Genomic DNA, 72,089 nt, shown 5'->3' on the forward strand with positions numbered 1-72,089 from the left:
CAAGTTCTCCCACCTCAACCTGCGGAATTGGAGCTATTTGATTAGAAGGAGACAGTGAGTTATTTGTACAACAACCTCGTCCGTCACAGATTTAGAAGCTCTAATACCGAGGTATGTTGGGAGGATTTCGAAAGATTCATATTCGTGCGGATTCATCGAAATGTGAACAAGAAATTCAAATTTCTCTTTCATTAAAGGCCAATCAACATCATCTTCAAAAAATTCAAAGCAAAAAATGAATGAAATGATCGTGAAAATCATCAAGAGATTCATCATGTGCTTTTCGCAATCACATAATTTTCTTGAACATATTTTTAATCATAACTATCAAAGGTGTGGTAAATTTATGTGGCAATATGTTTGAAAGAGTGTATGGAAGCGACAGGAAATGTGTAACACCATTCCCTTACACGCCCTTTGAACGTAAGAGTGAACAACCTACAAGCAGCTTCCTCACAATGAATATTGTGCTTTGTGCAAAATTCAAGAAAATGAGCAGTGTGCTCAAAGAAGTTTGTTTCACCCTCGCCATTAAATTTCAGATTTGAAAAGTCATTAATGATTTCCACCAACACTTTTAGTTTTGAGGTATTATAAAAACATGTCGGGGCTAAGATAGAAGCCATTATTGAGTGCAGAAAGTTCAAGCAGGCTGCATGGGATCATCTTGTCATCTGGCCCTCTTTCTAGCACCATAAATGTTGATAGTGTTGGACCCGACAACATTCAAGGGATCTCCTCGATATAAAGTCCTAATTAGACCTCACATTGTTTCGTGTAGGAGTCAATATGGCCTAGTTGTTAATGCAGTGGGTGTTAATGATATGCCTTGGCTGCAATTATGCATAGAGTGATGTATAGTGACTTTGGTGAGAACAAGTGTGTGACCCTACAAAGAATCAAGTGTGATGCATGAAGGTTATGCCACATGAAAGGGAAAATAAGTGAGTACCTTAAAATTATGTAATAGTACGCAGCTTGAAAGGGACACAAGAGCATAATGACATCACAAAATAATATGTGAAATAGTTCACAAGTTAACATCGATGAATTAATACAACAACACACATTCAATAGGTTCGTACCAATGCAAACGAAATAGTTCATAAGCATAGGTTAAATAACATACATTGCAACATCTCAGTTTCAAAATCTTTGTTGCAATACTGACCTTCCTAGCCTTTTACGTTGTCAAACTTATAGTGAGCTCGGGAGGCTTCTCTCCAAGCTTTTTGAGCATAGGAATAAAATCTTAAATCAAACTAAATAATTTGTTTCTTTAGGTTCGATAGACCAAAGTTTGGTCTCAGTGGACGTTAACTATCATCATCATCATCATCATCAACAAGAATAGTCCTACTAAATTTATAACATATGCATGAAAATGTGTTGGATCTAAGCTTCTATTTAATGAAATTTCCAATCGTACATACACCATTGATGAACCACTAGCCCCAATAGTGTAACATGAAGTCAACATCACCTGCTCCTCCAAAAAAACATACTTCCTCTACACAACGGAGAAGCTAAGGCTCTCACAAAACTCCCTAGCTCCTAACTCTAAGTCTAAACCTAGATAGACTATTAGCTCCCAAAAGCCATTTACATGAGTTATGAGGTTCTATTTATAACATGAGGGAGTGACTCTTCAACTCCCCTTTGTGACTTTTGGACTACCCTCATGACCATTCAACTTCTTTACAAAATAACTCATTACATTACATCATGACTCTTCACATTCCAATATTGACACTTGGAATTCCACTTACAAATTAATCACAAATAGTTTTACAATTTTGACTCGTACCCATATAAGACAAAATAGGGTAGAGCCAATTATATTGCCTAACAAGACAAAACACCATCATGCTTGGGTTTGGGAGAACTCAAGCTCAACAACTTCCACTTGATGTTTCTCGATCACATATTGGTGCCAAGCTTGGTATTGCATGATGACATACCCAAGCTTTGTGATGCTGTCTGGCTAGAAACAAAATATAGCCTCCATGGCATCTAGGTACAATTATTTGGAACCAGTTTCTACTTCCTTTTGAAGCATGAGCAACATTGTTCGCACTTGGACAGGGCCACCGATGTATTTTTGCATGTTATGTCTATTCACCCCCAATTCCTCCTTAGTAGAAATATGTCCCAGTTGATCCAAGTATTCCTCTATCTCCTTTCTGACATGGTTCCTAGGTTTGGCTTTAGTGATTGAGACAACTTATGGGATCCTGTGGGTCTTTACCAATAAATCCAAAATTTTGTATAACCGTGCATACGAGGCCTGAATACTACCTGTTAGCGCTCAAATTTTCCTCAGGCTGAGGAAGGCGAAACTCAAGGCAACATCAAACAAAGCTCAGCCTCGTAGCTAGCCCTACGAGGACAGGAGAGGGCTCTCTCCGGGTCTATCTCGGCAGAAACGTCTTCAAAGGGGCTGAGATGACCAATAAGGAATACTAATTTTAGGCTAGTAAATTGATAGGAAAAGGGGTTTTAATGGATGATGGGGTTTTCTGGGTTGCATGGGGCAAAGAAACAGCTTGAATAGAGAAACATAATCAAAAACACAGATTATCTCCTGAGGCAAGGTAGGCAAGAAATTTTAACATCAAATTGAGATTAAATGGAACGGCAAGACTGCTGAGGAGTTGACAAGGGCATAGAAGATGAATCCTTGTCAAACAGAAGAGAACATTAAATATGAACAAACTTAAAGGTAGAGCATACAAGTTATGAATTCTAACTTAACACTTCATTTGTTCAAATGGAAATGATCATGAAATGAAATGAACACATAAAACGCTACATATGAAACAAAGGATGACACAAATGTTAAATTTCATACCACAGGAATCTCAGGGGTCAGAGCTGCATTTTTTATTAAAATCTCTGTCAAACAGTTGTACAATGAAACTCTCTGTTCTCCACCAGCTCTCAGAATTCTCTCCCCTCCTCCCCGTTACAAATGATTTTTAAATACATTAAACAGCTCAGAAGAAAACCGATCCATGAAAACATGGAACTGTTTCGACTGGCACTATGAAAAATAGTAAAAATCAACTCATCGGTTCCTAAAGATCAGTGCATACATATCTGTGACCAATACAAAGGCGGACGCTGTAGTGTGAACCCTCCAAATCATAACTGAAGACTAGGATAGGCAATCTGTCCCTATTTTTCTGCTCAGGATCGATGTCTTCGTTCTAATTTTGTTTTCGACCTGGACTGCCACGTTATACTTTCCATTTCCTCTTGCTGTTAGACCAAAATGGCATGTGGAATGTGGAGGTCGCCTTTTTGACAAGCGCATTGCAAAATCAAGCCACGTTACTATTTGAAACAAAACCATTCTTACATACAGTAAATGGACCAAGAACCTTCCCCTACAGGTCGATGAAAAACCATTTTTTCTAAAAACAGAGCATCGTTTCCCTTGAATTCCTCTGATGGCCAATTAAGAGATAAATGCTGGAGCGCAGATCCCTCTGAAGTCTTGAAATAGGAATTGAATCCTATGTCTTCTGCTGTGATGTATATCTTCGTTCCAATTTAAAGTATTTTGGCTCCGTTTGAATAGCGCTCTTGGGCCATATTCATGAGCCAGTTGTTGCTACCCAAATCACTGCCTCTGCACACGCATAAGGTTATACAAAGATGCATTCATTCAGCACCTTTCTATCTGTTGTCAGAACGACATACTGAAATCAAACATATATGTTTGTATTCCCTATTGGAGCTTTCTTAGTTTCTAATTCGTCCAAAAAGAAGAGCCTCTAGTTCTAAGGCCAACAATATAATGACAGGAAATAACAAGCATGAATGGACGACGTTTGAAATGTGCTCTTTTGTAAGCCTTAATTCGGATAGAATATACAAAGCGTTCATTGGAGCAGTCTTGAAGCAACGTTATGGTACATGGAGCAGCGTATTGGAGAGTGTTAATTTGCAAATGTTTTCTCACATATTTGGCAGCATGCTCACTTATTATCGCTTGGATTTGGCATATTAATACTTGCAATTGGCTTATCGATTCCTTTGTACCCACGATGGCAAACCAATTGCAGCTGACACCTATGAAATATATCAATGTTTTCGACTATTTGAAGTGTTCACCTTCATTTGCAATGACAGTGAAAAGACCTGATGCCACCGCCACCTGCAGGTCCATTGGTATAAAGAGTTTCAAATTCCTGTGTAAAATGAACTGCATGATCCTTTTCAGTGTAAAACTCGGAAGCAGCTACATCCATGCCAATAACAACCTTGCCAGTATAGCTTGCTTTCTCAATGGCAATCTTCAATAACTCGAGGCCTTCTTTATTCTCCTGAATATTTGGAGCAAAGCCTCCTTCGTCTCCAACATTTGTTGCATCTTGACCATACTTTTTCTTAATTACAGTCTTCAGATGGTGGTAAATGAACCCATCTGCATGGCCTCTCTAAATGAAGAATCTCCAACGGGTAGAATCATAAACTCCTGCATTGCCAGTTTATTTCCTGCATGTGAACCTCTGTTAATGACATTGAAAGCAGGTACTGGCATCACCAAAGTTTTGTTACCAGCAATGTTTGCAATATGCTGATAAAGAGGTATCTTCTTAACATAAGCCCCTGCTTTACAAACAGCAAGAGATACAGCTAATATAGCATTTGCTCCAAGCTTTTGTTTGCACCAGCCCCATTGATTTTGAGTTCCATCAAGCTCCTGTACCATGAAGTTATCGATTCCAGTCTGATCTACTGGATCCTTGCCAATAAGAGCTGGTCCAATAATTTTATTTACATTTTCAACAGCCTTTGAAACACCCTTTCCCATGTAGTTCTTCCCTCCACCACAAAGCTCCAATGCTTCATACACACCAATGGAAGCACCACTTGGAACAGCAGCTCTGGAAAGATAACCATCAGAAAGATAAATATCAACCTCGACAGTGGGATTTCCACGGCTGTCAAAAATTGATAATGCCTCTCTTCTCCTTCACTTTACATTGGCTCTCGTCATAGATTTCAACACTGGCAATATCCCGGTTAGAATAACCAAGAAATGTTTAAAAGAGAGGGATGAGTTTGACGGGATTGAGCCTCTGCAAGCCTTGGAACTTTTTGAGCAGTTCGTATCAGAAGACTAACAACAGTTCCCACTGTGGTACTTTCTGAACATTCCTTAAGGAAATATTTAAATTTACTATCCAGTTCTCCAATTCTGATGCACCCTTGCTCTGTCTTCCAATTACATTTGTTTTCTCCAGCCTATCTACTTGGTGAGGAACATACCTCCGGAAAAATACAAATATTAATGTTGTTGTTATCGCTCAGAAATTGTCCTGGTTGTGGAAGGAGATCTCTGAGAAGTACACTGGTAGCATGGCAGCATATTTACAGAAGATTTGAGGAGACGGAGTCTAACATTGGCTCCAATTGGGCTAGCAGTTGCCGCTTCGTGGAGGTGCCAAGAACCGCAGAACTTTGGGAGAGCAGACAGTGCCTCCATCCATTGGGCAATGGAGTCCATTATTCAAGCTAAAATGCATGACTAAAAACTGACACAAACTGACTTAACAAAAAGACTGAAAACTGACTGAAAAATGACTCATGACTGACTTAACTAAAACAAGAACTTACAAAGCTTATTGAAGGGCAGCAGTCCATCAAGATTTGAAATCATGATGAAAACCACCTGTTTTCTTACAAGACAATATACCATCAAACTATATCAAAATGCCAATGCAACCAATCAAGTAGATGCCTTCTTGATTGATCCTTCTTATCAGATCTTTTGGTCAACAGTACAAACCTATCACTGGGCATCCAAAAACATAGTTGACAATGGCTGCAACAAAACATTGTAATAAACACTTTCACTGCTGGCTGCAACAAACTTGCTATAGGATCATGAAAAACATGAAGATTTGCCACTGCCACCTCCTGCTGAAAGAACAAGGTGTCCTTTGTTTCAAATTCTGATCTGCCTTCATCATGTGCTTTAGTAAAAGTATGCTCATAGACTTCAAAAAACTCTGAACAAATGGATGAGCAGATCTCTTCTTGGAAAAACATTTCAGCACATGAAACATATGAAGAGGAATCTGAATGGAAATCCTGAATGTTTTGTTCTTCTGTGGTGTGAATGTTCTGTAGGTCATTCTTAAACAAAAAACAATCTTCGAGATTATCAAACATGACAGCCTTATCATCTTTGTGAAAGAAAAAATTATCTTTTTGCTGGTCTACAAAACTGATTATAAGACAGTCATCTTTTTCAAAAGAGGAGGAAGTTTCACCAACACTTTCCTGACTATGTGTGCATTGCAAATCTGCTGTGGCTTGGGCTGTAACAAGACCTCTCAAAAGTAGATCTATCTCATCTTCAGACAAAGGAGACAATGCTTTTTGTTTTCTTTTGCTTAAACAATAATTATCTTCATATGGCAGGGCATTCAAACTATCATTTATTACTGAGCTATTGAAAGGAGATTTATCACTTACTTGCACAAAGATCTCATTCTGTTTTTCACAGAGGCAATGAACTACCTCCTCATGAAGATCTAGTGCTGGTGAGATGAGAGCATTTAGTTCTGCTACTCCATTTTCTTCATTTGAGGCAGCCGCGACAATACAACTCTCTTTTATGAGATCCGGAACAACATGTTTTGCCTCATCACAATTTATCTCTCGATCTGATTTATCATCATCACTTTCTGAGATTGGAACATTACTTTCTTGCGTTACCTACATGCTGTCTTCTTCTATGGACAGATTTGAAACAACATTTTCTCTTTCCTCATTTTCAACCATATGGAAATCTTCAGCCTGCTGATCTTGACAAGTATCCTCTAAGATTTTTGTGTGCAGCTGAAACCGATTTTCATACAGGGCTTCCATGATCTCTTCATCCATGAAAGTATCATCTTCATAAAACTTCTCAAGGCTTTCAATAAAACTATAAGCATGCTTGCAACAGTCTTGAACTAAATTTAATGATGGATAAGAGTCCATATATCTTTCAATGAACATAGCATGAAAATCCTTTAAACAGTAAATACAAGCAGGCGGCAAACTTTCATACCAAGATTGGGCTTTACCTTCCAGAGTGGCCAAGAATATCTTCATCAAGCAATCTTCAGGAAAATCAACCTTCAACTTGTGAATATGCATGTGAAATCTAACCAGATGTAGAGCAGCGTCCTTCCTACCATCATCTTTAAATGTAGGCAAATTCCTTGACCAATCTACCTTTGGAATTTTATTTGGAAAACCAGGGATGTGATCTCGGCTCATGGGAGCGTATCTTCTTGCAACCCGATCCATCTTGAAAAGCTCAAAGCTACTAATCTTCCTGCAATGAAGTCACCATGAAGCATTGATCTCTGGTTTTTTCAGTGAATGAAGTCGCCAGGTGAATGATTTCAGCCTTCTTATGCCTGATTGTTGTCCACCATCAACAATCAGATCTGAACTTGATACATGTACTGGGGCAATTAACAAGTTAGATGTCACGATTACAAGCTAGACCGGAGATTGACTGAAGCAGCGTTTATCTACTTCCGCTAATGCAAAGCAAAAGCGTTTCGAAGGCTACCTGGCATAACTTCAGGCTCCGTCTGTAGCTTATAAAACAAATGACATCAACAAGTAAACCATTTTTTCTTCCCCAGTATGGTCGCCACTATGTTAGCGCTCGAATTTGCCTCAGGCTGAGGAAGGCGAAACTCAAGGCAACATCAAACCAAGCTCAGCCTCGTAGCTAGCCCTACGAGGACAGGAGAGGGCTCTCTCCGGGTCTATCTCGGCAGAAAAGTATTCAAAGGGGCTGAGATGACCAATAAGGAATACTGATTTTAGGCTAGTAAATTGATAGGAAAAGGGGTTTTAATGGATGATGGGGTTTTCTGTGTTGCATGGGGCAAAGAAACAGCTTGAACAGAGAAACATAATCAAAAACACAGATTATCCCCTGAGGCAAGGTAGGCAAGAAATTTTAACATCAAATTGAGATTAAATGGAACGGCAAGACTGCTGAGGAGTTGACAAGGGCATAGAAGATGAATCCTTGTCAAACAGAAGAAAACATTAAATATGAACAAACTTAAAGGCAGAGCATACAAGTTATGAATTCTACCTTAACACTTCATTTGTTCAATTGGAAACGATCATGAAATGAAATGAACACATAACAGGCTACATATGAAACAAAGGATGACACAAATGTTAAATTTCATACCACAGGAATCTCAGGGGTCAGAGTTGCATTTTTTATTAAAATCTCTGTCAAACAGCTGTACAATGAAACTCTCTGTTCTCCACCAGCTCTAAGAATTCTCTCCCCTCCTCCCCGTTACAGATGATTTTTAAATACATTAAACGGCTCAGAAGAAAACCAATCCATGAAAAGATGGAACTGTTTCGACTGGCACTATGAAAAATAGTAAAAAGCCACTCATCGGTTCCTAAAGATCAGCGCATACATATCTGTGACCAACACAAAGGCGGACGCTGTAGTGTGAACCCTCCAAATCATAACTGAAGACTAGGATAGGCAATCTGTCCCTATTTTTCTGCTCAGGATCGATGTCTTCGTTCTAATTTTGTTTTCGACCTGGACTGCCACGTTATACTTTCCATTTCCTCTTGCTGTTAGACCAAAATGGCATGTGGAATGTGGAGGTCTCCTTTTTGACAAGCGCATTGCAAAATCAAGCCACGTTACTATTTGAAACAAAACCATTTTTACATACAGTAAATGGACCAAGAACCTTCCCCTACAGGTCGATGAAAAACCATTTTTTCTAAAAACAGAGCATCATTTCCCTTGAATTCCTCTGATGGCCAATTAAGAGATAAATGTTGGAGCGCAGATCCCTCTGAAGTCTTGAAATAGGAATCGAATCCTATGTCTTCTGCTGTGATGTATATATTCGTTCCAATTTAAAGTATTTTGGCTCCGTTTGAATAGCACTCTTGGGCCATATTCATGAGCCAGCTGTTGCTACCCAAATCACTGCCTCTGCACACGCATAAGGTTATACAAAGATGCATTCATTCCGCACCTTTATATTTGTTGTCAGAACGACATACCGAAATCAAACATATATGTTTGTATTCCCTATTGGAGCTTTCTTAGTTTCTAATTCGTCCAAAAAGAAGAGCCTCTAGTTCTAAGGCCAACAATATAATGACAGGAAATAACAAGCATGAATGGACGACGTTTGCAATGTGCTCTTTTGTATGCCTTAATTCGGATAGAATATAAAAATCGTTCATTGGAGCAATCTTGAAGCAACGTTATGGTACATGGAGCAGCGTATTGGAGAGCGTTAATTTGCAAATGTTTTCTCACATATTTGGCAGCATGCTCACTTATTATCGCTTGGATTTGGCATATTATTACTTGCAGTTGGCTTATCGATTCCTTTGTACCCGCGATGGCAAACCAATTGCAACTGAAACCTATGAAATATATCAATGTTTTCGACTATTTGAAGTGTTCACCTTCATTTGCAATGACAGTGAAAAGACCTGATGCCACCGCCACCTGCAGGTCCATTGGTATAAAGAGTTTCAAATTCATTTGTAAAATGAACTGCATGATCCTTTTCAGTGTAAAACTCGGAAGCAGCTACATCCATGCCAATAACAACCTTGCCAGTATAGCCTGCTTTCTCAATGGCAATCTTCAATAACTCGAGGCCTTCTTTATTCTCCTGAATATTTGGAGCAAAGCCTCCTTCGTCTCCAACATTTGTTGCATCTTGACCATACTTTTTCTTAATTACAGTCTTCAGATGGTGGTAAATGAACCCATCTGCATGGCCTCTCTAAATGAAGAAGCTCCAACGGGTAGAATCATAAACTCCTGCATTGCGAGTTTATTTCCTGCATGTGAACCTCCGTTAATGACATTGAAATCAGGTACTGCCATCACCAAAGTTTTGTTACCAGCAATGTTTGCAATATGCTGATAAAGAGGTATCTTCTTAACATAAGCCCCTGCTTTACAAACAGCAAGAGATACAGCTAATATAGCATTTGCTCCAAGCTTTTGTTTGCACCAGCCCCATTGATTTTGAGTTCCATCAAGCTCTTGTACCATGAAGTTATCGATTCCAGTTTGATCTACTGGATCCTTGCTAATAAGAGCTAGTCCGATAATTTTATTTACATTTTCAACAGACTTTGAAACACCCTTTCCTATGTAGTTCTTCCCTCCACCACAAAGTTCCAGTGCTTCATACACACCAATGGAAGCACCACTTGGAATAGCAGCTCTGGAAAGATAACCATCAGAAAGATAAGTATCGACCTCGAGAGTGGGATTTCCACGGCTGTCAAAAATTGATAATGCCTCTCTTCTCCTTCACTTTACATTGGCTCTCGTCATAGATTTCAACACTGGCAATATCCTGGTTAGAATAACCAAGAAATGTTTAAAAGAGAGGGATGAGTTTGACGGGATTGAGCCTCTGCAAGCCTTGGAACTTTTTGAGCAGTTCGTATCAGAAGACTAACAACAGTTCCCACTGTGGTACTTTCTGAACATTCCTTAAGGAAATATTTAAATTTACTATCCAGGTCTCCAATTCTGATGCACCCTTGCTCTGTCTTCCAATTACATTTGTTTTCTCCAGCCTATCTACTTGGTGAGGAACATACCTCCGGAAAAATACAAATATTAATGTTGCTGTTATCGCTCAGAAATTTTCCTGGTTGTGGAAGGAGATCTCTGAGAAGTACACTGGTAGCATGGCAGCGTATTTACAGAAGATTTGAGGAGACGGAGTCTAACATTGGCTCCAATTGGGATGGCAGTTGCCGCTTCGTGGAGGTGCCAAGAACTGCAGAACTTTGGGAGAGCAGATAGTTCCTCCATCCATTGGGCAATGGAGTCCATTATTCAAGCTAAAATGCATGACTAAAAACTGACACAAACTGACTTAACAAAAAGACTGAAAACTGACTGACAAATGACTCATGACTGACTTAACTAAAACAAGAACTTACAAAGCTTATTGAAGGGCAGCAGTCCATCAAGATTTGAAATCATGATGACAACCACCTGTTTTCTTACAAGACAATATACCATCAAACTATATCAAAATGCCAATGCAACCAATCAAGTAGATGCCTTCTTGATTGATCCTTCTTATCATATCTTCTGGTCAACAGTACAAACCTATCACTGGGCATCCAAAAACATAGTTGACCATGGCTGCAACAAAACACTGTAATAAACACTTTCACTGCTGGCTGCAACAAACTTGCTATAGGATCATGAAAAACATGAAGATTTGCCACTGCCACCTCCTGCTGAAAGAACAAGGTGTCCTTTGTTTCAAATTCTGATCTGCCTTCATCATGTGCTTCAGTAAAAGTATGCTCATAGACTTCAAAAAACTCTGAACAAATGGATGAGCAGATCTCTTCTTGGAAAAACATTTCAGCACATGAAACATATGAAGAGGAATCTGAATGGAAATCCTGAATGTTTTGTTCTTCTGTGGTGTGAATGTGCTGTAGACATTCTTAAACAAAAAACAATATTCGAGATTATCAAACATGACAGCCTTATCATCTTTGTGAAAGAAAAAATTATCTTTTTGCTGGTCTACAAAACTTATTATAAGACAGTCATCTTTTTCAAAAGAGGAGGAAGTTTCACCAACACTTTCCTGACTATGTGTGCACTGCAAATCTGCTGTGGCTTGGGCTGTAACAAGACCTCTCAAAAGTAGATCTATCTCATCTTCAGACAAAGGAGACAATGCTTTTTGTTTTCTTCTGCTTAAACAGTAATTATCTTCATATGGCAGGGCATTCAAACTATCATTTATTACTGAGTTATTGAAAGGAGATTTATCACTTACTTGCACAAAGATCTCATTCTGTTTTTCACAGAGGCAATGAACTACCTCCTCATGAAGATCTAGTGCTGGTGAGATGAGAGCATTTAGGTCTGCTACTCCATTTTCTTCATTTGAGGCAGCCGCGACAATACAACTCTCTTTTATGAGATTCGGAACAACATGTTTTGCCTCATCACAATTTATCTCTCGATCTGATTTATCATCATCACTTTCTGAGATTGGAACATTACTTTCCTGCGTTACCTACATGCTGTCTTCTTCTATGGACAGATCTGAAACAACATTTTCTCTTTCCTCATTTTCAACCATATGGAAATCTTCAGCCTGCTGATCTTGACAAGTATCCTCTAAGATTTCTGTGTGCTGCTGAAACGGATTTTCATACAGGGCTTCCATGATCTCTTCATCCATGAAATTATCATCTTCATAAAACTTCTCAAGGCTTTCAATAAAACTATAAGCATGCTTGCAAAAGTATTGAACTAAATTTAATGATGGATAAGAGTCCATATATCTTTCAATGAACATAGCATGAAAATCCTTTAAACAGTAAATACAAGCAGGCGGCAAACTTTCATACCAAGATTGGGCTTTACCTTCCAGAGTGGCCAAGAATATCTTCATCAAGCAATCTTCAGGAAAATCAACCTTCAACTTGCGAATATGCATGTGAAATTTAACCAGATGTAGAGCAGCGTCCTTCCTACCATCATCTTTAAATGTAGGCAAATTCCTTGACCAATCTACCTTCGGAATTTTATTTGGAAAACCAGGGATGTGATCTCGGCTCATGGGAGCGTATCTTCTTGCAACCCGATCCATCTTGAAAAGCTCAAAGCTACTAATCTTCCTGCAGTGAAGTCACCATGAAGCATTGATCTCTGGATTTTTCAGTGAATGAAGTCGCCAGGTGAATGATTTCAGCCTTCTTATGCCTGATTGTTGTCCACCATCAACAATCAGATCTGAACTTGATACATGTACTGGGGCAATTAACAAGTTAGATGTCACGATTACAAGCTAGACCGGAGATTGACTGAAGCAGCGTTTATCTACTTCCGCTAATGCAAAGCAAAAGCGTTTCGAAGGCTACCTGGCATAACTTCAGGCTCGTCTGTAGCTTATAAAACAAATGACATCAACAAGTAAACCATTTTTTCTTCCCCAATATGGTTGCCACTATGTTAGCGCTCGAATTTGCCTCAGGCTGAGGAAGGCGAAACTCAAGGCAACATCAAACCAAGCTCAGCCTCGTAGCTAGCCCTACGAGGACAGGAGAGGGCTCTCTTCGGGTCTATCTCGGCAGAAAATTCTTCAAAGGGGCTGAGATGACCAATAAGGAATACTGATTTTAGGCTAGTAAATTGATAGGAAAAGGGGTTTTAATGGATGATGGGGTTTTCTGGGTTGCATGGGGCAAAGAAACAGCTTGAACAGAGAAACATAATCAAAAACACAGATTATCTCCTGAGGCAAGGTAGGCAAGAAATTTTAACATCAAATTGAGATTAAATGGAACGGCAAGACTGCTGAGGAGTTGACAAGGGCATAGAAGATGAATCCTTGTCAAACAGAAGAAAACATTAAATATGAACAAACTTAAAGACATAGCATACAAGTTATGAATTCTACCTTAACACTTCATTTGTTCAATTGGAAACGATCATGAAATGAAATGAACACATAACAGGCTACATATGAAACAAAGGATGACACAAATGTTAAATTTCATACCACAGGAATCTCAGGGGTCAGAGCTGCATTTTTTATTAAAATCTCTGTCAAACAGCTAGACAATGAAACTCTCTGTTCTCCACCAGCTCTCAGAATTCTCTCCCCTCCTCCCCGTTACAAATGATTTTTAAATACATTAAACGGCTCAGAAGAAAACCGATCCATGAAAAGATGGAATTGTTTCGACTGGCACTATGAAAAATAGTAAAAAGCCACTCATCGGTTCCTAAAGATCAGCGCATACATATCTGTGACCAATACAAAGGCGGAAGCTGTAGTGTGAACCCTCCAAATCATAACTGAAGACTAGGATAGGCAATCTGTCCCTATTTTTCTGCTCAGGATCGATGTCTTCGTTCTAATTTTGTTTTCGACCTGGACTGCCACGTTATACTTTCCATTTCCTCTTGCTGTTAGACCAAAATGGCATGTGGAATGTGGAGGTCGCCTTTTTGACAAGCGCATTGCAAAATCAAGCCACGTTACTATTTGAAACAAAACCATTTTTACATACAGTAAATGGACCAAGAACCTTTCCCCTACAGGTCGATGAAAAACCATTTTTTCTAAAAACAGAGCATCGTTTCCCTTGAATTCCTCTGATGGCCAATTAAGAGATAAATGTTGGAGCGCAGATCCCTCTGAAGTCTTGAAATAGGAATCGAATCCTATGTCTTCTGTTGTGATGTATATCTTCGTTCCAATTTAAAGTATTTTGGCTCCGTTTGAATAGCGCTCTTGGGCCATATTCATGAGCCAGCTGTTGCTACCCAAATCACTGCCTCTGCACACGCATAAGGTTATACAAAGATGCATTCATTCCGCACCTTTGTATTTGTTGTCAGAACGACATACTGAAATCAAACATATATGTTTGTATTCCCTATTGGAGCTTTCTTAGTTTCTAATTCGTCCAAAAAGAAGAGCCTCTAGTTCTAAGGCCAACAATATAATGACAGGAAATAACAACCATGAATGGACGATGTTTGAAATGTGCTCTTTTGTATGCCTTAATTCGGATAGAATATACAAAGCGTTCATTGGAGCAGTCTTGAAGCAACGTTATGGTACATGGAGCAGCGTATTGGAGAGCGTTAATTTACAAATGTTTTCTCACATATTTGGCAGCATGCTCACTTATTATCGCTTGGATTTGGCATATTATTACTTGCAGTTGGCTTATCGATTCCTTTGTACCCGCGATGGCAAACCAATTGCAACTGAAACCTATGAAATATATCAATGTTTTCGACTATTTGAAGTGTTCACCTTCATTTGCAATGACAGTGAAAAGACCTGATGCCACCGCCAACTGCAGGTCCATTGGTATAAAGAGTTTCAAATTCCTGTGTAAAATGAACTGCATGATCCTTTTCAGTGTAAAACTCGGAAGCAGCTACATCCATGCCAATAACAACCTTGCCAGTATAGCCTGCTTTCTCAATGGCAATCTTCAATAACTCGAGGCCTTCTTTATTCTCCTGAATATTTGGAGCAAAGCCTCCTTCGTCTCCAACATTTGTTGCATCTTGACCATACTTTTTCTTAATTACAGTCTTCAGATGGTGGTAAATGAACCCATCTGCATGGCCTCTCTAAATGAAGAAGCTCCAACGGGTAGAATCATAAACTCCTGCATTGCCAGTTTATTTCCTGCATGTGAACCTCCGTTAATGACATTGAAAGCAGGTACTGGCATCACCAAAGTTTTGTTACCAGCAATGTTTGCAATATGCTGATAAAGAGGTATCTTCTTAACATAAGCCCCTGCTTTACAAACAGCAAGAGATGCAGCTAATATATCATTTGCTCCAAGCTTTTGTTTGCACCAGCCCCATTGATTTTGAGTTCCATCAAGCTCCTGTACCATGAAGTTATCGATTCCAGTCTGATCTACTGGATCCTTGCCAATAAGAGCTGGTCCGATAATTTTATTTACATTTTCAACAGCCTTTGAAACACCCTTTCCCATGTAGTTCTTCCCTCCACCACAAAGCTCCAGTGCTTCATACACACCAGTGGAAGCACCACTTGGAACAGCAGCTCTGGAAAGATAACCATCAGAAAGATAAATATCGACCTCGACAGTGGGATTTCCACGGCTGTCAAAAATTGATAATGCCTCTCTTCTCCTTCACTTTACATTGGCTCTCGTCATAGATTTCAACACTGGCACTATCCTGGTTAGAATAACCAAGAAATGTTTAAAAGAGAGGGATGAGTTTGACGGGATTGAGCCTCTGCAAGCCTTGGAACTTTTTGAGCAGTTCGTATCAGAAGACTAACAACAGTTCCCACTCTGGTACTTTCTGAAAATTCCTTAAAGAAATATTTAAATTTACTATCCAGGTCTCCAATTCTGATGCACCCTTGCTCTGTCTTCCAATTGCATTTTTTTTCTCCAGCCTATCTACTTGGTGAGGAACATACCTCCGGAAAAATACAAATATTAATGCTGTTGTTATCGCTCAGAAATTGTCTTGGTTGTGGAAGGAGATCTCTGAGAAGTACACTGGTAGCATGGCAGCGTATTTACAGAAGATTTGAGGAGACGGAGTCTAACATTGGCTCCAATTGGGATGGCAGTTGTCGCTTCGTGGAGGTGCCAAGAACAGCAGAACTTTGGGAGAGCAGACAGTGCCTCCATCCATTGGGCAATGGAGTCCATCATTGAAGCTAAAATGCATGACTAAAAACTGACACAAACTGACTTAACAAAAAGACTGAAAACTGACTGACAAATGACTCATGACTGACTTAACTAAAACAAGAACTTACAAAGCTTATTGAAGGGCAGCAGTCCATCAAGATTTGAAATCATGATGACAACCACCTGTTTTCTTACAAGACAATATACCATCAAACTATATCAAAATGCCAATGCAACCAATCAAGTAGATGCCTTCTTGATTGATCCTTCTTATCATATCTTCTGGTCAACAGTACAAACCTATCATTGGGCATCCAAAAACATAGTTGACCATGGCTGCAACAAAACACTGTAATAAACACTTTCACTGCTGGCTGCAACAAACTTGCTATAGGATCATGAAAAACATGAAGATTTGCCACTGCTACCTCCTGCTGAAAGAACAAGGTGTCCTTTGTTTCAAATTCTGATCTGCCTTCATCATGTGCTTCAGTAAAAGTATGCTCATAGACTTCAAAAAACTCTGAACAAATGGATGAGCAGATCTCTTCTTGGAAAAACATTTCAGCACATGAAACATATGAAGAGGAATCTGAATGGAAATCCTGAATGTTTTGTTCTTCTGTGGTGTGAATGTGATGTAGGTCATTCTTAAACAAAAAACAATCTTCGAGATTATCAAACATGACAGCCTTATCATCTTTGTGAAAGAAAAAATTATCTTTTTGCTGGTCTACAAAACTGATTATAAGACAGTCATCTTTTTCAAAAGAGGAGGAAGTTTCACCAACACTTTCCTAACTATGTGTGCACTGCAAATCTGCTGTGGCTTGGGTTGTAACAAGACCTCTCAAAAGTAGATCTATCTCATCTTCAGACAAAGGAGACAATGCTTTTTGTTTTCTTCTGCTTAAACAGTAATTATCTTCATATGGCAGGGCATTCAAACTATCATTTATTACTGAGTTATTGAAAGGAGATTTATCACTTACTTGCACAAAGATCTCATTTTGTTTTTCACAGAGGCAATGAACTACCTCCTCATGAAGATCTAGTGCTGGTGAGATGAGAGCATTTAGGTCTGCTACTCCATTTTCTTCATTTGAGGCAGCCGCGACAATACAACTCTCTTTTATGAGATCCGGAACAACATGTTTTGCCTCATCACAATTTATCTCTCGATCTGATTTATCATCATCACTTTCTGAGATTGGAACATTACTTTCCTGCGTTACCTGCATGCTGTCTTCTTCTATGGACAGATCTGAAACAACATTTTCTCTTTCCTCATTTTCAACCATATGGAAATCTTCAGCCTGCTGATCTTGACAAGTATCCTCTAAGATTTCTGTGTGCTGCTGAAACGGATTTTCATACAGGGCTTCCATGATCTCTTCATCCATGAAATTATCATCTTCATAAAACTTCTCAAGGCTTTCAATAAAACTATAAGCATGCTTGCAACAGTCTTGAACTAAATTTAATGATGGATAAGAGTCCATATATCTTTCAATGAACATAGCATGAAAATCCTTTAAACAGTAAATACAAGCAGGCGGCAAACTTTCATACCAAGATTGGGCTTTACCTTCCAGAGTGGCCAAGAATATCTTCATCAAGCAATCTTCAGGAAAATCAACCTTCAACTTGCGAATATGCATGTGAAATCTAACCAGATGTAGAGCAGCGTCCTTCCTACCATCATCTTTAAATGTAGGCAAATTCCTTGACCAATCTACCTTTGGAATTTTATTTGGAAAACCAGGGATGTGATCTCGGCTCATGGGAGCGTATCTTCTTGCAACCCGATCCATCTTGAAAAGCTCAAAGCTACTAATCTTCCTGCAGTGAAGTCACCATGAAGCATTGATCTCTGGTTTTTTCAGTGAATGAAGTCGCCAGGGGAATGATTTCAGTCTTCTTATGCCTGATTGTTGTCCACCATCAACAATCAGATCTGAACTTGATACATGTACTGGGGCAATTAACAAGTTAGATGTCACGATTACAAGCTAGACCGGAGATTGACTGAAGCAGCGTTTATCTACTTCCGCTAATGCAAAGCAAAAGCATTTCGAAGGCTACCTGGCATAACTTCAGGCTCCGTCTGTAGCTTATAAAACAAATGACATCAACAAGTAAACCATTTTTTCTTCCCCAATATGGTTGCCACTATGTTAGCGCTTGAATTTGCCTCAGGCTGAGGAAGGCGAAACTCAAGGCAACATCAAACCAAGCTCAGCCTCGTAGCTAGCCCTACGAGGACAGGAGAGGGCTCTCTTCGGGTCTATCTCGGCAGAAAATTCTTCAAAGGGGCTGAGATGACCAATAAGGAATACTGATTTTAGGCTAGTAAATTGATAGGAAAAGGGGTTTTAATGGATGATGGGGTTTTCTGGGTTGCATGGGGCAAAGAAACAGCTTGAACAAAGAAACATAATAAAAAACACAGATTATCTCCTGAGGCAAGGTGGGCAAGAAATTTTAACATCAAATTGAGATTAAATGGAACGGCAAGACTGCTGAGGAGTTGACAAGGGCATAGAAGATGAATCCTTGTCAAACAGAAGAAAACATTAAATATGAACAAACTTAAAGGCAGAGCATACAAGTTATGAATTCTACCTTAACACTTCATTTGTTCAATTGGAAACGATCATGAAATGAAATGAACACATAACAGGCTACATATGAAACAAAGGATGACACAAATGTTAAATTTCATACCACGGGAATCTCAGGGGTCAGAGCTGCATTTTTTATTAAAATCTCTGTCAAACAGCTGTACAATGAAACTCTCTGTTCTCCACCAGCTCTCAGAATTCTCTCCCCTCCTCCCCGTTACAGATGATTTTTAAATACATTAAACGGCTCAGAAGAAAACCGATCCATGAAAACATGGAACTGTTTCTACTGGCACTATGAAAAATAGTAAAAAGCCACTCATCGGTTCCTAAAGATCAGCGCATACATATCTGTGACCAATACAAAGGCAGACGCTGTAGTGTGAACCCTCCAAATCATAACTGAAGACTAGGATAGGCAATCTGTCCCTATTTTTCTGCTCAGGATCGATGTCTTCGTTCTAATTTTGTTTTCGACCTGTACTGCCACGTTATACTTTCCATTTCCTCTTGCTGTTAGACCAAAATGGCATGTGGAATGTGGAGGTCGCCTTTTTGACAAGCGCATTGCAAAATCAATCCACGTTACTATTTGAAACAAAACCATTTACATACAGTAAATGGACCAAGAACCTTCCCCTACAGGTCGACGAAAAACCATTTTTTCTAAAAACAGAGCATCGTTTCCCTTGAATTCCTCTGATGGCCAATTAAGAGATAAATGCTGGAGCGCAGATCCCTCTGAAGTCTTGAAATAGGAATCGAATCCTATGTCTTCTGTTCTGATGTATATCTTCGTTCCAATTTAAAGTATTTTGGCTCCGTTTGAATAGCGCTCTTGGGCCATATTCATGAGCCAGATGTTGCTACCCAAATCACTGCCTCTGCACACGCATAAGGTTATACAAAGATGCATTCATTCCGCATCTTTGTATTTGTTGTCAGAACGACATACTGAAATCAAACATATATGTTTGTATTCCCTATTGGAGCTTTCTTAGTCTCTAATTCGTCCAAAAAGAAGAGCCTCTAGTTCTAAGGCCAACAATATAATGACAGGAAATAACAAGCATGAATGGACGATGTTTGAAATGTGCTCTTTTGTATGCCTTAATTCGGATAGAATATACAAAGCGTTCATTGGAGCAGTCTTGAAGCAACGTTATGGTACATGGAGCAGCGTATTGGAGAGCGTTAATTTGCAAATGTTTTCTCACATATTTGGCAGCATGCTCACTTATTATCGCTTGGATTTGGCATATTATTACTTGCAGTTGGCTTATCGATTCCTTTGTACCCGCGATGGCAAACCAATTGCAGCTGACACCTATGAAACATATCAATGTTTTCGACTATTCGAAGTGTTCACCTTCATTTGCAATGACAGTGAAAAGACCTGATGCCACCGCCACCTGCAGGTCCATTGGTATAAAGAGTTTCAAATTCATGTGTAAAATGAACTGCATAATCCTTTTCAGTGTAAAACTCGAAAGCAGCTACATCCATGCCAATAACAACCTTGCCAGTATAGCCTGCTTTCTCAATGGCAATCTTCAATAACTCGAGGCCTTCTTTATTCTCCTGAATATTTGGAGCAAAGCCTCCTTCATCTCCAACATTTGTTGCATCTTGACCATACTTTTTCTTAATTACAGTCTTCAGATGGTGGTAAATGAACCCATCTGCATGGCCTCTCTAAATGAAGAAGCTCCAACGGGTAGAATCATAAACTCCTGCATTGCCAGTTTATTTCCTGCATGTGAACCTCCGTTAATGACATTGAAAGCAGGTACTGGAATCACCAAATTTTTGTTACCAGCAATGTTTGCAATATGCTGATAAAGAGGTATCTTCTTAACATAATCCCCTGCTTTACAAACAGCAAGAGATACAGCTAATATAGCATTTGCTCCAATCTTTTGTTTGCACCAGCCCCATTGATTTTGAGTTCCATCAAGCTCCTGTACCATGAAGTTATCGATTCCAGTCTGATCTACTGGATCCTTGCCAATAAGAGCTGGTCCGATAATTTTATTTACATTTTCAACAGCCTTTGAAACACCCTTTCCCATGTAGTTCTTCCCTCCGCCACAAAGCTCCAGTGCTTCATACACACCAATGGAAGCACCACTTGGAACAGCAGCTCTAGAAAGATAACCATCAGAAAGATAAATATCGTCCTCGACAGTGGGATTTCCACGGCTGTCAAAAATTGATAATGCCTCTCTTCTCCTTCACTTTACATTGGCTCTCGTCATAGATTTCAACACTGGCACTATCCTGGTTAGAATAACCAAGAAATGTTTAAAAGAGAGGGATGAGTTTGGCGGGATTGAGCCTCTGCAAGCCTTGGAACTTTTTGAGCAGTTCGTATCAGAAGACTAACAACAGTTCCCACTGTGGTACTTTCTGAATATTCCTTAAGGAAATATTTAAATTTACTATCCAGGTCTCCAATTCTGATGCACCCTTGCTCTGTCTTCCAATTACATTTGTTTTCTCCAGCCTATCTGCTTGGTGAGGAACATACCTCCGGAAAAATACAAATATTAATGTTGTTGTTATCGCTCAGAAATTGTCCTGGTTGTGGAAGGAGATCTCTGAGAAGTACACTGGTAGCATGGCAGCGTATTTACAGAAGATTTGAGGAGACGGAGTCTAACATTGGCTCCAATTGGGATGGCAGTTGCCGCTTCGTGGAGGTGCCAAGAACCGCAGAACTTTGGGAGAGCAGACAGTGCCTCCATCCATTGGGCAATGGAGTCCATTATTCAAGCTAAAATGCATGACTAAAAACTGACACAAACTGACTTAACAAAAAGACTGAAAATTGACTGACAAATGACTCATGACTGACTTAACTAAAACAAGAACTTACAAAGCTTATTGAAGGGCAGCAGTCCATCAAGATTTGAAATCATGATGACAACCACCTGTTTTCTTACAAGACAATATACCATCAAACTATATCAAAATGCCAATGCAACCAATCAAGTAGATGCCTTCTTGATTGATCCTTCTTATCAGATCTTCTGGTCAACAGTACAAACCTATCACTGGGCATCCAAAAACATAGTTGACCATGGCTGCAACAAAACACTGTAATAAACACTTTCACTGTTGGCTGCAACAAACTTGCTATAGGATCATGAAAAACATGAATATTTGCCACTGCCACCTCCTGCTGAAAGAACAAGGTGTCCTTTGTTTCAAATTTTGATCTGCCTTCATCATGTGCTTCAGTAAAAGTATGCTCATAGACTTCAAAAAACTCTGAACAAATGGATGAGCAGATCTCTTCTTGGAAAAACATTTCAGCACATGAAACATATGAAGAGGAATCTGAATGGAAATCCTGAATGTTTTCTTCTTCTGTGGTGTGAATGTGTTGTAGGTCATTCTTAAACAAAAAACAATCTTCGAGATTATCAAACATGACAGCCTTATCATCTTTGTGAAAGAAAAAATTATCTTTTTGCTGGTCTACAAAACTTATTATAAGACAGTCATCTTTTTCAAAAGAGGAGGAAGTTTCACCAACACTTTCCTGACTATGTGTGCACTGCAAATCTGCTGTGGCTTGGGCTGTAACAAGACCTCTCAAAAGTAGATCTATCTCATCTTCAGACAAAGGAGACAATGCTTTTTGTTTTCTTCTGCTTAAACCGTAATTATCTTCATATGGCAGGGCATTCAAACTATCATTTATTACTGAGTTATTGAAAGGAGATTTATCACTTACTTGCACAAATATCTCATTCTGTTTTTCACAGAGGCAATGAACTACCTCCTCATGAAGATCTAGTGCTGGTGAGATGAGAGCATTTAGGTCTGCTACTCCATTTTCTTCATTTGAGGCAGTCGCGACAATACAACTCTCTTTTATGAGATCCGGAACAACATGTTTTGCCTCATCACATTTTATCTCTCGATCTTATTTATCATCATCACTTTCTGAGATTGGAACATTACTTTCCTGCGTTACCTGCATGCTGTCTTCTTCTATGGACAGATCTGAAACAACATTTTCTCTTTCCTCATTTTCAACCATATGGAAATCTTCAACCTGCTGATCTTGACAAGTATCCTCTAAGATTTCTGTGTGCTGCTGAAACGGATTTTCATACAGGGCTTCCATGATCTCTTCATCCATGAAATTATCATCTTCATAAAATTTCTCAAGGCTTTCAATAAAACTATAAGCATGCTTGCAACAGTATTGAACTAAATTTAATGACGGATAAGAGTCCATATATCTTTCAAAGAACATAGCATGAAAATCCTTTAAACAGTAAATACAAGCAGGCGGCAAACTTTCATACCAAGATTGGGCTTTACCTTCCAGAGTGGCCAAGAATATCTTCATCAAGCAATCTTCAGGAAAATCAACCTTCAACTTGCGAATATGCATGTGAAATCTAACCAGATGTAGAGCAGCGTCCTTCCTACCATCATCTTTAAATGTAGGCAAATTCCTTGACCAATCTACCTTTGGAATTTTATTTGGAAAACCAGGGATGTGATCTCGGCTCATGGGAGCGTATCTTCTTGCAACCCGATCCATCTTGAAAAGCTCAAAGCTACTAATCTTCCTGCAGTGAAGTCACTATGAAGCATTGATCTCTGGTTTTTTCAGTGAATGAAGTCGCCAGGTGAATGATTTCAGCCTTCTTATGCCTGATTGTTGTCCACCACCAACAATCAGATCTGAACTTATTACATGTACTGGGGCAATTAACAAGTTAGATGTCACGATTACAAGATAGACCGGAGATTGACTGAAGCAGCGTTTATCTACTTCCGCTAATGCAAAGCAAAAGCATTTCGAAGGCTACCTGGCATAACTTCAGGCTCCGTCTGTAGCTTATAAAACAAATGACATCAACAAGTAAACCATTTTTTCTTCCCCAGTATGGTCGCCACTATGTTAGCACTCGAATTTGCCTGAAGCTGAGGAAGGCGAAACTCAAGGCAACATCAAACCAAGCTCAGCCTCGTAGCTAGCCCTACGAGGACAGGAGAGGGCTCTCTCCGGGTCTATCTCGGCAGAAAAGTCTTCAAAGGGGCTGAGATGACCAATAAGGAATACTGATTTTAGGCTAGTAAATTGATAGGAAAAGGGGTTTTAATGGATGATGGGGTTTTCTGGGCTGCATGGGGCAAAGAAACAGCTTGAACAGAGAAATATAATAAAAAACACAGATTATCTCCTGAGGCAAGGTAGGCAAGAAATTTTAACATCAAATTGAGATTAAATGGAACGGCAAGACTGTTGAGGAGTTGACAAGGGCATAGAAGATGAATCCTTGTCAAACAGAAGAAAACATTAAATATGAACAAACTTAAAGGCAGAGCATACAAGTTTTGAATTCTACCTTAACACTTCATTTGTTCAATTGGAAACGATCATGAAATGAAATGAACACATAACAGGTTACATATGAAACAAAGGATGACACAAATGTTAAATTTCATACCACAGGAATCTCAGGGGTCAGAGCTGCATTTTTTATTAAAATCTCTGTCAAACAGCTGTACAATGAAACTCTCTGTTCTCCACCAGCTCTCAGAATTCTCTCCCCTCCTCCCCATTACAAATGATTTTTAAATACATTAAACGGCTCAGAAGAAAACCGATCCATGAAAACATGGAACTGTTTCGACTGGCACTATGAAAAATAGTAAAAAGCCACTCATCGGTTCCTAAAGATCAGCGCATACATATCTGTGACCAATACAAAGGTAGACGCTGTAGTGTGAACCCTCCAAATCATAACTGAAGACTAGGATAGGCAATCTATCCCTATTTTTCTGCTCAAGATCGATGTCTTCGTTCTAATTTTGTTTTCGACCTGGACTGCCACGTTATACTTTCCATTTCCTCTTGCTGTTAGACCAAAATGGCATGTGGAATGTGGAGGTCGCCTTTTTGACAAGCGCATTGCAAAATCAAGCCACGTTACTATTTGAAACAAAACCATTTTTACATACAGTAAATGGACCAAGAACCTTCCCCTACAGGTCGATGAAAAACCATTTTTTCTAAAAACAGAGCATCGTTTCCCTTGAATTCCTCTGATGGCCAATTAAGAGATAAATGCTGGAGCGCAGATCCCTCTGAAGTCTTGAAATAGGAATCGAATCCTATGTCTTCTATTGTGATGTATATCTTCGTTCCAATTTAAAGTATTTTGGCTCCGTTTGAATAGTGCTCTTGGGCCATATTCATGAGCCAGTTGTTGCTACCCAAATCACTGCCTTTGCACACGCATAAGGTCATACAAAGATGCATTCATTCCGCACCTTTGTATTTGTTGTCAGAACGACAAACTGAAATCAAACATATATGTTTGTATTCCCTATTGGATCTTTCTTAGTTTCTAATTCGTCCAAAAAGAAGAGCCTCTAGTTCTAAGGCCAACAATATAATGATAGGAAATAACAAGCATGAATGGACGACGTTTGAAATGTGCTCTTTTGTATGCCTTAATTCGGATAGAATATACAAAGCGTTCATTGGAGCAGTCTTGAAGCAACGTTATGGTACATGGAGCAGCGTATTGGAGAGCGTTAATTTGCAAATGTTTTCTCACATATTTGGCAGCATGCTCACTTATTATCGCTTGGATTTGACATATTATTACTTGCAGTTGGCTTATCGATTCCTTTGTACCCGCGATGGCAAACCAATTGCAGCTGACACCTATGAAATATATCAATGTTTTCAACTATTTGAAGTGTTCACCTTCATTTGCAATGACAGTGAAAAGACCTGATGCCACTGCCACCTGCAGGTCCATTGGTATAAAGAGTTTCAAATTCCTATGTAAAATGAACTGCATGATCCTTTTCAGTGTAAAACTCAGAAGCAGCTACATCCATGCCAATAACAACCTTGCCAGTATAGCCTGCTTTCTCAATGGAAATCTTCAATAACTCGAGGCCTTCTTTATTCTCCTGAATATTTGGAGCAAAGCCTCCTTCGTCTCCAACATTTGTTGCATCTTGACCATACTTTTTCTTAATTACAGTCTTCAGATGGTGATAAATGAACCCATCTGCATGGCCTCTTTAAATGAAGAAGCTCCAACGGGTAGAATCATAAACTCCTGCATTGCCAGTTTATTTCCTGTATGTGAACCTCCGTTAATGACATTGAAAGCAGGTACTGGCATCACCAAAGTTTTGTTACCAGCAATGTTTGCAATATGCTGATAAAGAGGTATCTTCTTAACATAAGCCCCTGCTTTACAAACAGCAAGAGATACAGCTAATATAGCATTTGCTCCAATCTTTTGTTTTCACCAACCCCATTGATTTTGAGTTCCATCAAGCTCCTGTACCATGAAGTTATCGATTCCAGTCTGATCTACTGGATCCTTGCCAATAAGAGCTGGTCCGATAATTTTATTTACATTTTCAACAGCCTTTGAAACACCCTTGCCCATGTATTTCTTCCCTCCACCACAAAGCTCCAGTGCTTCATACACACCAATGGAAGCACCACTTGGAACAGCAGCTCTGGAAAGATAACCATCAGAAAGATAAATATCGACCTCAACAGTGGGATTTCCACGGCTGTCAAAAATTGATAATGCCTCTCTTCTCCTTCACTTTACATTGGCTCTCGTCATAGATTTCAACACTGGCAATATCCTGGTTAGAATAACCAAGAAATGTTTAAAAGAGAGGGATGAGTTTGACGGGATTGAGCCTCTGCAAGCCTTGGAACTTTTTGAGCAGTTCGTATCAGAAGACTAACAACAGTTCCCACTCTGGTACTTTCTGAATATTCCTTAAGGAAATATTTAAATTTACTATCCAGGTCTCCAATTCTGATGCACCCTTGCTCTTTCTTCCAATTACATTTGTTTTCTCCAGCCTATCTACTTGGTGAGGAACATACCTCCGGAAAAATACAAATATTAATGTTGTTGTTATCGCTCAGAAATTGTCCTGGTTGTGGAAGGAGATCTCTGAGAAGTACACTGGTAGCATGGCAGCGTATTTACAGAAGATTTGAGGAGACAGAGTCTAACACTACCGATGAATGAGGCAAGTTGGTTATTGTTCTGGATCAACAACCGCACTCTTGCTTTCTCCATCTCTACCTGTGGCTTGATTTTCTTACCCAATTCAAGCAGTGCCCCTTTGTATCGCATTGTCCATTCTTGCACGACAGCGATTGCAACTTGCACATTTCTGAGAGTTTTGACAAAGTCTTTACACTATATTGCAAGACATGCAAGTGGAAAACTGCCTTATACACGGTAACGAGCTCCTCAAAATAGATATTGCATGGTCTCTCCAAGTAGTGATATTGTTATGAAACCAACTCAAGACATAGATAGAAAAGATAGATCAACGCCTTAGAATTCAGCCTCTTCGAGGGGGAAACCTCCTTTACATTACATAAATGAACAATTCTTCGATGATACAAATGAAAAGACCTCCTTTCTATATATAGGAGTCTAAGGGGTCATAATATAATCGGAGCCGACATAACAATAATAATGTAAGGGCACAATAATAACAATAGTGGGCTTCTATGGGGCACAATAGTAACAATATGGGCACTAGATGGGTACATCAATATAATAAGGGGGTTGTACTAATAACAATAAGGGGTTACACTAGTAGTATAGGGTCCTAACATGCCCCTCTCCTTCAAAAAGTGTTGTCCTCAACGCTTGAGTAGTTCTTGATGCTTCTATATAAAATTCTTGTCCTCCCATGTGGAATCTCCAGCGAGTAAGTTCTTCCACTTGATGAGATACTCTGAAATTGATTGATTTCGTAGCTGTCTGGTTCTTGTTTCTGTGACTGCTCCAGGTTCCAATATGATTTTTCCTTCCTCTTCAATTTCTAGCAATATTGTTTGAATTGGGATCTTTTGCAACTTTTGAATAAGTGGCCATACTTCTTCGTCCTTCTTCCGTTCATCCCTTGCTTCGTTTATCCAATCTAGTTGGATAATAGAAATAGCACAAAACAATGCTTCCACATCCTCATCCTTTCTTGAGAGTGCATTTGCAACAAAATTTTGCTTCCATCTTCTATAGATGATGTCAAAGTCATAACCCAACATATTTGTGACACATTTTTTCTATTCTTCTAAATATAATAGTTGTTCTAAAAAGTATTTAAGACTATCATGATCCATTTTTACCTTGAAGTGTCTTCCCATTCAGTAAGGTTGCCATTTCTTAAGTGCATGTAGTATTGCCAACATTTCCTTCTCATAAATAGCTTGCTTGAGATGTAGCAGTAAAAATACCCAATCACCTACATCAAAACATTTTTCACTACGATGTTGATCTACCTGTTGCATCATTCGATTTTGCACCAAAGTGGCGTTATCCTTTAAAAGTTGGAGAACTTTTTGTTGATGCTCAATGTGATCTTTCACTGCTTGAACATTTTTCTTCTTGATATGTCCTTCTATCTTGGTAGTTTGAGGGGTGGTTATTCCGACCAATGAATTACAAGATATGGTTGGATTCATTTCTTCTTTCTCGATGTGATCTTTCACTTCTTGCACCTTTTTCTTCTTGATATGTCCTTCTATCTCAAGAGTTTAAGGAGTGGTAATTCTTGCCAATGCTTTACAAGATATGGTCTGATTCATTTCTTCTTTCTCTGGGGTTGCGTCCTGGCGTATATCCTCTTATTTTGATGTTTCTTGATCCTTTTCTTCCTCCTCTTCATACTCTGTGTAAAATAATTTCTTCTCAGCACACTTATGACCTTTAGTGCATTAGCTATCACAATTGTAACAAAGCCCTTTTTCTCTTTTTTCTTCCAATTGTTGTGGTGTAACCCTTGTAGGTTATGGAAGGCTAGGAGAAACAACACTTCCATCTTTATAGTTGTGAGGGGTAGACTTCCTTGTTGCCATATTTTTATTTTCCATTATGTAAAAAATCCCTTTTACTATTTCCAATTGTTGTGGTGTTGCTCTGTGTATCTTCGTAATGTGCTATCATTTCCTCTGTGAAAATTGACCACATAACGAAAATTCCACAAAATTGTGGCTAGCGCGGCTCTGCAACGGAAAATTTTCACATTCGCTCTGCATCCCTTGGGCTCGGCTCTGCCCTGCCCGATCTGGGCGTGGAGCTCTGCATCTTCGGAGAGGCCTTCGGTGTGCGGGGTGTTTTGGATTGAAGAGGTTCAGGCTTTCGTGTTGCAACCGTGTTTCAATAGCTCTAGGGGTCGATCTGAGCTAGTGCATGGGGTCCCTGCTTTGACCCCCGCCCCTCAATCCCTGACCATGGCGAATGGAGGCGATTCCCTTCCGCCTTCAGATCTAGATGCATTTTGTTCCCTTGTTGCTGCAGTTGATAAGCGGCCGATCTCGGTCTCGCAACAAAAGTTCGTTAAAAAGTTGGACAACATCCTACGGTGTCTTTACCGGTAGATGATGCTTGTAGATCAGCACTAAACCTTGCCAAAAGGGGCCTCATCGGCCAGTTCACAGGGCTATGGCCATCCTCGAAGGTAGTAGATGATTGGGTCAAATGAAACTGGATCCCACTGGTTAAGGAAGGAATAAAAAGCCATTTTGTAGGCAAAGGGTTCTTCGTCTTCGTGTTTGACAGTGGGGAAGACCGAAGCTTGTTCTTCAGAAGTGGACCTTATTTCATGGGCCCTCGAGGGTTATATCTAAACAAATGGTCTCCAGATTTTGACCCTGCTCAAGATGTGCCCACAGCCATCCCTGTTTGGGTGCGCCTCTCGCACCTCCCTCTCCACTGCTGGAGCCAGAGCTCGCTGCAATCCATTAGCAATGCCCTAGGTAGGTATATTGATCAGGCCCCGAGGAAGGAACAGTTCTCCTGCGCACGCATCTGTGTGGAAGTTGATCTGGAGGTCGGGCTTCCTGAAGCCATCAAACTTTCAATGGCAGATTGGTCGCATATTCAAGAGCTAGATTACGAACAACTGCCATTTAAATGTCAACATTGCCATGAATATGGGAATTTTGCAAGATATTGTAAAAAAAAATTGAGGAAATAGCAGAAAAAGAAAAAGGCGAGCAGCGGAAGCAAGCAAAGAGAACAGCAAGCAGCAGGCAGAACAACAAAAACATAGCAAAAGAGACAGGGAACAAAACAGGGCAAGAAGACGCAAGTAATCAAAACAGTGGAAGCAGGGAAGCTAACAGCATTGCAGGAGATAAAAACCCCTTCGAATCTCTTACACTACCGGCAGATCCTCCAGAGGTCGAGCAGGAAGATCCACCACAAATGAACAATGCAGACAACCAAGAGCCAGGTAACATCCCAAATCCGAATTCTAGCAATACCCCTTCTCCTTCTTATGCTGACATCATAAAACAAAAGAAGAAGAACCTAGAAAACATGAGCTCATCTAATGAGGAAACCTTTGAAAGGCCATCAAAAAAGGTGGGAAGAAGAACAAACAAGGAAACTAGGGAAGAAGAATCAGAACGGCAGAAAACCTTAGGCAGTCAAACTACCATTGAAATGACCATCGGGAGAAATACAAGACCAAGGGTGTCCAAGGGAGGAGGCCCCACCCCATCAAGTGGTAAATGATGCAGCTGGTCTCTTGGAACTGTAGGGGACTGGGTAATCCCAATAAGGCAGAGGCTATCAAAGAATTATTGAAGATGGAAACCACGGACATCCTTATGCTCCAAGAGACTAAAATAGAAGGGGAAACCCTTCTAAACACTAGCATTATGAAATGGAAATATGATTCAGGAAAGGCTGTCAGTGCAAGGGGCTCGGCCGGAGGAATAGGCACATTTTGGTCAAAAAACTCCTTCTCATTAGAACGATTCTCTGAGACCCAACATTGGATCTTCACAGAACTGCGCCACACTGTAAGCAATCTCCCCCTTGCTCTGTTTAACTTGTACGTCCCTGTTCATTATGAAGAAAAGAGAGAGTGCTGGAGGACACTCTTGGATTATATAGAGCATATCAACCCCACAAATATAGTCATAGGTGGTGATCTGAATATAATTCTAGATCCCAAAGAAAAAAGAGGAGGGATTTACTCTAGGGATCCTTTCATCAATACAGTGGGAAATCTGATACTGCAGTGGGACCTAGTTGACTTCAAACTCGTGAAAGGAAAATACACCTGGACTAACAATAGAACAGGAGAAAATCAAATCTCTGCTAGGTTGGATAGATTTCTCATCAGCAGCTCTTTAATGATGGACAACATAATAGTTTTTTCCAAGATTCTCCCAAAGCTTACATCGGACCATAAGCCAATCCTTTTATGCCTAAAAGAAGAAGAAGATCTTGGCCCCCTCCCATTTCGTTTCAACCCTCTCTGGGCAGGTAAAGAAGGGTTCTTTGAAACAGTCCAAACAGCATGGAGGATAGATGTATTCGGATCCCCAAGCTCTGTGTGGGAACACAAAATGAAAAACACAAAAAAAGCTCTTAAAGATTGGATAAAGAAATCTACGCAAACCCCCACTAGGCAGAGGAAGGAGGCAGTTCTTCAGTTGGAAAGAATACAATTCGAAATGGAGGAGAAAGATCCCTCTCCCACAGACTTAGCCAATGAAAAATCTGCCCAAAGGAATGCATACTGTTCTTTTAGAATTGAAGAAGAACATTGGCGCTTAAAGTCTCGAAGCCTGTGGCTCAAATCTGGGGACAGAAATACCACATACTTCCATAGACAGTGCAGGGCTCGCCTCTCACGCAATCATATAGCAGAAATTACCAACACTAGCGGTCAAGTGTATAAAGGATTTTCTCAAATCAAAGAAGCAGTTGTAAACCATTTTCAGAACCTCCTTAGTGCGGAAAGAAATGGGAATGAGGAGGATGCAAAAGAGTTTCTCACAACCATTCCAAAACTAGTCAGCATGGAAGACAATGATTCTCTGTTGAGCCCAATCACGGAAGAAGAGATAACTAATATAGTCTGGTCCATGGAACCAGACAAAGCTCCAGGCCCTGACGGATTCTCAGTTCATATTTATGGAATTTGTTGGGAGATAATCAAAACTGATCTCTTCAGAATGATAAGAGGAATCCTGAGGAAGGAAAAAGTGGGTGGAGGAATAAACTCCACCTTTCTCGCTTTAATCCCCAAGGAAACAAACCCAGGCTCCTTTGACAGATACAGGCCGATCTCACTCTGCAATTCATCCTACAAGATCGTGGCCAAACTGCTGGCTAACAGAATTAAGCCCCTTCTCCAAAAGCTCATCTCTCCGGCCCAAGGAGGATTTGTGAAAGGCAAACAAATCCTTGACAATGTCATTCAGATCCAAGAAGCCCTCCACTCCAGTAAAACACAGAAAGAACAAGGTATGATTATCAAATTGGATATGTGTAATGCTTTTGATCGAGTTAATCGTTCTTTCCTGTTCAGGGTTCTTGCAACCTTTGGATTCAACCAGGAATTCATAAACCTCATCAAAGCTTGCATTGAAAACATCTGGATCGCCCCAATGGTGAATGGTAGACCAGCAGAGTTCTTTTTAGCCACCAGGGGACTGAGGCAGGGCTGCCCTCTTTCTCCCTTTCTCTACATTCTGATGGATGATTCACTAAGCAGAAAGTTGACACAGGAGAAACAAATCGATTCCATACCTGGGATAAGAAGTGTGCAAGGCATAGCCCCAGTGAATCACGCGCTCTTTGTTGATGATTCACTCCTACTCGGGGGTGCTTCCATGAGAATTGCTAACTCCTTCAAAACCATTCTCCAAAAGTATTGCAGCATCTCCGGAGTGTTAGTCAGTGAGACGAAAAGTGTTGTTTATGGATGGAATACAAATCAACAAACAATTGAAAGGATTGCCAGCGAATTGGGGTTCAAAGGCTATGCAGCGTGGGATAAAATAAAGTATCTCGGTCTCCCTCTAACGATGGGATCCAACCGCAATCACTTGTGGGAGGAGGTGATTTCAAAGTTCAAAAAAAAGATTACAGCGTGGGGTGGCGTTTGGCTTACCACAGGAGGCAAGCTCACTCTAATTCGTTCTGTGCTTTCAGCCTTGCCTACATTCCAAGCCTCTCTGCTAATGGCTCCAAGACAAATCGCAGATCAAATCTCCTGTCTAATGCGGAATTTTTTGTGAAATGGTGGGAAGGGGAACAGCAACCGATTTCATCTAATTAACTGGGAAACAGTGAAGCGTCCCATTGCCGAAGGTGGACTCCAAATTCGTGACCCCTAGAAAGCAAATCTAGCCTTGGGTTGTAAACTTCTGTGGCAGTTATTAACCGAGCCTACGCACCCTATCAGCCAGCTCTTAAAACTCAAGTACCTCAAAAATCAGTCGATCACCTCCTTCAATCCAGCGCTTTCTCCTAGAGGAATGCAGGCTTGGAGGCTCTGCTGTAAAGGGATTGAATTCTTTAGAACTCATCTGTATAAAATTCCAGGGAACGGCAAAAATATATTGTTGTGGAGAGATCGAATCATGGGTCACCCTCCACTTTCAGCCATTAATGAAATTGCAGATTTAAGAGCTTGGTTAAGTTCAAAAGGAATCCGGAAAATCGAGGATATAGCAGAGTGGGATAACAAAGGCAATTGGCAGTGTTGGACATTGCCTAACATTCCAGCGCATTTAAAAAATCAGTTAAATACTTTCACAGATGTAATTACAGACTTTACACCAGTGCATAAGGATGAGGAAGATTCATGGGGATGGGGAAAAACAGGGGTGTACACAGCCAAACAAGGATACTTACAGATGCAAGGTAAAAAGGATTCCCCGCACCCGGAAACAGTGTGGAATCAAATCTGGGAAAACTTCAGCATCCCCAAGATCAACTTCTTCTTTTGGACTTTATTCCACAACAAAATCCTGACTGGAGATAATCTGTGCAGAAGAAACATAGTTGGTCCTCATCGATGTGCGTTCTGCAAAAATGCATTGGAAACCTCAGTTCACATGTTCATCGAATGTGAGTATGCACAGAAGGTCTGGACTAGCTTCTTGACAGCTCTGAATGTGAGAACCCCAGCACATTGTTCGATCACAGACATGTTCTCGTCTTGGAAAGCTCGATACCCCTACAACATCATTGATAAATCTCTTTGGCATAAGGTGTGGATTGCAGCTCCAAAATATGTTTGCTGGAAGTTGTGGCTTTCCCGGAACGAAATTGTCTTCAACCAAAAAGAAATCACTGCAGATAATGCAGTGGAGCAGGCCAAGAAACTCCTGATAGAAACTCTGAGACAATCCAATGTCAAAGATAGCTCCCTTTGAAATGAAGAAAGGGCATGGCTGGATGGCTTCTCCCCCATGCCGAGACCTTCAGCAATCATTCGCCCAATTCATAAGGAAAATTGGCAGATTCGAGACACCTTGGATAGTTTCCAGAAGTGGTGGAAATCACAAGGAAAATGCACTATCTTCTTTGACGGAGCCTCGAAAGGCAATCCAGGCAGGTCAGGAGCAGGGGGGGTCATCTACCTCCCGAATGGGAGAAAAGAGGACTTCAACTGGGGACTTGGGCTTAAAACCAACAATCAGGCAGAAGTTCTCAGTCTTTTAAAAGCTTGTCAACTGGCCAGAAAAGGAAACCCAAGGGAAATCATAGTCTTTGGAGACTCAGAATTGCTGATAAAATCTCTAATAAACAAGAAAGGTTTCAAGGATCCAGCACTAAACAAACAGCTTACAAGAGTGAACAGACTCCTGAAGGACTTTTCCTCAGTTCAAATCTTCCATATCCTCAGAGAATTAAACACAGAAGCAGACAGACTGGCAAACACAGAATGTACTCTCAAAAAGAACATGATCAGCATAAATGCAGGAGCACCGAATATGGCAACTATTCCCTAAAAGGGCAAGGCATTCTTGTAAAAGCAGAGAAATGTATTGTTTTGAAACAGTGAATTGTAATGCTTGATCTGGCTTCGGCCACCCATAAATAAAAATACCCGTTTCAGTTAAAAAAAAATAAAAATTGACCACATAACAAGTTGTTTACGAGAACAAAGCCCTTTATACCATAAAAATTGATCTGGTTCTAAATATGAAGATGCAATACACACCTTTTGTAACAATGGTACACCATGTAGATCAAAATATTGCTCCATCTGAAGTATCCAATTTACCGGATCCTTGCCATCAAACTTCCTCATCTTGCTTTTTCTTGATTTTAGGAGCTTGATCTTGAAACCACTGTAACTCTGTATTTTCGGATATTTAAGTTCTGAAATTGTGACAAGTAGTAGCCCTCTATGTCCTCTTTCCAATGCCACCAGTCTGATCCCAATTAGATTCTCCAAGGAAGAGTTATGTCAAATCTCCCACAGTGACCTGATTATAGACTAGTTCAGTAGAGCGAACTTGTACGACGTGCCACGTGTCCCAGTTTCGACCTTTGGCTCTAAAAAAGATATACAAGAAACTACAGTCCGTCCTCTTTTTGTACCTTCTTACGAAATTTCAATCCGATGCTCAGAGAGAAAGTTATGATGATTTTCCCCAGGTCACCTGTTTGGAATGTAATTCAGGAGTCTGCAAAAAGACTAACTTCCTCAGATCATATCTCTGTAACTATAGTGCGAAAAGATCTGAAATTCAGACCCGAGATTCAACGCGATTTCTTCTCAAATGGGTTTTTTTTTAGCTTCTAAAACGTCGCAAAAAAAAAAAGTTATAGCGAAAATGCCACGATGATCTGTTTGGAGCAGCGAAACCCTAGAATCCAAAGCTTTGATACCAAATGCTATGAAACCAGCTCAAGAAATAGATAGAAAAGATAGATCAACGCCTTATAATTTAGCCTCTTCGAGGGGGCAACCTCCTTTACATTACATAAATGAACAATTCTTCGTTGATACAAATGAAAAGACCTCCTTTCTATATATAGGAGTCTGAGGGGTCATAATATAATCAGAGCCAACATAACAATAATAATATAAGGGCACAATAATAACAATAGTGGACTTCTATGGGGCATAATAGTAACAATATGTGAACTACATGGGTACATCAATATAATAAGGGGGTTGTACTAATAACAATAAGGAGTTTCACTAGTAGTATAGGGGCCTAGCAGATACTTCGCTAAGTATCACTGCCCTCATGTCCTCCATATGGACTTGTGTGAAAGTTGCACTCTAAGCTGCTCGCAGAGCTGTTTAACCTCTTACCTGGTTGCTTGAAAGATCTTTGTCAATTTCTTATTCTCAGCCATCAGATACTGAGTGTTTGACTTTTTTGTATCTGCGAAGGCCAAGTTGGCTGAGGCAATGGGAGATCATGTAAATGCAGGAGATGGGAGATCATCCAAAAAACACTTCTTACGCACTTGTACAATCTTCTTTTGGAGTTCATTGCATAACACTTTGTACATGTCCATAACCAGATCATCGTCAAGAGGAAAAACTTCCCCTTCCTCGCCTAGAGATGATTCTGCAGTTGGAGGTGGTGGAGACTGAATAGTGACATGTTGTGCGTTAGGCATCAGGTTGACATCTTGATTCTATGGCTCTAATTCCACCTCTGTTCCATCGATCTCTATCAATTCTTCAATTTGCTAATAAATCTCATGATCCTACGTTTGTCTACCCTCCTCCTCTGTTATTTATCGATTATGTTCTTTCTCTTCAACTTGTTTTTGTGTTGTTTATTATGCTATTGCACTCTACCTTTCTTCTTCTTCCTTCTTATGCTTCTCTTCTTGTTCTTGCTTCTACTTTTCTTCCTCCAATCTCCCCTGCTTTTCCCTCTTCCTTTGTTCTCCTCTTTGCATCCTTTGTCTCATCTTTTCCTCTCCTGCTAAAGCCGCTTTCACAAGAGTTGGATCCACTTTCATCTTACGGATTCCTTCTCCCCCTGGACTATAAGCAACCTTTCTCTTTCCCTTATCTTATGCAGGGTTGCTCCCTTCTTCTAGTACTTCTTCTAGAGTAGCTTCCTTCTATGGAGTCACCTATGAAGTTCTTGCAAAACTAAATGGATCATGAGTCTTGGAAGCATTATAACAATTCTTCCATGGATCCTCCTGTTGTCAATGGAATGTCTTGCTAAGCCACTGGAAGTGAATTCTTGCACATTGGTATTTTCAAATACCACAGGGATCATACAAATTAAAGTCTCGAGTACTGAATGCAAACTTCTTTATTGCCTTTCCTTCAGTATTCATGACTTTTAGGTTATTTATCTCGTGCATTCCAATTTGCATAGGAAGAGTTGGCTAAGGTGATTTCTTATTCCTATGAAAAGCTGCTAACAACCCCCTGGTGAGATGATATGACACTTATTGCATGAAAAGCTTGTCGATGGCATACCTTGGTTAAAGATGCGGCGACTTCGCTCCATCGAACACTTTAAGGAAGGTGTCATCCGGTGAGGCAAACCAATCTGCGATCTCTGATACTATCTCCATTACCCTAGGTGAATGCAAGGTAATTATTCCTCAAAGATCATTTTGTATAGAGGAATGAGGAAGTGGTCAGTTAGCTTCTCCATAACTCCTTGATGGTTACAATCTGAGAGCAGCTTGTAGTGGATGTGCACGACAAGGTCTCGAGGTGTCCAAGCCTAGTTCATGCCAGGGAATGTGTTATGTGCACAGATTGCATCCAATAAATATGCAGACATATAGAATCTTGCTTTCATGCCTTTGGGAGGATTCAAGGCGTTCGCTACATGGATACTTAACTATTGAGCCAACAAGTCTAACCAGTTGAACGACTTCCCCTCGATCACAACGTGGTTCAATAAGATTGCCCACCCTTCTAGAAAGGTCTATGTGATCTGTTGACCATAGATTCTACAAGCTAAGATGATCAACAACTGATAGGCCCTCCTAAGAGACCTTGTCATATATGTGTTGGTGGGTGTCAGTGGAAACTTTGATGACTCCTTCACCCAACCCTTAACAACATCTTTCGTGCCCAAATAGTTATTGGTGGCATAAAAGTATGAATCCATGAGTGCTTTTGAATTCGGAAAATCATACATATGTCGATAATCTACTACCAAAAAAGTAATAAGCCTCCGTCTGCTGGTACTGCTCAAATTCATGGTCTTCACATCAATATGTGAGACAATCCAACTGATGACATCTACACATGGGAAGGTTGGATATCTACTTGCAACCTTGTGTAGCCCCAATTTCTAGACATTAATGTATACATGTCAGTCCTCTAGATCTGCTTCGAAGCTCTTTGCTAAAAAAGCTTCGTTCACTTTCGGCCATGTAATATCTGATTCCCTTTCCACATACAATTGAGTGTCTGAGTATACTGGCAAGCTTACTAGTGTTTTCTCAATTACCTCCTTGGTACTAATTTCAATGGCATCTTTTAAAGCATCTCCCTTAGGTTCCATGGTAACAGTGTCTGCCGGAGAGAAGTGCTCAACAACTGTATTACCTGCGGGAAGGAAAAGGCACTCATGACAAGTATAAATTAGCTTTTGCAAAACCACTTTAAAAGTAAGATCAGGCAGCAAACCGGTGCATTGATGATCAATATTGCGTAATTATGTTGGTCCAATGAGGGATACTAACTATGGGAAATGCGCATTACGTAGTCCCAACTGTAAAGGGTGCAGCCTGAGGCTTTAGACTATGCAATACGTAGTTGAACCTAGGCAGTGACTGGGAGAGACTGCACATTGCGCAGTCTCAGTGGCCAAGGTGGAAAACTGAGCCCTGGAACTGTGCAATGCACAGTCGGGCTAGCTTGTACTACACATTTCATAGTCTTAGAGGCCAAGCCTCAACTTGAGCTTTAGACTCGCGTAATGCCCAGCTGGGCAAGGCAGTGCATGGCCACTAGAAGTGCATATCTGCCTGGTGAAGGTGTGGGAAATAAGTTGATGTAAGAGATAATGCAAGTTAAAACATGGATCTTGATTAATTATGGATAGATCAATGTGAATCAAGTGAAACAACTTAACAAATGGAAGAAAAAACAAATATGTGAGGAGAGTTACCGAAACGGCGATCGTCGGTGTACAAAAACAAGAAAAACAATGTGACACTTATGAAAGGCGAACGATAAACTGAAAAACACATATACAAGATAATATAAGTTAAAATACCAACAACCATGAAGATAAACAAGAAAAATAACATTCACGGAAGCGAAACGACAAAAAGTGACAAAAAAAAGCGGCAAAAGACGACGAAAGAAAAACTCACCTGGGAAAGCGACACAAACTCCACTGAAGGCTCCTTGATCTCCTAAAGAATGATATATCTCTAAGATTGAATGTACAAATGAGCTCTAGAGGCATCTATTAGATGGATTTGGGTGAATTAGGGTTTATGACGCGCATGCCTAAAATCAAGGAAAAAAATGACACTTGGCAGAAATTTCTAAAAATAGGGCTTGTGTCACCTTCGAGAAACTAATGATGAATCCTTATTTTCTAGGTATTGTTTTTTTACTTTTTGCTTTTTTTGCTTTTTGGGGAAACTTACCATGCACACTACCAAGGAAGATTGTGTAATTCTGGGGAACTAGGCAACTTCCCAGTTTTGTGTATTTCGCAGTTTTTGAGCTCACGGAATGGATTACACAGTTTCTGAGCTTAGTACTAGGCTAGCATCCATGACTGCATAGTTCTCAAGCTCAAGGTTGAGTTTCCTGTCAGGATTGCATAATTTCCATCATCAAGGCTAGCTTGCCCTCATGGATTGCCTAGTTTATGGAGGCAAGTCCATAACTGCTACAAGATCAAGTCAAAAGGATAACTTGTGACTAAAAAAGATCAGTTAAGTATAAAAAAAGAAAACACAAGCACGGATGAAAATAATAAGTCTTAATCAAATTATGAATACTTGATGATAGTCAAAGATAATCTCATGTAAATAGAAAGAAAGGCTCCAAAATCAAAGCATAGGTAAAATTTTGGAGCATGGTTGTAGCCACTACAACACCTTAGTACATATGGATACCAACATAAACCACAAACATTTGAAGAATAGTCCCAAAACATCCACGATCTATGCATGAAAATGTGTTGGCTAAATGGCTTCAAGTATTAAGCAAAAATTCCAATACTGGAGCATTAGAGCCACTAATTGCTCTCCAAAAGAACTATCTCCATCTCTCTAATCCCTTGTGGGAGAAGCCAAGGTGAAAAGTCTTTTGATTGAGTAATGAGGCTTTTTTTATAACAAGAGGCATGACTTTTCATATTCCCGTGACTCTTGAGTTTCTCATGTGACTTTTCAACTCCTAATGACCTTTAGACTTCTATACAACTCTTGGACTTCTAGATAACCTTTGAACTTCTTTATGAATTTTGGAATTACATAAGTCTTTAGACTTCTCCATGTGGCTCTTTTGTTCATTTATGAATCTTGGACTTCCACATTTATGTACTTGCAATAATTACATAATTACATCATTATTTCCACATCATCATGTGGTGACAACATGACAAGTCACTAATATTGGTGACTTGGACCCATAATTGATGACATGGACTCTCTTAAGAGGTGACAATGTTGCCACTTGTGTCTTCAATCTTGCATGTAGCTTTCATTTTGTTGTTTCCTTTACCCTCCAAAGGGTCACGTATCATATGTAGTCTTTATGGATTGCTTTGATCATCAGGATTCTGATGTTCTACATCTTGTCACTTCATGTGTTCTTCATTCTTGAATGCTTCCTTAAGTTGCTCCCCTTGACATATCTGTTCATGCATCTCGCCATGCTATTTTAGAACAGCTGCAACTAAGATCACTCATGGAAAGTGAACATCATCCCAAAACAACCTATCTTAACATATTTCTTACAAAAAAATTATTATGGTTCATCAGTGCGCTTGGGGAGAAAAGAGGAAGCTTTTGGGTGCAAGGCACACTGTCAAGGGACAAGGGATGAATGTTGAGGCTTGAGGATGCGTTGTGTGCTCTACTGGGAAGAGAAAGCTTGATGGAGGGTGTAGGACACAGTGTGAAGGATGAAGGAGACATAATGATGCTTGTTAATGTGCCATGCACTCAACTGGGAAAGCCTAGGTCTCAAAGAGGGCGTAGTGTGAAGTCTTAAGAGAGGTCGATCTCCACAGTTGGTGTGCCATGTGCTCACCTAAGGGAACAGGGATCAAGGAAGACCAATTGAGCATTGTTGATGCATTGTGCGCTCAACTGAGGGAGGGGATCACTAGAGGGCACAGTTCAGAGAAACAAGGAGCGCTTGTTGCCTGGGAGTGCGCTATGTGCTTGGGGGGGAGGGGGCGCGCAAGGCACAATATGAAAAATGGAAGGGGTCCTGACTAAGCCTTAAGAGTGCATTATGCTCTCTCTTAGCCTTAGGGGGGGCAACTTGTGCAAACAAAAATTTGTCTAAGTCTGGAAGATAAGACAAGGGGAAACACAATAAGTTAGGAGTAAAATCAAGTACAACACATACCAACTCATCAATAAAAATTAGATAGGATCGAATACTAAGAAATGCACATCAAAACACTAGTTTACAAGAACACTCCAAGTACATCATACACGAGCATGGGTATGCCCACATCATGGTAGAAGGATGGTATATTTCACAAAACTTTGATACATTTGCAATTGGTTTACTTTTGTCTCTTCTATAGGTGGATTCCTCATGTGTCCCTCTTTAGTGTCTCCTTGTGAACTAAACACAATGTATTTTATCCATACATTTCCCTCCTCCCCTCATACATGAGAGGCATCTGCTAGCATGCTAGGCTTCTCCCAACGTGACAAACCATGCTAGTTATCGAATACAACATCATGTGACAACATTTTGATCTATATTAGGTCCACTGTCTAATTAATGAAGTAGTGTGACCCCAAAAATGTCAAAAGGAAACCTCTTTTGGTGAAATTGTGAAAATTCAAATTGTAGCCTTAGTTGGGTCAAACCAATGTACACCACACACTTGAGGCTTTGAACGTGTGTGCATGGGGCTTCACCTTGTTGACCAATATCTTATCACATTTATTCATAAAGGGGATTTTAAAATTATGAAAAATAGAGTCAATATATTGTAGGTATTGGGTGGGGGAGGGATGTGAGGTAAGGGGAGTATATAGGTATTGGGGGTATAAAAAGGGGTATTTAATAAAAATGGGGGATATATATTAAAAATAGGAGTAATTTTTATTAGAAAGATTTATGAAAGGGGATTTCAATACAAGATTTCAGGCGGATTTTTTCAATATGTAGTGAGATTAGAGGTATTATCTAATATCCCATGAACATAGGTTCTATGACAGAGGTTGACTAAGTGGAGGCTTCATATGTGTGTGTGTGTGTGCACTCCACAAATGATCCTTTGAAACTCACATAATCCTAAAAAGACATAAAAAGGCAAAAGTTCATGTTTCATTCACTTATACTTGACCACGATGGATCCTTGTTTGATTATCGTCATCTCCAACTTAGCTACCTGTTGATTATTATACCTTGCACTCACGAGATGCATATGTTCACACTCACAACATGGCTTGAAATTAATCTACAAAAATACCCATCATTCTCCATATTTTTCATCATTAGATTGATAATCTCATGATGCTTTTGATTCTCTTAGATGTGGTTGCCCACCTTGCATAAATTCTTCCCTTTCACTCCCTTGGCACCAAGCTGCCAAAATTACATTAGAATCCCACGTGGTACTAGATTTATGATGTTGAAGTGAAGAATGAAAAAGGCGAAAGATATATAAACATTGTTGAATTAAAGAGTGATTTTTTAGGGATGACCCCAGTGAGAATAATATTGTAACTATCCTTAAAAGATACAAGGTACAACTCCCCATGTAATCTTTTCTTTTTTAGTAATGTAGTCATTTACTTTACCCTCATACATGCCTTAAGCTGCATGTATTTAATTGGCTTTGATTTTGAAAACTAGCATGCATTCACCATCATATGACATAATGGGATCCTTGGTTGGTTGCCTTGTTGTGCGCAAAACTTTTGAGAGACTACAATGGTTTTTGAATCCTCATACTCTTGCTTAACTTTAATAATAAAAAGATATACATAGAGATAATTCTAATTCCCTCCTCCCACCCTTTCCTCCTCATTCTTATTCTTTGTTTAGCTTCATTCTTATTCTTTGTTTAGCTTACTTCGAATTAGGGAAAGATATCAAACATGATATCTCCCTCACATATTTTTTTTTGTCTTGATGTATAATTCACTATTTAAGGTGTATTTGGTTTTATAGAATTGTGCACAAACACCACCGACTCAAACTCAACAATGTAAAAAATAAGAAATATGTTGAGAGTTGAATATTTTTTTATGTTACATCTAATATTTTCTCTGATTTTCCAAGGTACTATTTTTATAATTTTTAATCCCTTAGTATTACATTGGTAATGTGAATTATAAAAATATCATATAGATTTAATAACTAAATTATTGTCACATTGCACCACTTTTTGGGGTTTTCTAAGAGCACTACTTTTTATAGCTTCGTAATTTTTAATGTTGCATTTCTTACGTTTTGAAGGGAAAGTATGCATGAAATTCCCAAATTTGAATATTGTCATATTGTAGTTTGTTTTTTAAATTTCAAATATATATATATATAGAGAGAGAGAGAGAGATTCCCAAACTTGAATATTGTCATATTGTAGTTTGTTTTTTAAATTTCAAATATATATATATAGAGAGAGAGAGAGAGAAAGAGAGAGAGAGAGAGAGAGAGAGAGAGAGAGAGAGAGAGATTTAATACATAAAAATAATTATTCTGAAAAAATTAATATAAAATATGTACTTCATCTTCAACATGTGGTGATTTTAAGTCATATTATGATTTTTTTATGTGAATGATGAAGGTTTTATTTATTTCCACAATATTCTTACTATTTATTCTGGAGTGTTGAAGGTACACTATTAAAGGTTTCATGACTCGATTGTACAACGAGATGAATGAGGGGGATTGCAAATGTGACACAAATAAGATGTAGAACAAGGATGATGATATAAATATTGTAAAAACATCATAGGGTGATAACGCTGGAGGTGACCATTGTCAAAGGTTCTTAACAATATTTGGGATTTGATATTTTCCTAGATCCTTTTTCCTTTAATTTTCCCAAAGGGGTGAAGGTTCATTAAAAAACACCTAAATGTATTGCTAGGTTGGATAAACTTTTGCAATCTTATTGGATAACCTCCTTAAATGGGAAAAATTGACCTCCCCAAAGTTTGTATGTGTTTATCTAAATCCATATAAATTTTGACATGTTATTTCCCAAGAGGGTTTCTTCTTGGTTTGCTTTAAATGATTGATGATATTCTCTTAGTTTCCTTTAAAGACTACTTTGCAATAACCATTTCGAAGGCACAACTACTATGCATACCACTAGCCTAGCCACTCTATTTTTATCTTTTGTCCATGTGTTTGTTGCTTACTTGCGATGCATCAACATGGACCCTTTAAATTATGTTGTTGTGACTCTTGCACGTACTTTGCCACATATCCTTTTACCCACCTCATAAGAGTGGGTCCCAATCCACCCTTCTTAGGGAGGTTCACCTATTAATCAAGATTTGTTAAATTATTCCAACACCACCTTATGTCCTTTTGTCAGAAAGTTCATGATGCAATACTGAATAAAGTTTTTTTTTTTTTTTTTTATTGAGCGTATCATTCAGATCTTGAGAGCGAGACCCTTAATTTAGTTTTCCATGCATCTCATGCAACTACTTGCATCCCATCCTCATGTATTACTCGTTCAAAACCTTGTCTCCAAATGTAATCACACTCTTTATTGTTTAACCTCAATATCCTCTTCACAGTTTTGCGAACTTAACACTATACATGGGAGGTTTTGGGGGATCTTCTTAGTCAATTTTATTATTTTAGTATTGGATGATGATAACCTAACTTTGAGACCCTTGCTTATATATTTCCATCTTAACTTAAAATTGGGAAACTAGATTTCTATTGAATCCAAATAACACAAATTCATTTTAACGCTAGATTTATTCAACATTAATATTGTACAAAAAATTATAGGTGTGATTCCTCACCATTTAGAAAATTTGGATTTACAAAATAAATCTATGTTAGTTTATTTCTTTTATGCCAATTTTTTTTTATGTATTTTTTCTTCTTCTTTAAACACTTAAGGTTTTAGGTTTCATTTTAATTTACTAACATTACACATGTGACGTGTCTTTTACTGCCTTGGATTATCAAAGCACCTTGTTCTCTTTGGTGCAATAATAATCATTGATAAAGTTATTACCATGCTTCTTTTGATGCTATAATAAGCTTGAATAAAGTTTTTTTTTCCTCGTTACTAGTGAACTAAGAAGAACACTCCACATCTCAATATGTGCTTGCTTTCTAGTGCATGTGCATGCACACATATATTTGTGTAACTATTTTTTATTTTATTTTTATGGATATTTATGAATTACATTTTCTCCCTCGCGAAAAATCACAATTTTTTGAAACTAAAACTAGGAATCTTTTAAGAGGCAACAAGGCATATTAAGTTCGCACGAGAGGCTCAACTCACAACACACTCATATTCCATTTTCACTCATGACGACCCTCTATAGCACCATGGAAAATAAACACCCCTATCACGTCACACACAAATTAGGTGGGATTTCTCTCAGCATTGTTTCCTCACAAAGGCTAGTTATAATGTAGGTTGATAGTTCACTACCCAGGAAATCTATCAAGTGGGTACAGGTTGTTTCATATTTGGCTCTTGCTTGGCTTCTGGATTGAATCTTCCTTTCGCTCTCATCTCTATCTTGATTGCACTGGTCCATAAAGATGTTGAACTGCAATGAACTATGTCACACTTGCACACAACTCTGACAACATGGAGAAGCTCTACAATAAATTCAATCTAAAATAACAAGAATTATTCATATGTTTGCGGCCTTGGATACAATAGGTAGAGTGGGAGGTGTTAGTGGTGAGGTTTGCCTATTTTCAAACCTTCATTTGAAATGACAAGTAGACTTATTGGAAGCGATTGTGTTTAAACTCATCAACATTGGGAACATAGCTCTCTTACTTGGTGATAATATTAGTGGATTTGGGAAGTCCGCTTTAGTTCAACATGTCCCTTATGCAATACTTTCTTCTTTTGATCCTCCAATTGCCTTAGGCTTGCCTCAACCTCTCAGGTACCTCTCTATGCCAACACACAACTCATCAATTCCTCTACCATCGAAGTTCAAGTAATAGGTCCGATACTGCATTCATTTTTTTATGTTAATGTGTAAGAAATTTGTTACATCTTTGGTCTTTGTTGTCCTTGACTCTCAATCTAAATATGGCCATCTAGATCTATGATTTTTGGTCCTTTTACTACAAAAAATTCTTGCCCTTGTGCTCTTGAGCTTTTATGTATCAACTCGAGAATTGTAGTTAGTCTTTTTGTTATGAAGATCCTCACTCTATACCTTTTATGTGCCTCAACCACAAGTTTTATATATAAATAAAATTCCTCAGTTGTGTAAAAAGAGAAAACTATGAATCTTTTATATTATAAATGTGGCAACACGCGGCTAAACAACAAAAAGTATAAATGGTTGTTTAGAGATTGCAGGTTAGGGAGACAACCTTCCATAAGATTTAAACAAAAATAATGAAATCTTGAATACATTATGCCGTGATGGTTCATGTCGGGAAATTTGCATGTATACACCTTAAAACTCCTAATATATAACTAAGTGAACATCTAAAAACTACTAAAAAGACATTAGTTGATTGCTTCTTCTTGTCCATTATTACATGGAAGAGGTGGTTGTTGGGAACATATCTCTCTTACTTGGTGATAAGATTAGTGGTCTTGGGAAGTTCGCTTTAGTTCAACATGTTCCTTATGCAATACTTTCTTCTTTTGATCCTCCAATTGCCTTAGGTTTGCCTCAACCTCTCAGGTACCTCTCTATGCCAACACACAACTCATCAATTCCTCTACCACCGAAGTTCAAGTAATAGGTTCGAGACTGCATTCATTTTTTTATGTTAATGTGTAAGAAATTTGTTACATCTTTGGTCTTTGTTGTCCTTGACTCTCAATCTAAATATGGCCATCTAGATCTATGAATTTTGGTCCTTTTACTACAAAAAATTCTTGCCCTTGTGCTCTTGAGCTTTTATGTATCAACTCGAGAATTGTAGTTAGTCTTTTTATTATGAAGATTCTCACTCTGTACCTTTTATGTGCCTCAACCACAAGTTTTATATATAGATAAAATTCCTCAGTTGTGTAAAAAGAGAAAACTATGAATATTTTATATTATAAATGTGGCAACACGCGACCAAACAACAAAAAGTATAAATGGTTGTTTAGAGATTTCAAGTGAGAGAGAAAACCTTCCATAAGATTTAAACAAAAATAATGAAAGCTTGAATACATTACGCCCTGATGGTTCATGTTGGGAAATCTGCATGTATACACCTTAAAGAAAACTCCTAATATATAACTAATTAAGTGAACATCTAAAAACTACTAAAAAGGACAATAGTTGATTGCTTCTTCTTGTCCATTATTATATGGAAGAGGGGGTTGTTTCTCATGGTCCATGTCCTATGGTATTTGGCACACAATGCCCTCTACCTTAAGTTCAATTTGTCCTGGAGTTATTAACATTCTTTGATTTGATGACGCTAATTGAGAATCTTTACTCATATGGGTTACCGAATTCTTGAATAGTTTACACCCAACCTCTAATTCATCTACTTTTCATTTGTGTTGGATGAGAGAACTCACGATAGCAGTAGCCTAAGATATGCCATGGTGTTCATTCTTTTGTACCTTGGAGGTCACTGAGAAAAACAATCTCTCGTTGTAAGTTCCTCGTGATTTTTGAAGATTCTTTTAAATCCCCACATCTCTCTATAGTTCAAGATGACAACAAAGTAAAGTGAAAATTAAGGCTGAAGGGAAAGTAGCCAAGGATTGACCTAGAATATTGAAGAAAATATCTAAAGGTGATCCAAATTGGATCATTATTTTTCATCCATCTTGATGATTTTTGAGTGGAAAAATTGGAGTAATTAACTCACAGGACCATTTGTATTATCGAGCCCTAAATTGGTGAATTAGGGTTTGAAACCTTTTGGAAATAGTTTGAGGCATTAAACAACATTTTTTGGAGGGTAAAAAATTGTCACCTAAGCATAAAACCCCCTAGCACTATTATACACACTCAAATACCCCATGGGTGCAAGAAAAACCTCAAATGGAGTTCATATGCAAAAGTTATGCCTCCTGAAAGTTGACCCTCCTATTTTGACCACCATAATTCGAGAGGATGCCATGCCAACCCCCATTATTCATGCAAAAGGAGCTAGCCATGTGATCATAATGAAAGACGCTAAAGGGTCAATATCATAACTCTAGTTAAGAGTTGAAGAAGTCAAACTTAACCACCAGTTGACTATCAAACTATGTTTTAACGAGGCTACTAGGGGAAAATGGGTTCCATTATATTTGTGTGGATTTTCTTCCATAGATGAGTAGAGTATGTGAGATTGGAGAGAGTGAGAGCAAACACGAAGGGATTGTGTATTGTAGCATCCCATGGGCCACAAATATCACTCCTTTTTACATGCATCCATTTCCATTCAGAGAAAGAGAGAGTAAAGTAGCTGCATCTTCCAGCTAGGGTTTTTCCCGTAAGGTTTTACCAGATCATATCTCGTGTTCATTGTGGTTTGTGAGTGCTTATTTTGATATTTTCTATTTTCCATATTTTATACATTGCATTCATAAGCATAAAAAAATAACTTAACAAATCCATAAATCTAAGGAAAATTTAACCCTTGTAGTGTAGATTTCTAATTTTCATTGTAACTTTAGTATATCTATTGTGACAAATTGTCTAGTGGAATATCCAATATCATTTGTAGATCACAAGGGGAATGGAAAAATGGAGCATTCTCAACCCTTGAAACCATAACAAAGGAATGACCTAAGAATTATCTAGATGAAACAATAATGGGATTGCAAGGCTATGATATATGATAGACTTCAAGAGGTTATAACACCAAACATGTCACAATGGACACACTTAGAAAAAAGAAACCACCACGCATTAGGAAATAAAAAAGGATAGGCCTGACTCGAGGGCTTAGTAATACAATTGGAGCTAAAAGTTCAATGAGGGCACTATCCTTAACACATTTGAGAACCAAAAACCCGAGCCACCAAATACTTCACCTTTCTTCTTTTAATTTTTTTTAGGAAGACTATAATTTCAAGAATAAAACTAGAAGCTTGAAGAGGGCCTTTACCAAATTTGGTTAAGCTAGTCTCCAATCTCCTTCCATGTGAGGGTGTTCCCCATACCAATTCATAAAGGGAAATTCATCCACATAATTAAAGGGAAATTCATGCACATAATTAAAGGGAAATTCATCCACATAAAACTCAAAACACTTCACCAAAATCAATTTGAACGTGTGAGAAAAGGCAGTCCCCATCCTTTTCGATCCAACCACCTTACATGAAATCCACCTTGAGTGGTGATTGGAAAGTGACTATTAATGACTTTGGCGATCGTCTTGCCAGTGAAAAATTTCAGTTGTTGAGGGTTTAGGTGCATGTTATACCCATCTTTTATCCTAATAGTACATGATCTGTAAACCAAGCCTTGGTTAGCCAACACATTAGTCTAGTTATTAAATTCTCGAAGGACTCAATGAAACAAGACTTCATGAAATCCTTTAGTCTACTTTCGAACTGAGATAATAGTTGAAATTAGTTTTCTATCAAAGAGGAGTGCCTCTGAGACTATTAATCTTATCATTATACATAAATTCCTTAGAACAAATTACATTATTTAAGTTGAAATTTTTAATAAGGAGGATACCATCTGAAAGCTAAGGCATTGGTAAGAGCAATCAAAGTGTAGATCTGAGACTAAGCCATACTGGAAAGGTAATGCCAAGAACAAAGGAAAATGGGACAAGAAGCAAGAAAGACCTCGGGGTACAGGTAATAAAGATAATGTTGTGCCACCTAAGAAGTTCAATGCATTAGATAGAGGATAGGGACATCGACCTAGGGATCAAAACAAGGAGCCCGTGCAGTGTTGGACTTGTGGAGGAGATCATCGCAGGAGAGATTGTCCACAACATTAAGGTGGTAGGCCTTAGATATATAATGCACAAAACACACAGACTGTTGGGGATGTTGGTCAGAGTATTCGTCATATTTATGCAGCATTGGATGGCAAACAGGCAGACCATCAGGCATCTGTCATTGAGATGGATGGTAAGCTTTGTGATCAAGTTATTTCTATTTTGATTGACCTTGGATCTAATTACAGCTTTGTTAGTCCTGACTTGGTGGATAAGTCTGGTTTGAGTAAGGAATTGCATGACGAATTTTGGTTAGTGCAATTGGCTATAGGTAGAAAGAAGCAAGTTCACCATTGGGTAAGAGATTATGCATTTGATTTGAATGGTATGCCTACCGCAACACATTTGAATTCGGATCATACATTATGTTGTTGGGCATGGATTGGTTGTATCTTCATAGAACCAAGGTGGATTGTTATGATAAGTCCATTGAGTATGTGGATGGCAACGAGGAACCAAGAGTCATACAAGGAAAGAAGAAAGCCACATCGGTTTGGATGGTAACAGCTATGCAGGCCAAGCGTAGTTACATGAAAGAGTGTGTGTTATTCGCAGTGCACATAGAGATAAAGGTAACAAAGTTTAGGATGCAAATGTTTTGAGCAGGTACCCAGTTCTATAACAGTTTTAGGACGTATTTCTTGAGGACATTACAAATTTTCCACCTCATAGGGAGGTAGACTTTTCTATTGAGTTGGTGCCAGGGTCAACTTCGGCATCAAAAGTAACTTACAAGATGAGTACACCGAAATTGATAGAGCTGAAGCTACAGTGGAAGGAAATGTTAGACAAGGCATACATTAGGTCAAGTGTATCACCTTGGGGCGCACCAGTCTTATTTGTAAAGAAGAAAGATGGTACTCTCATATTATGCATTAACTACAGGCAGTTGAACAAAGTGGCCATCAAGAACACATATATGTTGCCGAGGATTGATGACTTGTTCAATCAGTTGAAGGGAGCAACAATTTTCTTGAATATTGATTTGAGATCCAGATATCACCAGGTACGCATCAAAGAGGAGTACATTTACAAGAAAGCCTTTCGAACCATGTATGGACATTATGAGTTTGTTGTAGTTCCATTCGATTTGACTAATGCTCCAACTACATTTATGTGCCTGATGAATAGTGTTTTGCGTCCGTATTTGGATAAGTTTGTTATTGTTTTCACTGATGATATATTAGTATATGAAAAAAATGAAAAAGAGCATGCCAATCATTTAGCATCAGTGTTGAGATTGTTGAGACAACATCAATTGTATGCTAAGCTCAACAAGTGTAGTTTCTTTCAGACTAAGGTACATTACTTGGGACATGTTGTCTCGAAGGAGGGCATTGCAGTAGATCCGGAAAAGATAAGGGCCATCATGGAATGGGTAGCTCCTAGGAATTTAGATGAGATGAGATCCTTCATGGGGTTGGAAGGTTATTACCAGAGGTTCATCAAGAACTTCTCATAGATTGCTTATCCTATTACGTCATTGAAGAGAAAGAGTAAGAAGTTTGAATACATAGAGGAGTGTGAGGCTAGTTTTTAGCAAGTTAAGTAATTGTTGACACATGCACCAGTGTTAAAGATTGCAGACCCAGACAAAGAGTTTGTAATATGCATAGGTGCTTGCAAGAAAGGACTTGGTGGAGTCCTTATGCAGGATGAATAGGTGGTATGCTATGAGTCGCGAAAACTGAATGAGCACGAGCATAACTACCCCACACATGATCTTGAGTTGGCAACAATCATACATGAATTGAAGATATGGAGACACTACCTTCTGGGCAGGATATTTTTGTCGATGAGTGATCACAGTGGGTTATGGTATCTATTTGATCGACCGAACCTAAATGGTAGGCAGGCTCGGTGGTTGGCCATGATTAGTGAGTTCAATTTTGAGATTAGATATATCAAAGGTAAAGAGCACATAATGGCAGATGCTCTTAGCACGCGGATACAAGTAAATTACTTAGTTGCTATGAGCTCCTATGGAACAGACTTGTAGGATAGGATCTTGCAGGAAGGTCAGGAGGATGTTAGGTATATGGAGATTATGCACAAGTTGCAGTAGAGTATAGGTACAGGTACATGTACATGTGGTAGTATAGGTACAAGTACAGGTACATGTACATGTGGTAGTATAGGTACATGTACATGTACAAGTACATGTACAAGTACAGGTAGTGGTATAGGTACATGTGCAGGTGCACAGGATGTGGACTATTGCCTTACTACATATGGATTGATTAGATTCAAAGACAGGATATATGTGCCAGATAGAAGTCATCTCAAGAAGGTGATCTTGAGGGAGTTTAATGTGAAACCTTATCCAGGTCACCTAGGTTATCAGAAGACATTGACTGCAGTGAAGAAATTTTATTATAGGTCGAATTTGAAGAGGGATGTAGCAGAGTTTGTGGCTAGGTATTTCGACTGTCAGCACGTGAAGGAAAAGTGTAAGAATCCAGGTGCATTGCTACAGCGGATTGCGATTTCAAAATGGAAATGGGAAGTCATTTCCATGGACTTCATCACAGGTTTACCAAGGACATTGAGACAACATGATTCCATCATGGTAGTGGTGGACAGGTTGATAAAAGTTGTGCACTTAATTCTAGTGAAGTCTACATTCTCAGCTAGTGATGTAGCACAAGTATTCATCAAATATGTGGTTAGATTGCATGGTGTTTCGAAGAAGATCCTGTTAGACAGGGATGCAAAGTTCACTTCCAAGTTTTGGAAGGAGTTGTTTGCAGGTTTGGGCACAAAGTTGGCCTTCAGTACAACTTATGATCCGCAGACATATGGACAAACAAAGAGGGTCAACAAGATATTGGAGGACAAGTTGAGGATAATGTGATGCATCAACAATGAAAGTGGGAAGAGTATCTTCCACTAGTAGAGTTCGCTTATAACAATGGGTATCAAGAATCTTTTAAGGTGAGTTGCTTTTGTTATGCTCCTATACCAATAAGTGTCATATTTCATGATTGACTGGTAAAGTCCCAAATATGTTCATCATTTCCATGCTGCAAAGGTTCCATATTTTGCAAAAAATCAAAAAATTAAAAACAGAAAAGAGGGTATGCCCTAAAAGAAATATCAAAGGGAAAAAAGAATGAAATGGTCAAAAAGAAAGGAAATGAAGCCCAAATCAAGAAGACCAGGAAAGTGTGCTAGTCCAAAATGCCACTACTTTTCTATTTTTGCAAAGAATTTCATTGTGTGCAATTAGTTGACTCTTGCCACAGTCGATGGATGGCCAAACAACTTAATCTTGGCCAGTTCATATTTAAATTTCTTGTTTTAGAGATAGAGAACAAAATCTGTCCAAACAGTTCAAGCTTGGCAGATAAGGAGTTAGGTAGAGAAGCAAAGGAGCTCAACAACTAAATCTGAGCCCCTGGAAGAAATAAGGGCAGACTTAGATAGGATGGCAGTTAAAAGAAAAGAAGAGAGTAAGGGTTTGCTAATTTAAATGCACCCAAGGAAAAGGAAGAAAAAATTATAATAGGCTGGGTAGGCAGTTTTGATGTTGCAGAAGCAGGCTTATGAGTAATTTTGTCTTTCAAAGGTCATTTGTCTTATTATTATCATAAGTACCATGGAAACTATGTGGTGACAGATCAAATGAAGCATGTCTAACTTCCCTTCACACTTTTTCCTAAAAACACTTACTAACCTCCCCCTAAAGATATTGAGATCTGCTCAATACTCTTAAATCACTCCATTTCATGAAGAAGCCTGAGTAAAACTCTACCTTGCTAAGGCAAAGAAGCCACATTTCTTGTGTAAAAATCCTGTTTTCTCCTAAGCCTAAGTGGTTAAAACGTTATAACTTAGCGCTTATCCTTTTATATATATCAATTTTCATATTAACCTTAACTTTATTATATAACTCATATAAAATTTGCCCCTTTTCCGTATTATATTAACATATAAAAAAACCTCGAAATATTTACTATCCCCCCCGGCTAAACTATAGCCATATATTATTGTTCAAAAGGAATTAAAAGGTTTATTTGAAACCTTTTAATAACCCATTACAGCGCCATTTAAAAGGATTTATCAACATCCGGTTGATTAAATAACTTAACCCAAGGTCTCACGAACCAATCATACCCACCCATATTAAACAACATTATTTAAAATTGTGTTGGGCCCATGCTGTTTCAACCTCCGCCACATCCCGTTGACCGCCAGCCGTTAGATCCTGGCCCGCCGATCCGACGGCCCACAGCAATATCGCAAGGCCCTTACCCTCCGAAGATTACCGCCCGGGGAGCCGGCGGTATTTCTGCCGTACATGGGACACGCGGCGCCCTCCCGGTATGCTCGCGGCCCTCCCACCCGATACCACCTTGGCCTAAAAGCGGTGCGGTCCCAAACCACTTACCGCCCGCTGACCCCCCTCGCTGACGTCAGCTCCACGTCATCTGCCACGTCAGCTCCGCGTCATCACCATGTCACTCCTCCACACCTCGCCTCGTGAAATAACATTCCGTCATGCTGACGTCATCCGGCCAAAAGTCCGCGAAACCGATTTTTGTCAAAAACCCGTGAAAGTGTCATTTTCGTTCATTTCTATTGGTTTCTTTCAGGAGACCGGCGTGTTGAGCTAATTTATGGTCCTAAATTAACACAATTATTTCTTATCAATCCGGGTTGTTTATGCTTTGAGGCAAGTTCACTATATGTGAAGATCAGATATAACCAAACCTTGAAAGATAAGTTATTCAAAAGCTAAAGATAATACATCTTATAACTCTAATTCAATCAGCTCAAAAAGAGAAAAACATTGAAAGGGTTTTTGACTTCAAGAAGTCCACCTTCACCTCAATTATCACTTAATGAATCAGAGATTGAAACCAAAAGCTCAAGATGGATAAATTATAAATGAAAGAAGCTCTTAACTTAAGAGACGCATAAGATATTCCATCATAATTCATTCATCTCAATATCTAAATCTAAATGGAAATAAAATTGCTTGCATGTAAACAAAAGAAACTAGTTTTGATTCATCATTTAGCAGAAGGGATGCCCAACTTGAACACCTGTTTTTCCAACTCAATAAAGTGATGAATAAGCTATTAACAAATGAAATCAATCACTATGTATAAACCATAAAGCAAACTGAAATAAAGCTTTGAAAAACTAGTGCTACAATCAACCAAATTACAGTGAAATAAAACTAGTTTAACAAGGAAGTGTACTTAGCTTGGAGTGGGGGCCCTCCACCCTTGCCTTGCACACTTTGAGAGGTGATATCAGAAGCTTAGATCAGTCACACATCCATAGCATTGCACAGCAAAATAATAATAACACAAGTCTTCAAATTACTTCTCAATCCAAAGATATCACAGCATAAAAGTAGATCACAAAATCAATACATAAGCCATCAAAGTTTTGGCTTTAAATAAGAAGTCTCATGAACAAAATGATCTATATTCACTCAAACAAACCCATCTACTCTCATCCACCTATCCAAGTCGAATTCATTATCCCCAACCCAAGAAAGATGACCATTCCTATGAAATCTCAAAACAGCCCTATTTCTATGGGATTCCTGCATGACTAGTCATGGTTGACTAGCACCAAATGGGCCTAATAAAGCTTGTTCAGTTCGAACTAAGCATTGCTGGCTTAGTCCTAGTTCCCAAGCTGTCCATCCATGCATTCCATTCGTGCCCAAGTGTCCTGCAACCATATCAACCATAGAGTTATTACGGGAATTTCTGAATCTGCCAATTTTGCACTAAAAACCAAATTTTCATAAAAACTTTAGAAATTGAAAAATTAAAATTAAATACCTGAATGGATATCAAATATACATCAAAATGGGATAAATGAAGGGAAAATGGATGGAAAATAGATGGATAAGTAAGTTTCTTTGAGCAAAAATAGGACCAAAACTAAGGCTCAACATCTCTCCCTTGCTTATCATCAAGCATGTCCCCATGCTTGCTTGTTCCTCTTTGACCTTCGCCTTTCTGTAGTGGATGCTGTACCTGTAGATGCCTCTTGCTGTGCTGCCCTGGCCAAACAATCCAAACCTGTATCATGTCTCTCCCTAAACAAAGCTACTTTGACCTTTTGTTTCTCATATTTTTCCTGCCACATATTCTTTTCCTTTAGCCACTTGAATGCTTGCTTAGAAAGTAGATCATTTTTTCTCTTTAGCCTCCCCAATTCTTCATTCAGTTTCTCATTTGCTTTGACCAATTTAGCATTATCTTTCTTATTTGCTTTGTTTTCTTCTTTTAATTTCTTCTCTAAGATTTTGCTAATTTCCAATTGGTCAGTTAGATCTCTGATTCTTCCTAAATTAAGTTCTCTCTCAAAATCTTGTGTTGTTTTCATAAGTGATGCTGCTGCTGCACCATCATAGGAAGAATCCTTCTCAAATGCCTCTTGTGCAAAATCATTTTCTTCTTGTTGTCTTGGGGAATATGTTTCTACTTCCTTCTCTAAGTCAATAGGACTCTTACTCCTAAATTGCCTAGGAATAGACATAACAGATGTTTCATTTTCTTGCATGGCCATGTTGTTCTGTTGTTTGGCTCTTGTTCTAGGATATAAGGGTGAGTTCATCACTCCTCTGTTTTCCTGCTCTGTTTTGTCCTGTACCTCATGAACCTGTTCAATGAATTGATTTCTAGACATGAATTCTCGCCACACTATGCCCTGTGATCTCACCTGATACTCAACTAGGATTTTGATTAATCCTTGATGGTATATCTGTCCTGCTTTAGGCCTGTGTTCATGTTTGACTGTTTCTATCATTCTCAAGAGGCTCCTATATAGGAAATAAGGCATGTTTATCCTATCCTCCCCTTTTATATGTTGCAGAAGTCTGACATGATACAAGTGAGCCATGCTATACACCCTATCACAGGTCAAGAACTTTTGGATAACCAAAACCAACTCACCCCATGGTTCATTAAACCATTCCCTGGGTATCCCTTTTGTCCTGTCAAATGTCCCCTTCTGGTTCTTCTCAAGAAAGAAAGTCCAAGCTTTCTCTTTAAAGTGCAGGCCTTTGTAATACTTCTCACCTATCATGGGCAGATCTAAGGCTTGGGAAAGATATTCCTGGGTTACAGGAATAATGACATCTCCCACCCGTGTCTGGTCTTGATTGAAATTGTTTATAAACTCTCTGGTTATTTGTTCAGAGTGGCCATCAAATTTTTGTAGGAAACTGATCATCCCTGCTTGGTAAAGTTTTTCTATTGTTTCCTTCCCCCAACTCTCTATCTGGAATTTTGGCTCTACTCTGTTTGACATTGCTTCTGTAAACCAATGAATAAATTCCTCTGCTGTTACTAATTTCATTTTGAAAGAAAGATGTAATTATTTGCTTGATTTCGAAATGAAATTTTTGAAGGCAAAGAACCTTACCTTCCTCTTTTCAATCAACTCAATTCACCTCTGTTTGACTCTGCCCTCTGCAACAGCACTGTTTTAACCCCTGTTCAATGCAACAAATGTCTGTATACCCTGTTAATATGCTGCCCTCTGTTCTTGAAAACAAAAATATACATACAAACGATGTTTATACATGCTCCCGGTCTTCTTTTATTTTGCCAAAATTCAAATCATTGATGACTGTTTATGTTTTAACCAAGAAAACTGTGTAATGCACCTACATTTGGCTCTCGGCCTCACCAACAAATGTACAAAAATGCTCTCGGCCTAACCCAATATATCATTTTTTTTTTTTAAATTGACTGTGTAATGTGCCAAAATTATGCACACGGCCTCAATCTTATACCAACTATGCTTCAGGTACAACAGAGCTATGAGCACGAAGGCGATTTAATCTTAGCATGGCAACTAGAGGGCTATTCACATACGCTCAGCCTCTAAAAATAAATAAACACAATCGCATTTGAAATCATGCTCACGGCCTTATAAACAAATTACAAGCAAAATACATCCTCGGCCCATCAAAAGTTTGTAAACACCGCTCTCGGCTGTCTCATAAAAATTCTCGGCCCAAAACAAAACAAACACAGCATATTCAAACGATTTTGATATACACTCCCTTCATCAAAAATGGCGTTAGGCATTCAATCTTTTAAAACATAACAATCCTCTGTTTTGATATGAATCAGTGCGCAGCAAGGGATGCATGTTGTTTTTGACTGCTTGTTTTTAAATCGGCGCACAACTATATGGCAATACAAATGTACAGCGCACAACTATATGGCATTCTACAACGCTCCTTATTAACTTTCACCACCATTCAACATTCAACAATACTGCACTGTATATTTCCTTAGTTCATGGGCTATGTTATTGACACGACACAGTCATACAATTCCACATTTATTGCCAAAATCTACGTGTTAACCATGCAAACCCGTCACATTTAAATGAAACCTGATCCACTAAGGATTCATACCAATTTTTATGCAGCAAATCACCGAGTTGGGGCTACGTTTGCGGCTTACCTTAGATCGTCGAGCACCTGGAGGGATATCGGCGCTCCAAATCTTGGTTTAACCGTTTCAATTTGACTGGTGGCAAGACAAACAATCGTTATCATAAACAACTGAGAGTCTAACTTCGATTCACTGTGCCGAGCTTTTAAAACAACCAACACCTTACCTCAATAAATCCCTGAAAATCCGTTATTCAAACATCAATTCCGGAACAACTCTCTTCTTTAAATTCCCCCGACTCAATTCGCTTCTCTTTTCACTGGGCGGCAGCTTCAAACACCATTTCTGAGCTTATGCAGCGATGAAGATCATGGTTGAACACGACACAGGGTTATGGTTTAAACTGCTCATGGGCTCGGTCAGTGTTCATGACCGTTTCGGCTGTACCGCAATGTGTATTCATTGGTGGTTGAAAAGTCATGGCTTACATGGCCGTCCTCTTGACCAGTCGCCCGACTGTGTCATGAGGACGCCGAGTCGTGGCTTGGTACGCATGATCCCTGCGTATTGTCTCAACCAATGGGTAAATAGATCGCCATGCCACCGTGTTAAGTGTTGGCCGGTTGTCGTATGGGGTTCATTACAATGGTTTATAATCATACCTACCGCCGTATGCTCCACTACCATGTATTCCTTGCTCACTGTGTAATGATATATTTTGCCATGATGTTTGGATGCCCACCGTAACGTGCTGTTGTTTGTTCATTCTCGGCCTTCCACCATGTTTCATTAATGTCCATGAACCTTTGCTTGTGACCATGTTTATATGCCATACCTTATACCATATGAACCATATGCGCGTTATTTGAATTTTTTATATGCAACACATATATATATACCCTTTACCATATACCTTATGCGCATTTGATAATGAATATAGCGCATTCACTCCTTTTGTCAACCTATGGTATATGTATTGTGTGATATTTCCATATATATTATGGTATATATATGTTTTGATTTCCATATAGCGCATAGGTATATATATTTGTTTTGTTGATTTCCATATAGCGCATAGGTTTTGCTTTTGTTTTGACTTTATATAACATAGTTCTATAATTTTAAAATGACCATTGGGGTCATGTTTAAAATTATTACCATTACTAATGCTCTGAGTTGCATGAACTTGTATGTGCAGGTTGAAAGTTGTCCTAGTTTGGCCTTTTTAAGCTTGCAAAGAAAAATACTTAGGGGTATTAGGGTTAGTGAAAAGAGGGAAATGTATGGAAATGAAAGGGAATAGGGTTATAATGTATAGGGGTTATAGGAATATAGGATGTAAATGATAATGAATATCCCCAGGTACTAATTTCAACTTAACAAAAACTAAGAATTTCTAAGAAAAATTTGAATTTTTAAAGTACAAAATGACCATGTATACTCCCCTGGATGATGGCTGTACAAGTAGGATGAAATTAATTGATCGTAGATGGATTCAAATGTAGACTTTATTGCTGCTCCTTGTTCTTCAGGTTCTAATCTTGAATTGATAATCAGGTCCCTCTGTAATGATGCATTGTTTCAGGTCCCTTTTTCTGCTTACAAAAGATGCACATGTTGTGTTGACATTGGCAGGTCTTTCAGGTCCCCTGGCAATGATTTGGTATATCAGGTCCTTCTATTGACAATACAGGTCTTGTTTCCAGCTAAAGAGCTGATGGTTGCAACTTCAGCTGTCCACTTAAAGAGCAAATGCAAGTCTCCCCCCTTGTTGAAGAGTTGACTTGTCCTCAAGTCATTGGTTGGTGGAGTGTACCTGCAGTAAAGAGATCAGAGAACTGTAGAACAAGTAGAAAGAATTCATAGAGTCCAAGTGACCCTGGTTTTCCCCTATGAATTCATGCTTGCAATGTGCCAGTTGCCTGGTTTTCACTTGCAAACAATTTATTTTTTTATTTATTTTTTTTTATGTTTTTTTTTATATTTTCTCTCTTTTTTTTTTGTTTTTTTTTTTTTTTTTTTGAAATTTTTATTCAACTAGTAGACTGGAAGATGGCGAATCTGGCACCATGAGTTCCAGTTCTGTGTCTTCGATCAGTTGTTTCATAAATGCTTCTTTACTAATAGGCCTATTATAAACTTTGAGCCTATGTCCATTCACTATAAATGAGGTGGAATCCTGGTCGATTGTCTTGATCCTTACTGCTCCATTGTCAAAGATTTCATCAATTTCATATGGGCCTAGCCAGTGTGTTGTGAACTTTGCTTTGAAGTCTTTGAATTTGGAGTCGAAAAGCAATGCCCAGTCTCCCTTGTGAAATGTCTTTGTTTTGATGTATCTGTCGTGCCACTTCATTCTTTGTTGTTGCACTAATGTAGTATGTTCCATAGCTTGCTGACGATGCTCATCTAACTGATTCAGTTCCATGATCTGCTGCTGTTGTGCTTCTGTCAAGTCGAGTCCTAGTTCAGCTGCTAGTCTGTATGTATGTATTTGAAACTCTATAGGAAGTAGAGCTTCCTTCCCATATACTAACTGGTATGGACTGAAACCAGTTGTTGTTTTCCAAGTGATCCTATAGGCCCAGAGCGCATCCTTTAATTTTTCAGACCAGTCTTTTCTATTCATCTGTACTGTTTTTGTCATAATGTTTTTCCAGGACTTTATTTGTTGATTCGACTTGACCATTTGCTTGTGGATGATATGGTGTTGATTTCCTGTGCTTGATCTTGTATTTCTCTGTTAGATCTCGTACCAGCTTTGATGTAAACTGTGTTCCTTGATCTGTTACAATTTGTCTAGGTACTCCATATCTGACAAAAATTTTTCAAAAAGAAAGGTGACCATTGTATCTTATGTTGCTCTGTTAACCGCTTTTGCTTTGGTCCATTTGGTTACATAGTCTGTACATACTAAGATGTACCTCTTCCCATTTGATGGTGGATTGATGGGTCCAACAAAGTCAAGTGCCCACTGCTCAAATGGTTCTATGAGAACCTGTGGCTTCAGTGGCATTTCATCTGATGTTATTGGTCATCCTGTTCTCTGGCAGCTATCACATTGCTTGACATACTTCTTAGAGTCTCTGAAGATGGATGGCCAGTAATAGCCTAGCTGCAGCACCTTGTATGCCGTTCGTTTATCTGCAAAATGGCCACCACAGGGTTCATCATGACATGCTCTTAGAATGTCTAATATTTCATCTTCTCGTACGCATTTTCTAATTATTAGATCTGAACCAGTATAAAATAAATCACCATTGACCCATGTATATCTAGAGCTTGCTCTAACAATTTTGTGTTTTTGCTTTTTAGTGAATTGAGCTGGAAACCTTCCAGATGACAAATAGTTTGCAATATCTGCAAACCATGGTGTTTTAACTGTGATGGAAAACAGATGTTCATCAGGAAAGTTATCTACAACTGGATTTGGATCAGAGGGTGAGTGTATGCGGGACAGAAAGTCAGCCACTTGATTTTCTCTTCCTGGCCGGTCTTGTATTGTGATATTAAATTCTTGTAGTAACAGTAACCATCTTGTTATTCGTCCATTGGTGATTGGTTTGTTCATCAAATATTTGATTGCTGAATGATCAGTATGGATGAAAACTTGATATCCTGTTATATAGTGCCGGAATTTATTTACTGCATGTATAACAGCTAACATTTCTCGTTCTGTGACTGTGTAGTTCATTTCTGCAGGTGTTAGATTTTTGCTGATGAAATATATTGCATAAGTAAACAAGTTCTCTTTCTGTCCCAGAGAGGCACCTATCGCTATATCAGATGCATCAGTTGAGATATGGAATGGTAAAGACCAATTTGGTCCACGAAGAATGGGAGCAACAGACAATTTCTCTTTCAGAATTTGAAATGCATTTTGACAATCTTTTGTCCAGTGAAATTCAATGTCTTTTGCTAATAATTTGAACAGAGGTTGGGCTATTTTACTAAAGTTTTCAATAAATCGTCTGTAATAGCCTGCATAGCCTAAGAAACTTCTAACCTCTTTCTGTGTTGTAGGAGGCATTAAGTTTACTAAGACTTGGATCTTGGCTGGATCCACCTTTATTCCTGAAGCAGAAATGTGGTGTCCCAGAACTATTCCTTCTGTCAACATCATATAGCATTTCTCATTGCTTAATGACAAATTTGTTTCAATGCATCGCTTCAAGACTTTCTCAAGGTTATTTAAACAATCATTGTATGTGTTTCCGTAAACTGTGAAGTCATCCATGTAGACCTCTACACATTCATGAATTAGATCAGCAAATATTGCAAGTACTGCTCTTTGAAAAGTTGCAGGTGCATTGCATAGACCGAATGGCAAAACATTATATGCATAGGTTCCCCATGGGCAAGTAAATGTTGTCTTGTCTTGGTCTTCTTCTGCTATTCTGATCTGATTGTATCCGCTAAACCCATCTAAGAAGGAGAAAAATTTCTTGCCAGCTAATGAGTCTAACACTTGGTCAATAAAAGGTAGAGGAAAATGATCTTTGAGTGTAGCTTTGTTTAATTCCCGGTAGTCTACACATACCCTCCATTTTCCATTTTTCTTTGGCACAATAACCAGTGGAGAAACCCATTGACTATCTGAAATAGGATAAATAAATCCAACTTGCAACAATTTTTGTAACTCCTCTTTCACTATTTCCTTCATCATCGGATTCATTCGTCTTTGAGGTTGTCTTACAGGTTTAAGCTGGTCATCTGTGTAGATGTGGTGGATACATGTGCTAGGATGAATTCCTTGCATATCAGTATAATCCCAAGCAAAAGCTTTTGAATATTTATGTAATAGTGCAATTACCTCTTGCTCTTGTGTTGATTGCAATTGATTTCCAATGTTTAATTGCTTCCCAGGATATACCTCAATTGTTTTTGTTGTAGGAGTGGAGACTGTGTTTACAGGAAAGATGTCAATAAAGGATTTCCGCAAAGTTTGAACAGTACAGGTTTCCTGAAAACATTGATTCAAAAGTTCATTTGCAGCTTCATATTGAGCTTCTCTAAGCTGCTCTGAGATACTTGGTTCTGAGATAAAAAGGTCCATTAAATCTTCATTCTCTTCTTCTTCTCTAAAATCAAAGAATTGATTTATACTTAAAACTGCTTTTGTTTGTTGCTTTTCTTGAGTTTCAAGTATTGATTCTAAAGAAGTGGATTGTGCAGGTGAATAAAGAGTGATATGTTTCCTTTCATCTCCATGTGAAATAATCATGCTTCCAGATCTGCATCCTATGAAGGCATCAGCAGTGGCTAACCATGGTCTGCCTAAAATTAGAGGATGTCCTCCCAAGTTTGTCTTTGGTTGCAAGATCAGGAAGTCAACAGGATACTCCCATGAATCCAAGGAGACTATGATATCTTCTAATATTCCTTCAGGAACAACTTTAGATCTATCTGCTAATTCCAAGATTGTAGAAGTTGATCTAATGTTGTTTAATTGCAAAGTTTTCATTGTCTCCATTGTCATTACGTTTATAGCTGCTCCCAAGTCTATTAATGTGTTTGGTACAGAGAAATTATTTATTGATATGGTAACCATTGGGATACCAGGATCAATATATTTTTCTACTATGGTTTGTGTAGACATGAGACTTGCTAATTTACCAATGACTTGGATTGTTGTAGGATCCTTTTTCTTTTTCTCTGATTTCCGAATGCACAATTCCTTTATTGTTTTAGCATATATTGGTATTTCTTTGATTGCTTTCAACAAAGGAATTTTAACATAAGCATTTTTTAACTCATCTAAGATATCAAATTCAGGAAGGATTATTTGGTTTTGTTGCTCCACCAACCTTTCAGGATAAGGTGGTGTTTGTGTTGTAACATTTGTTCCTTTCTGATTTTGTACCTCAGTTTGTGATGTTTCAGATGATTCTCCTTGTTCAGTTGGTTCTTCTATAATTGGAGGAGAATCTTTTTTAAGTACTTTTCCAGACCTTAGATGGACATCATCAAGAGGAAGGATCGAATATGTAGGAAAACATGCTGCTTCCTCTACAGTGTATGCAGATTTGTCCACCCTGTTATTTGGATTGGCCATTGGTTGGGCTGGCAGTTGAGTTGGTCTGGGTTGATTTGCAGGTAGCTGTAATTGTTGTGGTTGGGTCAACAACGATGGAGGATTCTGTTGTGGAAATGGGATGGATGGCGGATATACAGAATGTTGTTGTTGAAAGGGTATGGATTGCGGATATTGTGGATATGCAAATGGTTGTTGGTTTTGTTGCTGGTATTGTTGTTGATACTGTTGAGGTTGCTGGTTTCCATAACCATATCCTCTCCAACCTTGTGTAGGTTGTTGTGAATATTGTTGTGGAGGCCAAGCTTGCCATGGCATGGGAGGGGTCCAAGGATTATAAGGTGGATAAGCATAATTTTGTTGAGGGAATTGCGGCTGATTTGGTTGAGGCATCCTAGGTTGCCATGGTCTTTGTGGTGCAACATAATAGAAACCTTCTGTTCCTGGCACTTCTTCCATTGAGTTCATTTGTAACTCTTTCAATTTTACACAACTCTCTGTGGAATGATTGCCTGTACAAAGACCACAAACCTGAATACTATCCAAAGGACAATCTCTCAAAGGATGTTTCTTTTTACATTTTGAACAAAATATTGCTAAGGCTTGTTCTTGTTCTTCTTTCTTCTTGTTTGCCTTTAGCACATCCACTTGTGTCCCTAATGTACTCAAAAGATCTGTTTTGAAATTTTCCAATAGACTTCCTATTTCAACTCTTGTTATCCCTCCTGCAGTTGACTTTGCTGCTTTGGAGCTCACTTCCCTTCTTCCGGTTTTTGATCTTCCTCTAGAATATTTCTGACATAACTCGACAATTTCATCGAATGGAAGGTTTGAAATATCTCCTTTACCCATCACATTCAAAATGTCAAGGTATTCATCCCTTACACCTTTGAGAAAGATTGTGCGAACAGTTTCTTGAGTTAGAGAATGTTGTTTAGACTTCTGAAGATTATATGCGAATCTTTCTAAATATTCTTCTAAACTTTCATCTTCTTGTTGTGTCATTCTAAACACATCTTCCTTTGAATCTCTAGATCTACAATAAGCTTGATATTTCTTAAGGAAGACGGTTCGCATATCATCCCAAGAGGCTATTGTTTGTTCTCCTAAACCCATAAACCATTTTAAAGCTGCTGCTTTTAATGTTGCAGGAAAAAGACGAAGTTTATGAACATCATCAGTATATCCATATGTTCTACATAAGATATCAAATTCAAACATGAATGAATCAGGATCTTCTGTAGACATTCCATAGAAGTTTGGCAATACAGAAGGTGGAATATTTTTCATTTTTACTTCTTCTCCCAATATTGCACTTGTATCTACTATTGGAAAACCGAAAGTAGTTTCTTGGTCAAGTCCATCTTCTTGTCTTTTCCGGTCGTTTTCTAGCTTCCTATCATTTTCTTGTTTTGCCTCTTCCTCTCTCTTCCTTCTCCATTCTCTCTGTTGTCTTTCAAATTCAGCCCTTTGTTGTTCAGGAGTGAGAATAACGGATCCATGTCCCTCTTCTGCCATTGTTTGATTTATCTCAATTTCAAGTGGAATTTCAAATTGTTGGAAGATAGGAGGATTGATGGATGGAAAAACAAGTTGTTTTCCTTTCTCTTTTTGTTTTCTGGAAGTGGAGAATTGTTTTTGTTTTGCTTCCCAAGCTAACAAAGTTTGCCTTTCAATCAAGGTTAATCTTTGGCCAGTTCTTTGCTTTTCTACCAACTCCTCAATTGTTGGATTACCAGTAACTGGAGTGTGTGATGATCCTATTTCTACTTTTGGGGGGTTTTTAATAAATCTACCTTGAGGATCTCTATATCTAGGCATAAAGAAACATAACTTAAATGGAATGTAACTAATGTTTTTATGATTTTGAATTTTTTTATCTTTCTATTGACTATGTCGATATTTGCCTCCCCAGCAACGGCGCCAAAATGTTGAGCTAATTTATGGTCCTAAATTAACACAATTATTTCTTATCAATCCGGGTTGTTTATGCTTTGAGGCAAGTTCACTATATGTGAAGATCAGATATAACCAAACCTTGAAAGATAAGTTATTCAAAAGCTAAAGATAATACATCTTATAACTCTAATTCAATCAGCTCAAAAAGAGAAAAACATTGAAAGGGTTCTTGACTTCAAGAAGTCCACCTTCACTTCAATTATCACTTAATGAATCAGAGATTGAAACCAAAAGCTCAAGATGGATAAATTATAAATGAAAGAAGCTCTTAACTTAAGAGACACATAAGATATTCCATCATAATTCATTCATCTCAATATCTAAATCTAAATGGAAATAAAACTGCTTGCATGTAAACAAAAGAAACTAGTTTTGATTCATCATTTAGCAGAAGGGATGCCCAACTTGAACACCTGTTTTTCCAACTCAATAAAGTGATGAATAAGCTATTAACAAATGAAATCAATCACTATGCATAAACCATAAAGCAAACTGAAATAAAGCTTTGAAAAACTAGTGCTACAATCAACCAAATTACAATGAAATAAAACTAGTTTAACAAGGAAGTGTACTTAGCTTGGAGTGGGGGCCCTCCACCCTTGCCTTGCACACTTTGAGAGGTGATATCAGAAGCTTAGATCAGTCACACATCCATAGCATTGCACAGCAAAATAATAATAACACAAGTCTTCAAATTACTTCTCAATCCAAAGATGTCACAGCATAAAAGTAGATCACAAAATCAATACATAAGCCATCAAAGTTTTGGCTTTAAATAAGAAGTCTCATGAACAAACTGATCTATATTCACTCAAACAAACCCATCTACTCTCATCCACCTATCCAAGTCGAATTCATTATCCCCAACCCAAGAAAGATGACCATTCCTATGAAATCTCAAAACAGCCCTATTTCTATGGGATTCCTGCATGACTAGTCATGGTTGACTAGCACCAAATGGGCCTAATAAAGCTTGTTCAGTTCGAACTAAGCATTGTTGGCTTAGTCCTAGTTCCCAAGTTGTCCATCCATGCATTCCATTCGTGCCCAAGTGTCCTGCAACCATATCAACCATAGAGCTATTACGGGAATTTCTGAATCTGCCAATTTTGCACTAAAAACCAAATTTTCATAAAAACTTTAGAAATTGAAAAATTAAAATTAAATACCTGAATGGATATCAAATATACATCAAAATGGGATAAATGAAGGGAAAATAGATGGAAAAGTAAGTTTCTTTGAGCAAAAATAGGACCAAAACTAAGGCTCAACACGGTGCTTGCAAATTACGTCCAGAAAGCTACAGAAGCTCCAGTCTGCCACCCGCCCAGCATAATCCGGCATCCCAATATGCAATTCATCATTCAATCTGCAAAACACTCTCGTGCGCATCCAAAAACACAAGTATTTACCTGTTTCACCTCCCGAACCTGTGTTTTTAGTTTTCCTCTGTAAATTATACCTGTGAGAGCCAAATTCAAGAAAAGAATAGTTTGTTAGCCCACCGAAATTCACTAGAACTCCCATTTGGCCCGTTTTTCCCACATAAACTTGACCCCCAGCTTAAAAAACACAGAGAATTGAATAATGGAAGCTCCCATGGCCCTTAATGTTGCACCTCTCAATGCTCCTCATACTGACCAGCATCATTTTCCCTTAGCTAACAGAGATTTCCAGATAGAGGACCCAATTAGCTGCCAAAATCATCTTCGTACCTTCTGCCTAGTCAGAAACAGTCATTTGAACAACTCTGATATCTATGAAATATGGGAATTCAATCTCCCTAGATATTGCCTTCCCTCAGTCAATATATTCCCAGATATAATTCACCATTGTTGTGCAAATTATGACCCTGTCACTAAGGCAGTCCTCTCTCCATCACAAGATGTCATGTTCTACATAACTGCTGATTCTATCAATGAAATGCTACAATTCCATCCAGTTCAGCCTCTTGCTCCTCTGTCCATGGGATTTTTACTGGAGAAAGGCTCTCAACTATCCACTGCAGAAATAGGCTGGATTTCTAAGTTATTCATGGAACCAAATTGCCAGCCCCAGGGGCCACCTCCTTATTTCCATGTCTGGTTTAATGAGATTGGGAGAATTATTCTTGACATGATCTCATCAATCTTGGGATTTAGGTCCAGTGAGTATGTGGATGAGATGGTCTTGGTTCTGTTATCCACCTTTATTCTAGGACAGTCCCCTACTATTAAGTATGATTATGCCTCCTTCATTGCTGGCAAAATCCATGCTCAATTCATGAACTTGGAAAGAGAAGGAGTGTTTAAATACACAACTTACATATACCACCTGCTGTTATATTATCATCCAGACATTTTTGTATTTCCCATCAGGAAATTGGATTCCAAAGGAGAGAGGAAGTCTGTAATCTTTTGGACCTCTGTTTTCCACATAATTGGTGAGACTCCTTATACCTACTGTGAGTTTATTGACCTGTTTATACATCCTGCTTCCTCTCTATTAATAGGGAATTCTCCTCCTAGGTTCTCTGGTGACATGAGGAAGATTTTACAGCTCTCCAAAAGCTACAGAATAGGTGACTAGTACTTCTACCAAGATCACACTAAAATCAAGATATATGGCTGCGATTCGTGCCCTTATAAGCTGCCCAAGTATGTGCCTATGAGACTGTTTGCATTAGAATATTTCAGGCAACTAATAAATTCAGATCTAACTCACTTCTACAATGCAAAGAAAAAGGCCCAGCTGAAAATAAGAAACCAGCTAGGCCCTTTCATCCTTAACAAAAGGGAAGCATGGGAAGATGCTGATAAAACGCTGGGAGAACAACTCCAATTAAAGAAGAGCTTTTGGTGGGTACCCTATGACCCAAATGGCTTTATCAGTGAAAGAAAAGTAAAAAACAGGCTATCAACCTATAAACTTTGTAGAATCCCTGAAATTGAGCAATTTGCTAATCAAGATGAGTGGGTAGAGGGCACACTGATAGAAGAGCTTACTAAGCAAGAGAAAATGGAACAAGCTATGAAAAATCTAGAAATGACTCTTGACCTGGACTCTTTTGGAAAGGTATTTTTCAAACTACCTCAGCAAACCGAAGTGGGTACATCATCTGCTAGAACTTCACAGCAACCTGCCCAAGAAAGCACTACACCAGCTATAGGGACATCAAAGGGCAAAGAAGTGCTAGATACAGAGCAACACATAATGACAGATCAGCGAGCAACATCAAAGGAATAGGGCCAAGGGCAAATTCCTCCTGTCCAGACCAAAGCACCAGAGATACCACCATTACAGACTCCTCCAAATGAGGAAAGGGGCAGGAAAAGAGACAAAGAAGAGCCCACACCTGTAAGTGGACCAACAGAGCAACCAAGGGGAAAAAGGCAAAGAATAAATCCTCTATCTGAAGAGGAAATTATTGAGGAAACCATAAAAAGCCTAAGAGGCAAGAGGGCAACCAGCCCACAAATCTCCCTGATAATAGAAACATCCACCAGCTCTCACAGGCAGGACCCAGAAAGGCAGCACGGTGTGGAAGTTTCCTCCACAAGGGCACAAAGCAAGCAGGGCTCTGAGATCAAAAAGACATTCACATAGATAAAAGCGCGGAATGACCCACTGAGGCTGCAACTTTATAATTAGCTTCTCAAGATGACCCTCGCCAACCAGCAAAGGTTGATGTCTACATATGATATAAAAGAAGGAAAAATGATCTTAAGCCACTTTAAGCCTAAAGTGCAACAGCCACAGTCAGTAGCTGACTACATTAGAACAAATCTGGAGGTCCTTGCCAAAGACATTCATCCTATGGGCCAAATTGAGCTGCATAAGCAAACTGGAGAGATGGTCTACTCTACATTGGCAGATAAGGCAATGTTAGCTTATAAATTGCAGAACTCATTGAACAACACATCTGCCCAACTAGATTTGGAGAAGGCATCTTCTTTAGTCAAAGACAACAGAATAAAGTCCTTCGAAGATATTATCATCGAGCTGGGACATGATCCCAAGGATGCCAAAGGCATAAAAGCCCTAATAAAGAAAAAGGAAGAGGACATTGTTGCCCTCATGAAACAATTGAAGCTGCCTACTACTATGCATCCACAAACTACAGAGGTTGTACAGCAAAAAGCAGAGGAGGACATGATGGACCTGCTTATGAAAATGAATGAGAGACTAAGTGAGACGGAGCAGGCATTTGAGAAAGCAATAAGAAAGAAGCAGGGAGAGTCGACCTCCCAGCCACCTGAGGTAGCTGCAACAGTCACAAATGCCCCTCTATCATCAACAACAACAGCAGGCAGCAGCACTAGCATGACCACATAGGAGTTAATAAAAGCCATGGAGGAATTAAAACTCCAAGTATCAGAATTGAAAGAAGCCAAAGAGAAATTGGCAAAATTAGAAGTGAGTTATGACAAATCCAAAATGACTGTGGCAGAAAAGACAAGAGAGGTGAAAGCATTAGAGAACAAGGTTAAAGCATTGGAAAATGACCTCTCTTTAGATAAGCCTCTGGGAGAAATCAAAGGCATTTTGTGGGCTAACATCAGTCAATCCATTAGTAATGTATGGAGATCTATTCAAACTATTTATGAGCAGATTGACTTGATAGCAGTAGCCCAAGTGGAAATTCAAAATGCCAGAACTCTATTGGGACATAAGCCCGAATAGGCCAATAGGATAATCCATTTTTTGAACACTATGACCAGTGAAGAACTAGCAGCACTAGACGTCAGAGACAAGACAGGCACCATCCTAACAATCAAAAGAGTTCTGACCAAGAGAACCCTGATGCAGAATCTGGAAAGGAGGTGTCAGGATATGCAAATGGAAATAGACCCTTTTATAGAAAGATTTGCAGTTTTGCATGAAAGGGGCTTGCCAAGTCTGTTGGGAAGCAATGAACGCCTGTTGAGACAAGTTGAGCACACACACAAGTTGGAAAAACATGCTGCTAATCAAGTAAATACATCATCAAGTACTTCAGCAGAGAAGGCCCTTCCATCTGGCCAAACTCTCTACAACAACTTGGAAAATATATTTTATATTGAGCATGAGGTGAAACATCTTTTTACCGTCCAGCCTAACTTCTTCATGTACATAGACGCTGATGAGACTTTAAGAAAGCTACAAAGACATAATTTACCAGAAGAGAAGTGGTGGCAAAGCATTTTGGAAATCCTATAGGCATGTTTCAACTTTTGTTTTACCCAGGATACAACAGATACAATAAGGGAGAGAATAGGAACGGATAAGAGTCATGCGGGGCAACAGTCTATCAAATCAAAATTAAATACGTCCGAGAAAGCTAAGGCAGTTGCGCGGAATATCAGTGGAAACAACCACCAGCTGACTCACCGAACTTACAGTCAACACATCTCTCCAACTGAGCAGCCAGCACAACAACATTTACTTCTTCATTTATTTCTCCCTGTTTTTAAGATCATTTACTTCTCCTGTAAAGTAGGTAGAATGAGTTATTACTAGATATTATCTCTTTGAGATATTTTGTAAACACTTTTGTACAAATACCTCCCCAAGCGAAGTATTTGGGGTTGGTGATACATTTTTTAGACTGCGCTGTAATTCTGAAAACCTTATGAATACAAAATATGTTGGAATCCTTTGTTGTTGAACTCTCTGGATGTGGAATTGATAGCATAGGACCTATTACAGAATTCTAGAATCATCTTATGGATCAATAAGTCCCTCTTACTCGTGTTTTTAGTTTCTATGTTTACTATATCATACATGTTTCATGATCTGAATAATATAGAAAAAGAATAACTCAGAATTTGTTTGTTT

The 72,089-nt window shown here is 38.8% G+C and overlaps 1 protein-coding gene and 3 pseudogenes across 1 annotated transcript; 1 reads left to right on the top strand and 3 right to left on the bottom strand.

Annotated features, from left to right (window-relative positions):
- Positions 1-3,555: 3,555 nt before the first annotated feature.
- On the bottom strand, positions 3,556-15,993 carry LOC149236629 (uncharacterized; annotated as a pseudogene).
- A 4,253-nt stretch (positions 15,994-20,246) lies between these two features.
- On the bottom strand, positions 20,247-25,675 carry LOC149236630 (enolase 1 pseudogene; annotated as a pseudogene).
- A 22-nt stretch (positions 25,676-25,697) lies between these two features.
- LOC149236631 (enolase 1 pseudogene) lies at positions 25,698-27,037 on the bottom strand (annotated as a pseudogene).
- Positions 27,038-33,303: 6,266 nt separating this feature from the next.
- On the top strand, positions 33,304-34,101 carry LOC149236632 (uncharacterized). The gene has a single exon (XM_089368985.1). The coding sequence runs from the start codon at positions 33,304-33,306 to the stop codon at positions 34,099-34,101; it is 798 nt and encodes a 265-aa protein (XP_089225111.1).
- Positions 34,102-72,089: the final 37,988 nt, after the last annotated feature.

Source organism: Pinus tabuliformis, chromosome 8 (assembly GCF_031772625.1).
Source record: "Pinus tabuliformis cultivar Carrire ecotype Pingquan chromosome 8, CPIR1, whole genome shotgun sequence".
NCBI lineage: Eukaryota > Viridiplantae > Streptophyta > Pinopsida > Pinales > Pinaceae > Pinus > Pinus tabuliformis.

Bases quoted from the DNA above. Each gene is read 5' to 3' on its own strand.
- LOC149236632 (XM_089368985.1), top strand. From the start codon at position 33,304: ATGGGTCACCCTCCACTTTCAGCCATTAATGAAATTGCAGATTTAAGA.